General features: G+C 34.1%; 8 protein-coding genes and 1 pseudogene across 9 annotated transcripts; 5 read left to right on the top strand and 4 right to left on the bottom strand.

Moving 5' to 3' along the window:
• Window positions 1-18,722: 18,722 nt before the first annotated feature.
• On the top strand, window positions 18,723-21,333 carry LOC119636541 (alpha-tocopherol transfer protein-like). Its single transcript, XM_038031938.1, has 4 exons — window positions 18,723-19,200; window positions 19,273-19,645; window positions 19,701-19,971; window positions 20,037-21,333. Exons 1-3 carry the CDS (start codon window positions 18,899-18,901, stop codon window positions 19,956-19,958), a joined length of 933 nt encoding a protein of 310 aa, XP_037887866.1. The 5' UTR covers window positions 18,723-18,898; the 3' UTR covers window positions 19,959-19,971; window positions 20,037-21,333.
• A 1,267-nt stretch (window positions 21,334-22,600) lies between these two features.
• LOC119636150 (alpha-tocopherol transfer protein-like) lies at window positions 22,601-29,108 on the top strand. Its single transcript, XM_038031333.1, has 4 exons — window positions 22,601-22,764; window positions 28,039-28,364; window positions 28,418-28,790; window positions 28,851-29,108. Exons 2-4 carry the CDS (start codon window positions 28,063-28,065, stop codon window positions 29,106-29,108), a joined length of 933 nt encoding a protein of 310 aa, XP_037887261.1. The 5' UTR covers window positions 22,601-22,764; window positions 28,039-28,062.
• Window positions 29,109-34,030: 4,922 nt separating this feature from the next.
• On the top strand, window positions 34,031-35,166 carry LOC119636149 (alpha-tocopherol transfer protein-like). Its single transcript, XM_038031332.1, has 3 exons — window positions 34,031-34,422; window positions 34,481-34,853; window positions 34,909-35,166. Exons 1-3 carry the CDS (start codon window positions 34,121-34,123, stop codon window positions 35,161-35,163), a joined length of 930 nt encoding a protein of 309 aa, XP_037887260.1. The 5' UTR covers window positions 34,031-34,120; the 3' UTR covers window positions 35,164-35,166.
• LOC119636147 (aldehyde dehydrogenase, mitochondrial-like) lies at window positions 35,160-40,337 on the bottom strand. Its single transcript, XM_038031330.1, has 4 exons — window positions 40,128-40,337; window positions 36,802-36,950; window positions 36,532-36,628; window positions 35,160-36,465 (listed from the first exon to the last, which is right to left on the bottom strand). The coding sequence occupies exons 1-4, from the start codon at window positions 40,263-40,265 to the stop codon at window positions 35,272-35,274; spliced, it is 1,578 nt and encodes a 525-aa protein (XP_037887258.1). The 5' UTR covers window positions 40,266-40,337; the 3' UTR covers window positions 35,160-35,271.
• Window positions 40,338-41,621: 1,284 nt separating this feature from the next.
• LOC119636148 (aldehyde dehydrogenase, mitochondrial-like) lies at window positions 41,622-44,130 on the bottom strand. The gene is made up of 4 exons (XM_038031331.1): window positions 44,002-44,130; window positions 43,198-43,346; window positions 42,880-42,976; window positions 41,622-42,819 (listed from the first exon to the last, which is right to left on the bottom strand). Exons 1-4 carry the CDS (start codon window positions 44,128-44,130, stop codon window positions 41,626-41,628), a joined length of 1,569 nt encoding a protein of 522 aa, XP_037887259.1. The 3' UTR covers window positions 41,622-41,625.
• Window positions 44,131-49,940: 5,810 nt separating this feature from the next.
• LOC119636370 lies at window positions 49,941-55,376 on the top strand. The gene is made up of 6 exons (XM_038031685.1): window positions 49,941-51,527; window positions 51,587-51,959; window positions 52,017-52,265; window positions 54,331-54,668; window positions 54,728-55,100; window positions 55,154-55,376. Exons 1-6 carry the CDS (start codon window positions 51,229-51,231, stop codon window positions 55,310-55,312), a joined length of 1,791 nt encoding a protein of 596 aa, XP_037887613.1. The 5' UTR covers window positions 49,941-51,228; the 3' UTR covers window positions 55,313-55,376.
• Window positions 52,302-53,957, bottom strand: LOC119636154 (annotated as a pseudogene).
• LOC119636153 (glutathione S-transferase theta-3-like) lies at window positions 55,342-56,779 on the bottom strand. Of its 2 annotated transcripts, XM_038031336.1 has the most exons (5): window positions 56,604-56,779; window positions 56,444-56,546; window positions 56,062-56,381; window positions 55,444-55,593; window positions 55,342-55,382 (listed from the first exon to the last, which is right to left on the bottom strand). In XM_038031336.1, exons 1-4 carry the CDS (start codon window positions 56,719-56,721, stop codon window positions 55,460-55,462), a joined length of 675 nt encoding a protein of 224 aa, XP_037887264.1. In that variant the 5' UTR covers window positions 56,722-56,779; the 3' UTR covers window positions 55,342-55,382; window positions 55,444-55,459. The 2 variants fall into 2 exon arrangements, with proteins under 2 accessions (XP_037887264.1, XP_037887263.1); XM_038031335.1 differs by lacking the exon at window positions 55,342-55,382 and having other exon boundaries at window positions 55,386-55,593; window positions 56,604-56,766.
• Window positions 56,780-61,247: 4,468 nt separating this feature from the next.
• Window positions 61,248-62,319, top strand: LOC119636152 (alpha-tocopherol transfer protein-like). The gene is made up of 3 exons (XM_038031334.1): window positions 61,248-61,552; window positions 61,620-61,992; window positions 62,065-62,319. The coding sequence occupies exons 1-3, from the start codon at window positions 61,248-61,250 to the stop codon at window positions 62,317-62,319; spliced, it is 933 nt and encodes a 310-aa protein (XP_037887262.1).
• The last annotated feature ends 8,709 nt before the right edge of the window (window positions 62,320-71,028 follow it).

Raw genomic sequence — 71,028 nt, 5'->3', positions numbered from 1 at the left:
CAAACAAGCAAACATTCACCTCATCGACCTCATTCAAACGTCATCCCTAGTCCTTCGACATTCTCATTTTTGTTTATTGATATAAAAAAAAACTATATATGTACAAATGAGTTCATATAAACGATTATGAATTTATCGATTTCTACGATAATTATGCGCTTCTTTAGCTTTTAAAATGATTTTAAAAATTAATTATTTCCATATTAACATAACGTATAAATTGTAATTAACATCTGCTTAAATACAATAAATGATAAGTTGTCTAGAAAATATTAACTCTTAGAAATAATTATAGAATGCATTGCATATTGATGAAGCAATTAAGTGAAAATAAATTTCTTCGAATCTTAGAAAGCATTAGAATGTACGAACCAAAAGTTTTGCGTATAGAAACAACTTTTAACTCAACGCTCTTGAGTGCCTTACAATATTTTGTCTAGTCGCCGTCTATCTTAGTCAAAAAATATCAATAATTTGATTTTACCGAAACAGATGGAATGTATCCAAATAGTACATATATTTAGGACGTAAAAGCCTACATCGCGATCTCTGCAAAAACATGGTGAAGAGTGGCCTACCAAATTTTGATTTTTACAACAAATATCGAAAGACGTCACACAGAGAGGCAGACAAAATTAAATTGATCCAGAGTATCATTCGAAAGTCGTCAAGCCAAACCAAACGTACCTTTTACCAAAACACGTATAGGGCATCATGAAATCTATGTATGTACTTGTTATCGAAGTACATCAACTTTATTAGGAGGCATCATTTTTTATGCACAATCATTATTCATTTTCTTTAATCCCTTTAAGTTGTTTTCACTCATTCTAATGTGACTGCTGACGGTCTGCATTCTGTTATATATAATATGAATGATTCCTTTATTGTCGTTAATTAAAATAAATCAATAACTTGACACCATATCAAGAAAGAGATATGTTTAGCAAATGGTTTCTCTTGAAGTTTTAAGGTTGTGCTCGTAATCCTTCGAATCAAATGTTTGGATTATATACCAAATTATAAACTATCCTTGGAATGGTTCCTACGGGCTATTCCCTCGGTTATGTCAACTACACAAAGACAGCGGATAGGTAGGCATTATTAAACTGAATCAAAATCTTAGAATAATTAAAGTATATCCTCTCCACGTTTAGTTTTAGGTTATGGAGGAAATTATGTTACTCATCGTCTCTGAAAGTGGAGGGTGAAAAAGACACTATAAGAAAACGCCATAGTGGTACACGGCCCATTATTAAATATCATACACTACTTCTTTTAAAACAGTTACTCATATAAAAACTTTTCAAGGTAAGGAAAGTGATCAGCACTATTTTCGAAAGCTTGCAATCTTTGGCGAAACCCTTACAGTATACCAAATTTTATCAAAATATCTATGAGTTGAACATGAGAAAACAAGGCAAATGGAGAGACAGACGGACAAACAAGCTTAAACGGATCCAAAAAGTGATTCTGACTCAATCGGTCTATTAAAGTACGTATGCATACGCCTGCACAAACTTAATATACGCTTGTTTCGTAAGGTGGGCGTAGGCTGTAATAAAAGTCTTAACTCTTGCCACGACAACAACGAGAAAAAGACAATTTTTCTGTCTACATAAAGGTCAACGTACCAGAGGAAAAAAGTATTTAACCTAACGATGGCAAAAGGCAGGCATAGTGTTGAGAACAAGGAAGAAAGTTATTTTCGGTGTGTCCGGAATCCTGCGTACTGAACACCGTTCATGTTATCTTTTGCACTTTTGTCCTATCGCACCGTCACAACGAAAGATTAAAGTTCAGTTCTTATTACAAGATCAAGCTTCAGAGGTTTTAGAAACTTGAAGTGGGTCAATTTAGAACACTCAAATTACTTTTTCCTACAACTTTCTCATACATGATAGACGCGATCGCGTATTGCTATTTTTGAGATAAAAATTCTATACACTGCAACTGAATGACTAAGAAATGAGTAAGAAAAGATGGAAATACTAAACCAACTAGAATTTGATTTTTATTTGTAGACTAATAAATGTGAATAGGCGTGGTCAGTTTTTTCTAATTAAAGACAATGTATATTCATGTGTAGAATAAACAAAATAATTTTCAACATTCCGTCCTGTTTACCTTGTGAGTAATCCGCCTGAGTAGACGAAGGCGAGGAATCTCGACTAGCAAGTCAAGGATCGTGGGTTCGAATCCCAAGTGCGGTAGAGTTTTTAATAAAAGCCGATAGTCTTAGATGCTAGTGCTTTTAAGAGTTTAGTCTTAGAATTTATTTCTCTGGCGAAGTTAATAATAATAATAATAATAATACCTTGTGAGTAATAACTACAAAAAGTCCCAAAAATAAAAAAATCAAGTTTTGACAAGCTATATAGCTTTAAGTGGCCATAGGCGATTTAAATACACAAGCAGTAAGGTCCCCCATGAAATAAATTTGGGATAAAGTTTAGACTTCTATCTTTCGTAACGTATGAGAAATTTTTGCTTAGAGAAGCAGAGATGCGTTCGTCTATGGTTTACCGTGAACATGATCTATTGGGTCCATGTTCAATGCCAACCTGCATGCAAGAACTCCCAATGTTTCTAAAATGTATAATTTTCGCGACCAGGAATTCGCCAACAACACATATCCGCATAAAAACACATACGGACAGATAGACAGACATGGCTAGTTCTGTTCAGAAATTGACGCTGATCAAGAATATACTTACTTTGCAAGGCTTTTCAAACAGGAATATATTAAAGTAGTTAAAGTTTTAAAGGGCCTTTGCCTAAGAAAAACCAACGAAGAGTATTAAAGATCAAAATATTGAGACCACAACAGCGACTTCAAGGGTTCTTTCTACTGGCTTACCATGGATGAAGTAATTAAAAAATATATATGATGTAAAAATGATGTTGATATTGTTTTAGTTTTTTCTTCCTTTTTATTTGTTATACCTGGGATCACTGGTGGTGCAAGGGCATCTTAAGGTTATGAGTATGTGTGCAGCACCCAGAAAAACCCGTAATAGACCTCTCTCTCTCTCTCTCTTTTATTATACTGATCTGAGCAGAGAATGATTTTAGCTTGTCTGTCCGTTTGTCCATCCTCTTTTCAAGCTACAGGTCACAAATTTGGAGATGTTTTGATAAAATTTTGGTACACCGACCTTTTTTGATCCGAAGCTCGAAGCGTTCCGATCCAAATTTGCTCGGATCGGAAACTTTTTCGACCCTTTCATATATAACATTTTATCAATAAAAGTTGTTACATGAATAGCCGTTTTAAGTGAGGCGGTCTAGGGTGTTTAATGGTGGGCTGTGTCTCATTACTATATACTTAATTGTGTTAGTTTGTAATTATGTTGACGTTCATTTTAAACTTGAATTATTTTGCCACCACTACTGAAATTCTCAGATAACAAAATTAATTGAAAAATGTTTCCCAAAACATATTAAATGAATTATTATAACGTATTTCAGTTTAATTTACAACATTTTTATGAAAATTTTAATTAGAAAATTAAAGAAAACTATCAAAAATTATATATCTTTCATCGGCGAAAAGAGATGGTATACCAGTTTTATTATTTCGTTTGGAACAATCGACACTTAATCAACCTCTCTATCTTCGGCATATGTAAAACCCTGAGATGTAAATGGAACTACAAACAGAAGCGGCTAAGTCGACTCGATTTATATGCTGGTCAAGTTTGTGTTTATTTATAGCATATACTTAGTTTTTGGCGCGTCGACACACTTGCTTGCTGTAAACTTTTTAAGCGGATCGAAAAAATTGGATTGAAAGTCAAAATTTGATATGTATTATATTTAAAAGTGAACTGAACATCCTTACGTAGGCCTAAGGCTTAAACTAAGACACGTTTGAGAAATATTAAAAAAAACCGAAATATGTGTTTTATTCCATCTGCAAGTCATGAAAAGTATTGCATGGAAAATCTAATAACTACGAAATCTGTACATTAAGTGATCTAAATAAGGAATAGGGCTACGTTCGCTTTGGACGAATTATAGTTTGATATATGAAAGTGGCTAATATAGAATTTCAAGTGTCAACTACAGACTGAATCCAGAAAATTTCAAGTCCCAACCTCAGATTGAAGCTAGAAAATTTCATATCACTTCGTCAATTAAATTTTTCCAGATGATTGAGTTCCAACAATTCGAGGAACTTGATTAAAGAGACTCGCGATCGCGAACCAAATAGGTGGGGAGTCGTGACGTAGCTTTACTTTCCACTTGAAAATCTTTTATTCAATTGTATTATACATGTGTACATATAACCGTTACGAAATTTCTTCTCTGAATGCGTAGTAAGAAGCGTTAAATAAAAAAAAAAACACATTAGGCTTAAGAAGAGCTTTTATTGAATCTTGGTTGCACGCTACAGATGGACAAACAAGATCATGACTTTTTAACAAAGATTGTTTCGAGTGATGAGACAAACCAACAAACCTCTCGCATCTGGAGATCCAAAACCACCCGGAGAATGGCCGAAAGACCTTATGGATCAAAACGAGCGGCAAGTGAACTCGAGCTAGCGGTGAAACAAACCCGTACCTTGCCGATAATGCTACTGGAATGACTTTAACCGATGTTTTTTGGCCTGATATTTGGCGTGAGCGAAGTTTATCTTCAGGTGAATTGCGTCACTTGCCGCAAAGATAAGTGAAACAGTAATTCGATTGCATGACAGATTAAAATTAGCCTTTGTTATTGAAAAACTGCATGTTAAAGGCGGATGAATTTGCACAATGTTTACGCCAGGCTCTGAAGCGGACTTGGAAAGTTTTGTGGCTTTTTTACTTTATATAGATCTTACAAAATAGAAAATGTTATACGCATTACGATATCTGTTGATTGCCTTATGATGCTTGTCTGCTAATTGCGAACATTACACTCGTGGTAGGTAATAGGTCTTTTATTCTGAACTTTCCTAAGTAAATTCTTCTATGTGTTCAGTCATTCACGTAAGTACATTGAAAGTAGTTTAAAGCCGCGGTTTGAACATGAATCAAAGGCTGTGATACGCTTTAGAATAATTTTAGTTTCATTGATGTTGGAACCGATGGAGGGACAGAAACAATTTGTAATCTGAAGCCTAGTGTTACAATTACAATGACAAACTTACTCAAAGCTTTTATTATAATTTGCATAAAACGTATTTGTTTGAACATGAATTTTTAATTGAAAATTCATAGAAAATTGAATTGTTATCAACGTTCAACTATATTGAACATATAATCTTTGCTCTATATGGTATACTAAAATGGATGAAACTTACATTAAAAGATATATATATATATATGCGTAGGGCGGTGAATATACATAAATATGTACGCATCACTTGAATTATCACGAATTATTATTACGCATTCATGCATAACGTTTACAAGCGCTTATATAAACCTAGATGTGGTAATGACCAGAGAAATAATAATATTTAATATTCATGAACGATTAAGTAAACATCTTTCACTTATCACACATCCGCATAAAGGCCTATAAAAGGAAAACCAATATTATGAGTACCTTCGCGTTTAAGGCGCACAATAAAGACACTTTAGAGCGACGAAAGATTTGGTTAGAGTATAAGCATCCGCAATAGCCATATTTCCGGCATCGTATGATTATCTTTCGTTTGAACTAAGAGAAGTTCGGATATGTCCAACATAATAGTGATTATAATCAGGGAGGAGACGTGTGCAGATTTTCAAACATGACGCAATTATATAGCTTATATGAAACTTTTATTGCACACAATTATACATGTTTAAAGTAAATATTAACTTATGACCACAAAATGATGGATAATTCTCTCGAATTTATTTATGATAATCGGAGCAATTTATTGAAAGTTTGCACATATTATGAGATAGTTAAAAAAGTTTACTTTTCATAATAATTGTTTAAAAGCGAGCAAAAATATTATATTCAGAGGTTAGACGGACCATTAAATACCCTGCATCACTTCGCCTATTACAATTCTTTATTAGTGTTCCCAATAAAATTGGAAAAATTACACTTTGTCGCAGCAAAATTACTCTTCTTGTAAAAGGCCGCAGCACGATTTTCATCATAAAGTACAAAAAAATTGGGATTGCTTTTCAGGAGCACCATCAACGGTATGGGGAACGAAAAGCCAAGACACAATACATGGACAACTTTGCTGAAGCTGAACCTTTATATAACACTAGTATTACGGATTAGTTGAAATATTAAAAATTAAACCGTTTTTCTATATAAAGGCTTACTTTTTGTAGGAACGGTTATATAGGAAGAGTTTCAAAACGTCAGCCCATTCAAGCAATTTAATACCCCGAGACATATCATAATTGCTCAGCGATTTTTATTCGAAAAAATATTGTTTTCATGCGACGACTGCTTCAAAATAAAGCATTAAAAGAGAGTTGATTGTAAATGATTTCATGTACTGTCACTAGAGTTCGTGTTTGGTCTAAAACATATCAGGCTCATATAAAAAATTGCGACCTGTAGCTTGAACAGAGAAATGCATGAACCGATATGAGACAGACGGACAAGCTTAAATAGAATTAGAAACTGATTCTGAATCAAAAGTCTACTAAGATTTCGATATACTTTAAGCCTTTCTGGATGCTACCTACAGATGCACTAATTTAATATGCCACTCAAGAGAATTCATTTATCATTCATTTAGTCGTGACTCCCGTCTGCTTCTTCTTGTTCTTCTTCCAAATAATTTTTTTTTTATAGTGATTCATGATATGAGAGGTTCAACGTAATTTAATTACTAAGGCCCGAAGAAACAAGATCTACAGCGACGCTTTTACTGTCGGATGTGTCGATACCATGGATTTATATATTAAGAACCAGAACTGGTTTGGGCGAAGATGCCTAAGCATATGTAGCTATTCACTATCCAAAGTATTTATCTTCTGCTGTAGAAAACCTAATAAGGCGACAAGAGCACAATAGAGATTTTATTTGGCTTGACTGCATCTTGGTAGCTGAAAAGGCAGGTCTTGTGCTGGTTATGATTATCCCTAAATGTAGAGGTGTTAATAAAGGCTTGGCTTTTTCCATAAGGGTTATACGCCCTGATTTTTCTCAGCTTTACACCGTTCGAGTTTCTTTTTCTGTTTTTTACACATGAAATACAGCTAAACTATATCAACAGACGAATTCGGTTGACCCTTAGAAAGGAATCTTATGCTAAATGTTATGCTAATGGTTAGGAAGGGATGCTTGACATTTTCTGCTTGATTTGAGGAAAGTGTCGCTGCGTTGTAACGGTTGATGAACGGTGAATGAATTACGGTATACAAAGGGTAAATAACTGTAATGCTCGTTAAAATTGATAAACAAGTCGGCGAACTTCGATACAACAAATGTGAACAGTGCGCTATGAATTGCTATAATAGAACAAAATTATAGCAAGTTAATGCTATCGATAACGATTAATAAAATTGAGGGAATATCAAAAGAGAAACGGTCGCAATATGTGGAAAAGATTTTTAGAATCAATTTTATCTTAACGGCGACCGAGCTCATACTGCAACTTCTTGTAGCAAAAGTGAGCTGGACTACTCTACCGTTTCGTTTGCGTTCCCCAGACATTACACATCGCGTACAAATTCCATCTTATGATAGCGTGAAACAAAATGAATTCACCTGCAGATGATCCGAAAAGACCACTTCTTCCCTTCCCACATAATTCCTATAGGACATATAAGAAAAGCAGTAGTCATACCGTTTAGCGATGGATAACACTTTGAATAAATTACTTGGTAGTATTTTCAAGTTTACTAAAAATATCGATTCGAGGAATTCATTCACTATGGCAGGCCACTATCTTCGCATTTTCACTTTTTTTTATTACTACATGGTTTCCGAAAAAACGGAACTCATCTGGAAGAAATGTTCTTCATCACAGTACGGATGAATGATTACCTATGAGCGATGGATGATGATTTTCATAGAGAATGTTAATTTAAAGAGCAACACTTTCTTCATGAAAAAATATCCCTCTCTTTCATTATAAACAACGCTTTGTGTAAACTTTATGATTACATTTTTAATTCGTTTTGTGAATTATTTGGGGTTTCTTTGTAATAAGCTTGTTTTTTTAATTTTTGGCATATAGGTTTTCGTTTCATATTTATTGCTGCGTACAAATAGTGATTTCTGATATAATGCAAAAATAATTAAAATGAAGCACATTTTAGTGAAATGAAATAATGTTTCCTTCAAAAACATGCTCGTTATTTAAAAGTGGTAAAAGCGATTTATAATACAATGATTACTAAACACAAAAACCAGCGAGCAAGCACGCAATCTAAAAAATATTGAGCTTCCAAAATCCATTATATTCATATTCATATACATTCATATATTGATATGGGTAAAACAGCAAACGCTGTCTCTGTTCAATACTTTGTAGACCATCATACATTCTTCATGTATGTAAAAGTTAAATTATAATCAATAATGGGAAAAAAGCTTATCCACTAATGCAAATGATAATAAAAATTTCATGCTAAGCATATCGCATTAAAAATTCATTACTCATTTTCCATGTAATAAAAAAGGACAAAATCGATAAAAAAAAAAAACCATTGAAACCATGCTATGACAAATATCGCATTAATACTGATTGACATTGTAATGAAATGTTATCAGATATTTTGGCGAATGGACGCTTGAATGTGCTCTTGTCTAACTAGATAGACAATTGACAGTTTACAAGGTAATTATGATTGCGATTACGATGTTGCTTATCAACAAGTTGGTAGCAATCAGTAGATACTAGTTGACGTTACCACTGTATAAGTTTTCTAGGAAAAGTTAATGGTTAACATAATTTTACAGTACATTCAAATGAGCTGATATCGTCTGCATATAATGGCAAAAGACAGCTTTATTAATTGGTTTCGTCTATGAACTGTTATTTCAGCACCTATCAGTTAAACTAAACCACTGGGTAGGAAAGTAGTTAGTATGTATACATGAAAACAGATAAGAGAAATTTAATCGTTTCGCCTCGTGTTAGCTGGGTGAACGTCTCGCACTTGTCAAGCGTGTATACTGCAGGAGTACAGTAGCAACACCCACTTTTTGTATAATTCCTGCTAAGGATTTACGTTGATTTTCCCCCGATTGTTTATCATTGTGACCATTAAAGACTTTTAATTCCAATCAAAAATGCTTTCCCGAACTTGATAAGAAGTTGAAATTCAAAAATGCCAAGCGTTATATGAGGACTTCAAATTCCTCGAAGATTCTTCTCGCTGTAAAGTATGCAATACTGAGTCTAATCAGCAAGAGGCGCAGCATCTCGAGTGTAATCGTATCTCACCGAAGAAACAAATTCTTCCTCTTACATTGGGGCCATTCACGAACTTTACATATGTACGCAGCCCTACGCAAATCGTTCTTTTTCACTTCCATCACATACCCAAGTAAACTCTAATATCCTTTTATCCTATATCCATCCAGGTATTACTCACAAAGAAGGAGAGACACAACGATCAAAATTTCCATCTAATTTTCTATCAGTAGTAATCTTCACGTAGGTAAGGCCGCATTCTAAAAAATCAATTTTTCTTTACGCCTTTCTGAGTTTAATTTTAAGATAGTGGTGGTGTGGATATAGAAAATTCGACCACACCTGATTATAAATTTTCATACTTGTTATTAATTATCTTTGTTTCTACGGCATAAATTGTACTTTCTTTCTTATGCTTACTTATGCAAATCCTTAAAACATTTTCTCAAAGAGGAATACAGCGTACAATATTTAAGGTTCATGTCTTTGTTATTAAAGGATTCGCATGGCACCGGCTGTCCTGCTTACTGTACCTGGTCAATAGGTGGCAATTTGTTTTAGAGCTTTGTTTCAATCCTTGTAGAAAAATATATGAATAAGAGAGAATACATGACATGTTTGTTTGTCAGAAGCGCTCTTGCATTGAACAGAAAAAAAAACGTGTTGTGATTGATGGTTTTATATACAATGTACAGAACAATTTTGTTGATATACGCGGACGTTAATTGTTGCCCGAAGTTATTTCATGAATTTTCAAAACGATTTGTTTCATTTACACTTCTTGAATTTAATAATTCATTGAAAAATGTTTTTCTTAAGGAAAAAGTAGTCTATTTGCCCATTAATTCCCTATATACATATATATGGTAAGCTCTTCATAAAATTTTATTTTAAAATAATTTTTAAAGGGATTATTAACAGCAAAAGCTTCTTTTTCATAAAAGTGTGTATCTATGTGCATCAAAGACTATACATATGTATATAAAGATATAGCGCACCATCTCCTACGTTCTTTGTTATATACTCATAAGAAGCTTTTTTACTCTTTAGGAAATGTCATACCGTAAAAAGCTTTGTTCGTTTATGTTCACGTAGGAGTTGCTGTTGCATTGATAAAACGTGTAATCACACGTATTGAGTACATCCAAAATTGTGGATTTCTTTATACGCTTATACGCTAAGGTTTAGCCCCGAAATTTTCTTAATTTATTCCATTGAAACTGAGTTAAACGTATCCAAAACAGGAGATAAGTCAGCCGAGAGTAAAGACAAAGCTACAAGTATACAACATGCTCTTGCATTCTTCTGGTCTGGTCTGATATTGCTGTTTACTTACACTGCACATCCTTCTAATGAGAAGCATTACTTAACCCACCAAGTACACACATAATTAAGTTTTTTCAGATACTTCTGTCTCCACTCGGCTAAAGTCACATCATGCAACCATCCGCCGTGTTTGATTTAATAAGCATTTTGGTGTGGTGGGAAGTAACAAAGCAAGCAAGCTATTTAAAGGATACAAACGTGGTGGATCCCTTAGGGACTATTCGATCCTTGAAAGCAACTTCCTTTCCTTCTTCTGACGAAATTTGGAATCTCATTAGATACTCTTGTTATAACTGATCTTTTTGCAGATTTTTTTCCGGGGAACTCACCCATTCACTAAATATTCTGTGCCTGTTTAAGCACAATTTCCATCTTCTTCTTTTATCATTGTTCACTTTGAAATCTTCCAACTTACCTGGTCCTCTAAAATTGTGCTCATTTACTATGCTTTCCCCTTACACACAATTTTAATATCTGATTAAAAAAGATTGCTCTCCTTCGATTTTGAAGACTAGTTTTGTTATAGCCCTTCACAAATTTGGGCCAAGCAAACTCATTATATATTACAGAGGTATTACAAACTGAAGGTATCGCTTAAATGATTTGACTCGCAGTTAACGAAAACTTCTGTGTCCGTCAGCATACTTTTTGAAGAGATATGTCATCCTCCAACTAATCTGCTCGAGTTTCCTAGTCAAATTTACAAAGTACTTTCCAGTCACAAACAAACCAAACGAACTCTTGTAAAGCATTCGATGGAGTGCATCACAACTTCTTAGTTTTAGTTTCTTCTTCTTAGTTTAGCTTGTTCCGATTAATATGGTTACGTTATTTAGTATTTATTGGACTAGACACACACAACGTGTGTTGTTTAATTTTTGCCAACGTTTCCGTTGCTTTTGGTAGTCCTTCAGGCAGCCCTCCTTGAACGCTTCTATTCATATTAGGTGCGAACGACTTTTCTGAGCGCATTCAACATTTTCCTGTAGTGATGTTTGCAGATGATGTTAAACTTTCTTTCTCCTTTTACACAATATAAGCCGTTAAACATCCTCGGTCTGCTCTAATCTTATTAATGTGTATATATGGCCTGTAAAGAATACTATGGCATTAAATCCAAAAAAAAAATGTAAAAAATTCCCATATTCGTAGATTAATATGTTGTGTTCTTTTATTATTGCATCAATAGTAACATATAACTATGAGGATTAAGATTTTGTTTTTGACTTAAAATTCTCCTTTTATATCCATATTGATGTTTCAATTAATTAAAGTATGCCTCTTTTGAGATTTGTAAAAGGACAGTCCAACGACTTTAATGAGCTTTATGTTATCAAGAGTTACATATTCAGTCAGACCAATATTTGAATAATAAGCTATTGATTGGCTTGTCATATTGACAATATGTCAACTCTGTAGAATATGCTTTGGGATGGGTTGCTGCCTTATTTTTTACAACATATGAAAATCGAATGAAATTCGTTGGTTTTTCTACCATCGAGAAACGTGAAGAGAGAGACGTGACTTATTTAAGCTAATGAACGGCGAAGTTTATTCATTTTCATTTTATACCCATCACTGAGAGGTTTATATTCACTTTGTCGAAACGTTTGCAACGCCCAGAAGGTAACTTCGAAGAGATATCCATGCGAAAGAAAATTAAAAGAAAGTTCTTCTGTTGCCTTTTTTTAAGAGAATAACGCTGGGTGGTATAAGTCTTCGGATGCGTTTTTCTCTGAAATTTCTACAATTGTAAAATTTTGAAGCAATCAAGATTTCGAAACATTTCTCTCTGGCATCCAAAGAAAATTTGTTTTAGGCTGATTTCCATACGTGGTAGCATCATCGACAATCATCGACTTGGTTTGATTTTCAAGCTCGAGAACGACTTTATCCTATTCTTTCACATATTGTGAATTTTCTCTTTTCAGTCGGAAGATGATATTATTGTTTCCTTCCAATTCACATTACTTCAATATTTGATTTGCAGGACATGGAAAACCGCAAAGGTCACATAATATGGTGGATTAAGGTACAATTAACATAGCTCTCCGTGCCTATGTATAAAGGAAGAAAGGGCTCTTTTCCATATAACGACTTTTCAGAATAGCAGGTTAGAAGGGGAGTGACTAAAAAATGAATCGATCCGAATTATTTTCAATAGCGTTCGTCCTTGAGGCAAAACATGTCACGCTATATCACAAGTAGTGTAGGGTATAAACAGGGTATAAATTTTGTGTTCTATGTCAAAAATAAGAATAAATCTTAAAACATTTTTATTGTAAAGAAAACAATATCTCGTATATTCAACTCATCGTCGCTTTTCAACTCATAAATACGTTCGCACACGTTTGCACGTTGAAAACTGGATATTGAAAAGAAGCACTTGAAGTAAATAACAAATAAGAAAGTTATATTCGGCGGATGCCGAATCTCGCACACCCACCACTATGTTTTTCGCGTGGACTCTCCAAGTTCTTTTATTTGACTTGAGGAATGTACAAAATACTTTTAAATATTTTATCTTGGTTGCATTATGATAAATGAACATTCCTCAAAAAGAGGAAAAAATTAAATTTAACCATTTGTACCCTTGTGTAGGCAGGGCCAAGTTTTTTCAATTTTTGCACGTAAAGGATAAACTTTTATAATTTTTGAGTGACGAGAGCAAAAACCCACAAATTTTTGTTAAAAAAAATTGAGCTGCGTTCAGTTTACGCTTCACTGCGAGCTTGTGCTCTGGCCAATTTGGCCCATTTTCATTACGAACCTACGTGCGAAAACTTCCAATGTATTTACCAAATTTGAAGTCGGTAGGTTAACTTTTGCAGCCAGAATAATGTTTCACGGACGGCCAGACGGACATGTTTAAGTCAATTTTGAATTTGATGCTGATCAAGAATATATATATATATATATATATACTTTGAGGAGTCTCTGCGCGTTGCAAACGATTTGACAAAATGAATAAATCCCATGTCCTTCGGTGATGGGTATAATAAAAAAAAAATAAGAACAACGGTAATGTAGTGAACGCAAAGCAGTTTTTAAATTTGAAATTTACCATTTTTGGTATGCGCAAATTAGGTTTCGCTAGAATCACTTTGTGCACGTTCAACTTCCAAAGATTTTAGGAATTGAAGACTTCAACTTAAGCTCATATTTTTGATTGATTTTTTTTATTTGAATGCTTTTTGCATATAGGAAAAATTATTAACTTGATAGTAAAATGGAAATAATTCAATTAAAATGCTTACGCTAGTATTGTTAATAGAATGAGAATAACGTAATTTAAATTCGATCACTAATAAGTGCTTACGCTAGTGTTATTAAAAATAGTATGAAAATAATGTAATTCAAAGAAATGCTTATGCCAGTGTTATTTATTAATAAACAATACATGAAAGCAAATAAAGAGGTAAGATGGAGCGATAATACTACATCACTATAATAAATTTAAAATAATGAAACAAAACATTATAGAAAACAAAAGAGAACGAAAAAAAAAAAAAAAATTAATCAAAAGAATAGAGAAAAATAAAGTAAAGCTAAAGGAAAAAGCAAAAGAAACAACCTTAAGGGAAACATACAATAAGAGTGAATTTAGGAATAACAAATAGAAAAGTTATATAACTAATCTCGTATACCCACCGCCATGTTTTTCGCCTTCGACTCTCCAAGTTTTTTTGTTTGGTACCCATGTCGCTGGTATTATTAAGAAAAAATTTGTAGCGATGTCTACCATATTCATTTTAAAATTAACCAACGAGTGTGCAAAATACTTTTAAGTATTCTGTCTCGTTTGCCTTGTGATAAATAAGCAGAGCACCTTAAAAAAAGTGAAAAAAAGAAAATTTAAAACGGAATCGCGTTCATTTTACACTCCATTGCGCGCTGCTGCTCTGACCGATTTGGCCCATTCCCATCTCAAGGTGCCTACCACATTTAAAATTTGACTTTTCCATTTTTGCGATCAGGAGAGTGCTAACAGCACAGCTGGACAGACATGGTTGAACTAACTCAGAACTTCACGCTGATCAAAAATGTATTTACTTTGTAGAGTCTCTGAAGCTTCCTTTTGAGTGTTATATGCATTGTGGAAAACAACAAAATGAGTATGCCCCCATCTTCTAGTGGTGGGCGTAACAATTGAAATAAAAAGTAGGGTTAATAGATAAGAAAGGAAAGAGTAGAAGAAAGGAGTAGAAATTTAAAGTTAACTGGACAAGAATTAAATTAATATTATACTAAAACTAAAGCCAAACATTCTTAGCAAATTTTAAAATTTTAAACTCCCAAGTTTACTAAGCAACCCCAAAAAGCCCGAATTTTGAAATCTTAAATTCTTCCGGGAATTTTTATAAGATCAGATAAGACACTTTTTAAGACGTGTAGTTCAGGGAATAATTAAAAATAATGCAAAGACGAATTAGAAGATGACACTGATCCAATATTCCCTGTCCAACTTTCTGTTGAATCAACCTAAACGAACCCAACTCAATCCCATACGCAGTCAATAGTCGTAGCGAATTTTATGGAAAACCAGAAGAACTTAATTCATGTAAGAAATGCTTAATTAGGATATTAGGAATTTATAACCCTTTGAAAGGTAACTGTAAATATTACGGTGTTAAGAAACTAAGTAACTAAATAATACCAGTGGACATAGTTCTTGAATCCTAGAATACCTCTCTAAAATGGAACAATATACCAATGTGCCTAACAATACTTTATGCTGACAAGAGGGATCTAGAAAGGCTAACCTAGCAGATGACAACACTCTTTCAAGCGAAGAAGAGCGTTTAGCAATTCTCTCAAGTTATTTACCAGCAACGTTCTCTAATCTTAAATAAACTTTCCCTTAAGGTATCGAGTCATTAGAAAAGCATTTCAGTATAAAACATTCAACGCAATCCTCAGAGGACTTGCAGGCGTCTTACCTCGTTTACTTACCATAAGCGAGACAACGGATTTGCGCAAGCATTACGGCATACTCCTTCCGAACCTGTGAACCAGGCCAATAATAGCCAAGCTACAAGGAGCTTCTAAGGACGTACCAGCCAATATTTTAACAGAACCTTCAATATCGGCGATTTTAATATCAACCGGCATTGACCCCAACATCGCATCGACGCAATGAATCAATGGATATAGAGAGGAGCATCCAGGCCAAACACATAAATTATGCAAACCGTCTGAGCGAATAGCACACATACGCACAGAAGCGTGCATCTTCGCAGCAACTGCAAACAACAGAGGTCTTTCAACATAACGTGCGAGCAGAAGCAGGATGGAGAAACATAGCGGAACCTAGTTCAACCCATACATTATCGACAATGTTAAATTAGGCACTTCACGGTTACCAGAGCCGAGAGCTGTCCAAACCTATTTTCAGATCCCAACAAAAAAAATTGACTTTCGCAACAAATGCCCTAAGCGAAATTCACAAATCGATCGATCAGTTAAGATGTCCCTAGCCAACGCCTTTGAAAGAAGGGGTAAGTAACTAAATAAAAGAAAGCTTAGGAGATAATATTATTAGATCTTCATAATCTCTGCACAACTCACCTGTACGAATTGCTCTAAAATAATGGAATTATCCGTTCAGAATGTTAGTAAATGATACGAAATTACGATAAGGTAGCAATCGGTCTTCAACTTCGGATACTGCTGTAAGACGGATTATAAAACCCCTAGGATAAAAGGTAAACCTTATAAAAATCCAGTTATTCTTAAAAGGCATGGCCTTATTGACATTGCAGTCTCTACTTAACCAGTAGAAAACTGCCAGAACTTTGCAATTATTATCCGCATTGTTTGATTTAATGAATTCATTGGAACAACAATTTTTTAATGGAACTTTTTTTTATTAAATTTCATAACATTTCTATTCATATTATTGGAAAGACCTCTACAATAAATGCCCACTTAGATTAAGCCTGAAGGCACACAAACGACTTGTCGCTCAAATTAATAATACCAGATTGATGTCATACTTGCAAACGGAATCCGACATTCGCTAATACTCAACTTGGAGATTTATAATCAGGATTATAGTAACAATTCTAGTCAGAAAAGGCACAGGAAAAATCGTCAAAACGATAATAAATAGCCTGATAAAAGAACAAGTTCGATCTAATGATGTACCCTTAAGGACTTTGGAGTGAAAAACTCCATTAACCTTTAATGATATTTCCTAGTGCTAATCGATTCAAGATGATCATTTCTAAAGGCGCAACAGTTAAGGACTACTCTAATGATCTTTGTAACAAACCCGAAACTTTGCACGATCACATTCAACTAATCCCAAACACTTTTCGCCGGTCTCGCGTTACTCCCCATAATAAACATTTATCACTTCACTCTAATTTACGCAATGTGAAAAAGTATTGACTGTGAATAATTGGTTAAATGAGAGTTTTGTAAAGTACTGTTCAAATTTGATGCAAGTTTGCGAAAAATCTACATTTAAGCTCTAATTGATTCTTTTGAATTATTAAATAAAAAAATAAATAAACCCCAAAGGTAACTTTTATTTATTCAACAATTTTTCGACCTTGAAATATAAAGCGATTATAAAAATTAAATGACAATAAATTATTTAAACACACATCAAAAACTAAGTCATGCGTTATGTTTACAAAAACAAAAATTATTGTTACCGTTTAACATACAGTGAGCTTAATATGCAAAATTATAGTCTAACAAGATGCATTATAAAGACATTCTTTGGCAAAATCTTACTTCAATCTTTGATCTGACATAAAGGACGTTAAGAACTATGAGACGAATACAATTTCATAGGAATGCCTTAATGTGCGTATTAAGAATTTGTTTAAAGTGTTTTTTTCTGTTTCAAAAGAAAATGTCGACCTCCGAGCATTGAAAATGGAGTAGAAAGATAATCTACGATGTTTAGTATTTTAGTCGATTTGCGAGGCAGACGTATCACAAAAAGCTCCACAAAGTCAAGAAGATCACTCTATGAGTTTAGAGCGTAGGAAGTAAAAACCTCTTACGCTCTTATTAGTAATTTTGACATCCTTCGCACGACACCGCTGTTGTGTGGAATATTTTAGTCAGAAAATTTATGCAAACTTATCACGAAAACCTCCGCAATGTCCAAAAGATCGAACTGGGACCACGTTCACGTTTATTGAGAACATTAATGCACTAACGCCCCTTGTGCAAAAAAATTAAAGAGAACAAATGTTTTCCGGAAGAGCTCATTCTATTTGTGCTTTGCAAAGCCGATCCCCCTCCTGCTGACGTTCCTGATAAACAAAAGTAAAAAATACTTGATGATCCTCAGTTGATTTTAAATAATTATAGCGACGAATGGACATTAATTGGGCAATCTGCTAATTCGGGATTACATCTGGATCTAAGGCGAATCACCACACGAACGAAATAACTGATAATCTGATCAAGCTATCGACCGCAATTTTTGAAATATTATAATGACATTTGGTACATAGACAGGTTTCAGCCCAAGGACGCATCCTATTGAAAATGCTTTGGATCGGTCCACTTTCATATAAGACCATATTAATAGAAAAATCAGTGTATGAATAATAAATAGTAGGGTGTTATATGGCATATGAGGGCAGGCATTGGCCCACTACAATCTTTTTGCTTGTTTATCTTTACAAGCCCGAAGAAAATTTCCTAATTGTGGCAATTACCAAAAGACGCTTTAATTGCTGAATCCGTGGATTTATCGTAAGTTCGCTAAAATTTGTTAGAGGAAATAAATTTGTCCAGGTTTGAATTTATTCCCTTTGCACTTAGGTACTAAGAACTTGGTGATAGCAATGAGAGTAAGGGCCTGTGTCTTCTTTAGTGCTTACACGTAACCAAGAAGCGATCAACATAAAAAGTGTATTAGAATATAAAAGTTTATTAGAATATTGGCGTATAAACTACAAATATATACTTAAAGTTCGTGCGCTAACGGTTTAAAAACAAATGTATTATCAATTTTATGACATTCCAGTGAATGATTGAATGAAAATTTAAAATTAGTTACTATTAAGCTTTTCAAGAGAACAGAACGCATTACATTTGATACATGAATAATAAAATAAGAAACAATTAAAACGTATAACAATATAAAATTTCCATTTTAATGAAAGTGTTAATGAATAACATTTATCTATTAGACAGACATTATATATATATATTCCCAAGTTTGGATAGTTCAATTAGCAAAATTTTCATTTATAAACTAAACGGTTTTATTAGTTTTCCTTAAACATGTTACAAATACGACCATTAAACGAAGATTTACAAACGAAGGCTAACGAAGAGCTGAATGAAGTGCCTAAACGTATTCCCGAGGAATTAAACGCATTCAGGACATGGATCCAACAACAATCACATTTACGTGCCAATACCGAGGATCAATTTTTAATTGCTTTCTTGCGCGGATGCAAATATAGCCTAGAGAAGGCCAAAGGGAAATTTGATACCTATTATACTTTGAAAAGTAAATTTCCTACAATGTTTACTGAAACTAATGTAGACAATGAAAGATTTCGTGAAGTAGTCCGTATGGGGTAAAAAGGCTAACAAAATCAATATCGTATCGTATGTGGTAAGATTTAAAAGAAAATAATAATTCGTTTCAGAACGTTTTTATATCTACCTACGCCTTTACACGATAATGGGCCACGTATCCTTCTCTTTCGTAATGGTCTACCTCCAGCCGAGAAATATAAGGTGGAAGATGTCTGGGCTGTCTTTCACGTTTTGCAAGACATTTTGATGTTAGAGGATGACTATGCCGTAATCAATGGCCTTGTAATGGTTGGCGATTTTAGAGAGTTCACTTTAGCTCATGTTCTGCAAAACACACCAATACTTATAAGGAAATGGGTTACATATAACTATGAGGCAATGCCGATGCGTGTTAAATCTACTCATATCGCTTTTGCACCCAAAGTATTTGATACACTTTACAATATTGGCAGACCTATGTTACCGCTTAAGCAGCAGAAGAGAGTAAGCGAAATGTTTTTAATTGGATTTTTTACATTATTTTTCAACCTTGTTGCAGCTATTTGCCCATAACAATAAATTGGAATCGCTTACACAACATGTGCCTCTGAAATATCTACCCAAAGAATATGGTGGAGAAAATGGCACCATTCCAGAAATCATTGATGTATGGGATAAAAAATTAGATCAATATCGGGATTATTTTAAAAAGAGCGCCGAATGGGGTACCGACGAGAAGTTACGTATTGGAAAAATTAAGGATTACGATAATATGTTTGGTAGTGAAGGTTCATTTAAAAAATTAGAAGTTGATTAACTTTACGCCTAAAGTAAGTCGAGAAACAGATATTAACTTACAATTAACTTATTGTTGTTTATACGAAATTTCCTTCAGAGTCCAATTTCGCGCATCAACTTTGCAAAAGGGGCGGTATTACCGGGGTTTACAACAATTAGAAAATTCAATTAATCCGTTAAGCAGCGCGTCGCAGCAGATATTAATATAAGATATTATTCAGATACTAATTAACATCGCTTCAAAGTTCATGGTGAAAATGGTTCGAAGCGTAAGCAAGTAATACTCTCACACAGTATGCAAAGCCAAGGTGCTCTCCAAGGCTTTCCTATTTATTTCCTGAATAAACTAATAACATTCTTATCTATGCAATTTTGCAATTATTCTTATGTTCTCTCTTAAGCTCTTTTAATTAATCTGCTCTTTGAGTACAATGGCGATTATTCGAATTGCTCTTAAATACTGTTTGTTAAAAGAGTCACATTCGATTTTGTGTGTTTTATATTATGTTTGTAATTATGAAAATAAAAATTAAGCCTATAAAAATGTTTATTAAAACTAAACGGTAAATGGTGTTTCTCAAACTGTAGAGATGGGTTTCTAACGAATTCAAGTAAATTGCATTTACACTTAACATACATGCATAAAATTGTGCATAAGGCTTTAACAAAAATGCTCTACACTAAAAGGAGTTTTCGGTGTAATGAAAACAATACAAATAAATTCTTTGTTTGTTTAAACTGAAAGATCACGAAAATTACTGACTCTACGACCATTGTGTCAAATCCTTACTTACTTCCTTTTGCAGTCCAATAGAAACCATTCGTACAACTCTTATGAAAACTTAGAACAACAAGTTAATACATAATAAGGGGGACTAATACTGCTGTTTTGTTAAAGTAAGCCCCGTTTCCTTACGCACTAACATCAAATTACTGTAAGTCTCGAGCTACAAGCAATTCATATCCCCACCCCCATTCATATAATGCTTGTAGATAACTATCGTATTTATATGAACAAAAGCCGAAGATGAAAAAATGGAAAATAATGTAAATTAGAAGGCGTCAAAGTTTAAGTAAGGAATTTAATCAAATTACGAATAAGTTTTTATACCCACTAAGCAAGGATAAGGGATACATTGATTTTTTTTAAAACGCTTGCAACGACCAGAAAGAAGCTTCAGAGACGCTGCAAAGTACATATACGCTTGATCAGCCAGCACATTCTTAATTGGTTTAAACAAGTCCGTCTGCGTGTCTGTCCGTCTGTGCAATGCCCGTTGTAAACTGGCTGCAGAAACAAAGCTATCAGCTTCAAATTTGCGGAAACATTTGTGCCTCTTGCACGCAGCTTGATATTAAAATAGGGGCAAATCGGTCGAAGAGCACCCCTACAATGCCAAGTAAACTGAGGAAAAACAATAAAAAATAGTTTTTTGTCTCATTACTCGTAGACTACAGCAGATAAATGTACAAAAAATTGGGCGGGTATTCTGTGCACGATTCTGTAGTACCTATACAAATATGGAAAAAATTAATCGCGCCTATCCTACCATTACATCAAACATTAATTTCCTCTGCACGCGGAAAGAAGCTTCAAAAACTCCATAAATAATATGATTTCGTGGCCGAACGCCCGTTCGTTTGTCCACATGTCCGTCTGCCCATATGCGTAGTAGTGTCAATCGTAAACATTCTCTTGTGCGCAATTTAATTCATCTAAGATAACACCGATGGGTATGAAAGATTCGGTCACAACCGAAAACAGTCTTCTTACTTGTCTGCGGACAAGTTACAAAATGCTTAACTTTTGTTATTTATATTAATAACAGAACAACACATTACATATATTACTAATGATTTAAAAAAAAATAAATAAAAATAAAAATGAAAAAGTAAAAAAAAAAATAAATAAATAAAAAAAAAATAAAAATAAAAATAAAAAAAAAAAACCCGCCTGAGTAGCCGAAGGGGAGGAATCTCGACTAGCAAGTCAATGGTCGTGGGTTCGAATCTCAAGTGCGGTAAAGTTTTTAATAAAAAGCCGATAGCCTTAGATGCTAGTGCTTTTAAGAGTTTAGTCTTAGAATTTATTTCTCTGGCGAAATTAATAATAATAATAATAATAATAAAAAAAAAAAAGGAATTTTTTTCGGTTTTCTTTTCTATATGTAAAACTACATAAGTCTGGCCAATAGATCTTTAAAATAAATAAATCTGCACCCCATTTATGTTTTCCAATATCAAGTGGACTCAATCGTAGTTCGAAAATGTCACTCTATATTTACTTTACTATCCCAGAATTTTTCATTTGATAGTAAGAGAAATGCATAGTTTATCAAGGACCGTAAAAATTCTACTCGTTACTCAAGCCAATAATTAACAACTATTGAATTTACTCTATCCAGTTTACTCGACATCAAATGTTTGGTAAAGGAATTTGATAAAATTACCTTCAACTTCTTGGCGGCGTGACCTCTTGACGTTAATTAATAACTAACTTAGTCTAAGGTGTTATGGATTTCTTTTAAACTTTGTATACATTACACGAATAATAAATAGAAGCACTGGAACGTGACTACCAGAGTTGGTTGTGTATTTGTTGATTAGCAAAGAAAGATTTTTTAGATTTCTCGGCAGAAAGGAATCTTGCCATTTAAGCATTAAGAAATGAAATGATTTGTGAAATTTATTAAAGAAACGATAACTCGTGTCTATTATTATATTGAGAAAATGAAATTTCTTGGAAATTTGTGCATAACCCTGTTAAAGTAGTAGGAAAAAATACACACACATCAAGGCGGAAAAAGAAGAAGAAGTGCATTAACGTGAGTGGCTTAGCATAGATGACAATAAATAAGGTGTAAAAAAAGAAAAAAGAGAAACGCTAACGAAAAATTAAGTATAATAATAGAAAACCAAGTAAGAAAATATATACTCGGTCGTGATCGAATCTTTTATGTACATCGCCGTTGAAAAGAAATAAATTGGTACACCCTATAACGTAGGACGGGGGCGGGTGATTTCTTCTATTTTGTACATTACAAACAAAAAAAAAACACGGTAAGCAAATAAGCTGACAGTTTTTGTTGCATAGGCGTACGGACGTTATAGGCGTGTACTTTGATCCGTTAAGGTTTGGAAATTTGTAGGCGATGTCTTAATTTTCGCGAATAGGAGAGTATTTATCGCAGATACTACTACTGCACATAGTTGGGCAAACGAATAGATGGAGAGTTTACGTAGTACTGCGTAGTTCACTTTTCGTGAGAATTCATATATGAAGTGCGGATCTGCAGGCCACTTCTTTTTCATAGGAATGACGGAAAAAGGTTCAAAACATACTTGCAGACCGGATCCAAAACTTTCACATCAATTTAGTACGCGGAAATATTATTATGTAGTGATTTTTTTTTAGAAATGTTGAAAATGCTGTCTTAAAGATCTCTGACGATCGGCTGTTGTGCTAGCAACCATCGATGCGATACACGAAATGATAAAATAATCATATAACTAATAATGAAGTTCCGACATTCTTAAGTGTCAACACTACTAGCATGCGTTCAATATGAAGATCCAACTTTTGATAGGAATACTCTATATCCATCATCTTTCCCTTACAAAAAAAGAAAAAAAAAATTAATAAATTTCACCCTCTAGGCTAACGAACGAGTAAACGAGCATTGACCTTTACGATTACTCATAGAATGTACCTGAAAATGTTTATCAATTTTCTTTAGGGCTCTTGATTGGTTCAAGAAAGTATTTCTATTTTCGATAATCACATTCTTGTTCCTTCTGTGGATTTAACAGGTAGCTTATCCCGAGCATTTTCAAACTTGATCCAAGGTCATCAAATAAAAATACATTGATAACAAATTCAAACTTATTATGTCATTTTTTGTCATTTTCTTTTTTACTGTGTGGCATGATTGCCAGCGGATCGGGTCCATTTTCAAATTTTATGAGGTGCCCTAGCACATGACTGTAATGCTTCGAATAGTATCGGTCAACCGAAAGACAAAGGAATAATACTAAACAGATTCAGAATCTCACGTTAATTGAAAATGTATACATATTTTTATTGAGCGCCACGTTATGCATAGAAGAGCAAGGAAATGACCAAGAAATCTAATATACTAGCTTTAGTAGTTGTGGTGTTGAGGTGTTTTAATTTACTTCTTACTTGTCTCACGTTTTCTTACAATGTAAACATATTTGCAATCAGAGACAACGATATGCACACTTAGATATCCCAACATTCTGTTCAAAATTGAGATTAAGAGAATTCTAGAGACTTTTTATGTATCCGTTATCAATAACAGTGCTAAGCCCTGTTTATTACAAGCCGTTTGTATGTTTGCTCTCTCGTTCCTATTATTTACATGGGCGAAAATTCTGTTAATAGTTTCTTGATATGACGTCAAATCCCATTAAACATTCGAATATCTACACATTTATACACATTTATACACATATGTACGTATGTATGTACGAAGAGTGAACAGGTAGAATTTGTTTCCTTTCATATTATAATTATTATAATTGACATATTATTTGTAGATTTATTAATTTGATTTGTTTGTACAGATATATGCCATATTTGTTTACCTTCTCATCTTACACATCAGTTATTGTGTTGTAAAATATGTTTGAGAATTATCGAATATAGAATATTCTCGAATTTGTCCATATTTCTTTAGATTTATTCGCATTGAAATTTATTGAAACAAATTTTAGAATTCTTCAATACGAAATAAATAATAAAAGAAGAACTCATATTTTCTACATATCTATTGCTAGTACATACCCACTTTTATGTATACCATAGCGCACATTCACTTAAAAACACAGAAACTTCTGGTTTGGAAACTATTAACAGGATTTTTGCCCATACAAGTAATGAGAATGAAAGAGCAAGCATGCAAATGGCTAGTAAGTAACAGTGTTAATACTGTTGTTGATAAGAGATCCACAAAAACCCTAAGATTCTCGTATACTCAATTTGAAGCAAAATGTTGGAGAATCTACATATTTAGTTGTAATAATTTTATTCTAAATCGCTTGTGCAGAGCATTTTAAGTTATATGTAACCGTCACAAGGACTTAAAACAGACTCGCTTTTCATTATATCGAACGATTCGGGAGAATTTTCTCAATCGATCGATCGAAACCGATAATTGGGATATGATGGAAAAGCATCACCATAAGCTTCTGAATGACGAATGTCGAAAATGCAATTTTCAGGGTTTCGATTATAGCAGAGTAATAGTTTCCTTCCTAGATTGATTCTAAAAAATTTGCGAATAATATGAAAAATTTGGATCAGTTTTTGAACCTTTGCACAATTCGTTACTATCTGCATCTATTTTTTTCTTCTTATACCCACCACTGTAAGATGGGGGTATACTCATTTTGATTTTTTCCATATTGTATGCAACATCCAAAAAAAGCTTCAGAAACGCTGTAAAGTATAGATATTCTTCATCAGCGTGGAATTCTGAATTGATTAAGCTATGTTTGGCCGTCTATGCGGTGTGTTCTGTTGACATTCTGCTGAACAAGATATATCGACTTCAAATTTAGTAGAAAACCAAAATCCTCAGAGCAGAAATGCGCAATGGAGCGTAAACTGAACGCAATTCCGTTTTTTTTTCACAAAAATTTTTGGAATTTTTGCTCATTACTCGCAAATTACTAAACTTAGAAGGCATAAATTTACCACATTTATTTTACGAAATACTCTACCCCCTACGTGCAAAAATGGAAAGCATCTGCCATGCTCACACGAAGTTACAGGTAATTAAATTTTATTCTTTTCACTTTTTCAAGTTTTTATACTTATTTATCATAAGGCAAACAAGACATAATGTTTAAAACTATTTTGTACACTCCTCAACTGAAGATATATTATCTGCCTGAAAAGGGGTTAATTTTAAAAAGGGTCTGGTAGCCACCGCGGCTAACTTTTTCTTAATAACACCAGCGATATGGGTATCAAATAAAAGAACTTGGAGAGTAGAATGCGAAAAGCATAGTGGTGAGTATGCGAGATTCGGCCTCGGCCGAATATAATTTTCTTACTTGCCATTTTAATCGACGACCACATAAAAGGTATACCATGGAAAGTAAGTCTTTAGATGACAAAAAGATCGAATGTTTAATATTTTATTGTAAAAGTAGGTCCGTAACCATTTCGTAACAAAAAAGTTGACTATACGAAATTTAGAGAAAATAGATCTATTTCGCGAACTCCAGCCTCTCTAGGTCTCATGAGAAATAAGCCTTTATATGGCAAAATTCTAATTGTTAGTATTTTACGAAGAATGTAAATGCGGAAAAGTTAAATCGTTAATAAGGAAAATCATTTCACTACCTGAGCTCACATTTGGACACCCTCCCGTGGAAGGATTACCATAAATAATACACATTTACATTGCAACAATGAATTAATTCATCATTTTTGGCATTTTGTCACGCAAATAATGGTACGAAGGGTATTTAATGGTGGGCCACGCCCGGCTATAATGCTTGTGAAGCTGGATATTTTCCCCCTTTTTAATTTAGGGGGAAATTCTCAACTGGATAAACGTACTGGGGTAGTCTCAGCGGCTATTCCAGACGTCCTTACTTTGGTGGTTTCTATTCCTTACTTTAATAAGAGGAAAGTCTAATGCCGACAATACAGCTCCTTTATTAAAAATGCGATACTCCAACGCGAATGTCGCGGTTAAAGATCGAACTTAAACTACTTATACTGTCCTAAACTGAAAGCGCCCATATTATCGTAACGTTACATGTCCATGGACGGCACGGACGGTTCTCTGTCCCAACTATATCGGACTTGGCTCCTACGTCTTACCGTCCTAGCGGATGATTACGGGGCTTACTTTCTGGTTTCACTTTACGGGGTGTTCGGTCAAGAAGAAGGAATTCGGAAGTCCTCTTCTTCTTCTCTATATTTTTGTTCAAACACGAATTGCTGTTGCCAATCGGTTAGTTGATCACAATCGAAGTATCCCAACTGAGTATATGATTTTTTTATTCCATTTCGTCCTTATTTATACAGTGCTTACTTACTATGGCATAATCTGCGTGATTTTGGTCCCTACATGGTTGTAACTATTTTCTATTCACACATTATGCAACAAAAATGTATACGTCGTAATGAGCTTGGGATTCGAAGAGAATAAATACGGGAGTACGTTACATAACGCGTAACACGAAACTCACAGTAGTTAAGACAACGTTAGTTAAAAGGACGTTAGTATCAAGGACTCGATATTTCTTGTCATATTTTGATTAACAATTACAATATGATTTGTGTTCTCTCGGTAGCAAGCTTCGGCCACAAAAAGGCGATACCTTTTTAATCGCTTTCTTTATACAATTCCAAGCTTACCCGCGAATTTAATGGGATCATCATAATTAAATTATCCTAACTGAATGGTAGATACTTTCAGTTGTATGGCGGTCCTTTAAATATCAATCAACGCAATTTGTTCGTCTATGAACATCAAAGGAGATGATGATCCGACAATTGCACATTACTACTCCCTTATGTTATATTTCTGATCTTCGTTGGTTTTCAATATCTTTGCCATTTGAGAGAAAAGTCCAATTCTCGCTTCCGAACATAAGAAACAGGAAGAGCAAGTGAAGTTCATGAACAGTCTACTTATGCGAACATGCACACTGGATATAAATTTCGAACATTTTCAAATAATTTTTTACCCTATCAGTCGAAACACAAGTACAAATGTGGATTTTGGTTAATACATTAATTGCAGGTTAAAAAAAAAAAAAAAAAAAAACTCAAGTCATAATTAATTGAAAAGAATGAATTATCTTTTATTTTTTGCGTTCACTTTAAAAAATCAAATGAAATTTCTCAATCAGTTGCTTTCTAGCTGTGTAGGAGATAGAAACGAGTTTCATTTAATTCCAGTGACTATACTAACTAATCATTGCTTTCCTCTTATGAAAACAAAGCAAAAACATATATAATAATACTTATATAGTAGCATCGTGTAATGCTGAAATTATAAACTAAGTATTAATTGGGTCAATTCTTTGACTTATTCCCTGGTTTTATCTATAAGAAGCGATTTCATTTTTTTCTGACGATGTTACAACTTCGGCCATTGAGCGAAGATTTACAAAAAACAGCTAATGAAGAATTGAATGAAGTTCCCAAACGGACGGCCGAATACTTGCAGGACTTTCGAACATGGATCGAACAACAACCACATTTACATGCTTATACCGATGATCAATTTTTAATTGCTTTCTTACGCGGCTGCAAATATAGCCTAGAGAAGGCTAAAGCAAAAATTGATACTTATTACACTTTGAAAAGTAAATACCCGGCAATTTTTAATGAAACCAACGTGGATAATCAAAGGTTTCGAGAAATATTCCGCACAGGGTAAAAAATCAAACACTATTTTTGCAAGCATTTTCAAAAACCCATTCTTTTAGTGCGTATTTATATTTACCGATCCCTCTTCACGATAATGGTCCACGTATACTTATCTTAAACGGCGGTTTACATCCAGCTGATAAGTATAGTATGGAAGAAGTTTTAGCTGTCGGTCATGTTCTACAGGATATTGTAATGCTAGAGGATGACTACGCTCTAGTTAATGGTTTAGTGATGATTGGTGATTTTCATGCTGTTACTTTATCCCATGTCCTGCAAATGACTCCGATATTAACAAAGAAATGGATTACATACAGTTACGAAGCGGTGCCAATGCGTATTAAATCTAATCATGTCTTTCGTTCTCCGAAAGTATTTGATACACTTTACAATCTTGCCAAGCCTATGTTACCTCCTAAACAGCAGAAGAGAGTAAGTGAAATGTGTTCAATTGGATTTTTTACACTATTTTTTTTAAATTTTTTGTTGCAGTTATTTGTTCATAACAATAAACTGGAATCGCTTACACAACATGTGCCTCTGAAATATCTACCCAAAGAATATGGTGGACAAAATGGCAGCATTCCAGAAATCGTTGAAGAATGGGATAAAAAATTGGATCAATATCGGGATTATTTTAAAAAAAGCTCCGAATGGGGTACCGACGAGAAGTTGCGTATTGGAAAAATTAAAGATTACGATAATATATTCGGTATTGAAGGTTCATTTAAAAAATTGGAAATCGATTAATATTAACAAGAACAAATTTATTTTAATTTTATTATTACAAACATTTAGATAAAAAAAATAAATATTGGTTTTGGTATGGGACACAATGCATCAGTTTTCTCTGTAATATTTCTTAGGCTGAAAATAAACTAACGTAAATATCTACGAATTTAGTCAAACGTATCTGATAAATTTTAAGGGAAAATTATAACCTTTGATTCTCGCATTTCGCAAGAAAAGAAACTGAAGAAGGTATTCAATGAAAAGCCATCGAGTGTGAAGGACTGAAATAGTTACATTTAGAAACCACTTGCTTGTTTATAATGAAAACATTGTTGGGAAAAAACAGTTTTGGGATGTTCCCGAAATTAATTGGGATTTCCCGAAATTGACATTGGACTAGGTCTGCATTCGCAAAATTCACAAAAAAAAAAAAAAAAAAAAAAATGGTAAAAGAAAAATACATCGTCCATCTCCGCCATTTACATTTCCTACCATCAAATAAAGTTGTATGTAGTATGGGTATTTGGGTTTGAGTCTCAAGATTTAAGTTTCCATTGTTTTCATACCCTGTGCCACAAAGTTATTTGTGTGGACTTACATAACACCCAGAAAGGCTTAAGATCTGCCCTCCTTTTATAATATCGATCAATTCAATTCGATCTAAGCTTGTCTGTCAATCTGAAATCTATCCATACATTTTCGTGTCCAACCTACAAGTCGAAAATTTGAAGTATTTTCATGAAATTTACTGCACTGACACCGATCGGTTTGCTTTTTCGAGTTCTCCTTCTGAAAATTGCAGTCTTCAAAAGCAGCTCAGTAACAGTACTTCGACCTATTGGTATGAAAAATTTATTGTCCTTGGCTGGGGCAAGTTTTCGTAACCCCGTCTCATGTCATTGTCCCTATGAGAACTAAATCCTTAAGTAGTAAAAAGGCATAACTTTCAATATTTCATAATTAAAATTAATTAATAATTGACATAAAAATCAATCTTATCGAATTCAAACAGCGTAACTCGTTTTTTTGCTTATCACCACATATAAGGATTCTCAGAAAAACTGACCCCCTAGGGAAGCACTTGTTAATGCTTTATCATGTAATTTTGTTCCTGATAATAATTTACTCACATAGATGGATCAAATTTGAACCACGTGTGTTTATTTATTGGACCCCGTTCCCGCTATGAGTGATGACCATTGGATACTTTACAATGTCCAAAGCTCGAATAGGCATGATGACTAGGAATAGGCGAACTATTAACATAGACGATAAGGCTAAATATATATGTCGATCCCATTTGGGCATGGTTAACACATGGTTTATAAAATGCTGACATAGGTAGACGAGAATGCTTGATAACTTCGTCGATGCCCAATATGGAATGAAGACGATTAAACGCCCTCCTCTTTTGAAGCCCTTTTTTAGCGCCCAGTTTCATATTACTTTTTCCTCAAAAGGAAATGAGAAACGCAAGACAACGTGCATTACGTAGCAAAGGCATAGCCAAGCATGAGTTTCCATCACTTCAACAAAAAAATTTGCGATTATTTTGACACGAGGCCGCGCAAACACATTTAGGTATTAGAAAACAAAAATACTTTTTTATAATTCATTTCTCTATTAAAAGATCACAGATAAAGGCAAAGCAAAAGTTCATCAAGTTCATTTTCATTTGCAGCATATGAAGTTTTATTTATTTATTCTGAACTTTAATATTATAAAAACTAAACTAATGCATTTTATATTAATAGCGAAATGCTCGCCTAAAATTAGTCATATTCTCTTTTAGGTGAATTTCATTATAATAAAAGTAAAAATTAAAAGATTCTACACATAACTTTATTAAGCTTAGATTTGTGCTCAGTTTGCGTAGAACTGTCGGTATGTTCTTAGACTAACTGCCCATTTTGAACAACAACCTGCGTGCAAGGTCTTCCAAATCTGAAGGCAATAGCTCCGTTTTTGCGACCAGGAGAATGTATACAACGGTCAATACCCAAATGGACAGATGGACAGAAGTGCTTAAATCGTTTAAGAACTTAATATTGATCGGGAGTATATATACTTTAAAAAGTCTACGAGGGTTTCTTTCAGTGTGTCGCAAAAGCTGTGGCCACATGAATATACCTCCACTTAACTTAAGCGTAATTAAAAAGGTCAATATTCCACTTGCCTCCTAAACTATTAAAAAATGTATTCCAAATTTTTTCCGCGTATTTAGAAATAATCCCATAGTCAAAGGTCTTGGACGTGTGGACTTAAATTAAAATGTGTGTGAAGATTAAACTTTTTATTTTAGTATTTGCGACCAAGACATTTCGAAAAATTAGAGAGAAAAAGAGATTAACTCTTGCAGTGCTATCGCCATGTTCTCTCAACAAAATTTAATGCAAAGATTGGACAAACATTTAACCGCATTATCTCAATGATCTCCAAGAGTATATTGACTGCAATTATCAATATATATGATTTCAAAGTTGCTTTGAAACGATGCAAAAAAAAAAAAGTTTTTTCTTTAAAGAGTTCAATAGTGTTCCTCGATTGAAATTACTGCTGAGTAAGCTCTGGCTTGAAAAAAAAAAAACGAAAAACCATAACTAATGTTGTGTTAATACCCTTCAATTAAAGATTAATTGTCAGACGACCGTTTCTTAACATGCAATCAATCATTGAAATTATAATAAAATTGATGTTTTATTCACATTCGCATTTTGTTCGCATCTGCGTTTAAGTAAGCAAAAGTGCCGCGCATAGAATTTGTAATGTGATCATCTCTCACGTAATTATGGAGCACGGATATTAAAAGTTCCGAAAATTGAGATCAATTTTTTGATTTATATAAATACATTTATTTATGTAAGTTCAAATTTTCTCATATCCAAGTCTAGCATCACGCCTATTATAAAATTTATTAAAGCATGAAACTTACCAGGCATGTTCCTATGTCAACCCTGCGTTCGATAAAAAACATTATCCGACCATAAATAATTTTCATGAGAATTAAAAAACTGAGATCTTTAAAATAGATAAAGAGGTTTTACGGTTGCAAGTACCAATTTTCTAAATTGCTTACACACCGATCACGAAAAAAAGAAATTAACGATTTCTATACGTTCAAAACTAATAATTCATTCCGTGTTAAGTCTGTTGACTTCATTTAAATATGCAACGGGATGACTCGTCATGCCAGGAGGGAAAGATTCAGAATTTTTTTTTGAATCTTACGAGGTTAGTTTTTGTTTAATGACTTATTCATTCACGATCGAATTTGAAATAATTTTAATTTCAAAAAACAAACAAATCAATATATGCCGATCAATCTAAAGAATCGTGCAATGGTATATAATAAAAAGTTTCGCAGCCATGATTGATTTTTCTGGTCTAAAAATGACATTAAGTGCGCCTGACCGTTTTATCAGCTCCGGCAGTCCATTAGGTTTCCATTTCTTTTTCTATACCCTACACCACTTGTGGTAAATGACGTAGGTAACACCCAACAGCACTTGAGATAGACACACCTTTTTCTATATCGATCGATTTAGAATCGTAATCTGAATTGATCTAAGACTGTCTGTCCATCTGTCCCGATGTCTGTCTATGTAAATTTTTGTTCGAGCTACATGTCGCAATTTTTAAGACATTTTGACGAAATTTGGTACAGTGATGTGTTTTGACCCAGGGACGAACGCTATTGAAAATGGTTCGGATCGCTCTACTTTTTCGGACACTCCCCTTATAACGTCCTATTCTGAAAAGTCATTATATGGAAAAAAATTGCAATTTTCAAAATTTCTTGGCAAAAGTGGCCAAGTAAAAATATATCGGTCTTGTAAATTGGTGCCAAAACTTTGGGCCGACTGGGGCATTTTTTGCACCCCCTTCCTATAACGAAAACGAAAGTTTATACGACAAAAAAGTATAATTTTCAATGCCTCACGATGAAGTTAATAATAATTTAACATAAAAAAAAAATTAACTGTGCCAAATTTGGACGATCTCGGCCTATTTTTTGAATCCTACGCTAATAAAGATTTTCACGAAAATTGATTCTTTTCAGAGCAGTAAAGACGAAATGTTAATGGTTGGTGATGAAAATTGACCAATAACAGTAATTTCATGCAAAAATAAGAATTGTGTTAGACAATGTAATGTAGAGTGTTTAATGGCGTCCGTTACCCGTTCTTACTTGTCTTTTTTCTAAAACATGCCTCTCATGTGCTAGCAATAAAATATAATTGAACGGTAGTCAGATATTTATTAACATATACTATATATATAAATGTATATAGGTTAGGTAGCCTAAAAAATACTGAACCTCATAATAGTTATTATTTGTGCCTCAATATGTATTTGAATGAAGTATAAAAAACTAATGTCCTAACGGCTTAATATTTTTTAGATTATCAGGCATACAATAAATTCACACGAAAGTGCTGCCATATTTTATTTTCCATAGGTAATTTCACTTGTCAGATCAAGGTAAGCAGTTAGAATGCGTGATGTGGGATCTTATGATTTAGCATATCTCTCGTGGGATATATGAGACTGCTCTTAATATCCCTCAGCAATTAGTTGCGATGTGCAGAGACAGTAAAAATCATTTAAGACATTGGCGTGGTACGAGTGCTAGGAAAGAAGCAAAGAGTAGTTTGCTTATAAAACGTTATATGACACATTGAGAAGTGAAGTGGCATATGTTCGGACCAGCCAAAGATGATTTACCAGAGACGATTCTCGATTGGGACGATGATGACATCTTACGATTCCTGTTGTGCGATAATTCTCATCTAAACGCATTGCAATTTGCGAGGACTCTACCACTCGACGGCTGACCGACACTTCAAACATCGTTAAATTTAGACGTTTTACTTAAAATACGGCAGAACTTCCGCGCCAACCCTACGATATATATATACATGTCTGCACATGTAAGGGGAAAACGTTGGTTTCTTGAGTTATTAAAATACTTTTTACAAACAATATTAAGCTTTTCAAAATCAGTTGCTAAAGCGAACACACACCACAAAATGCTTACAGTTAAATGTTTAAGTGAAAAGTTACAAAAAGTGGCCATCGAAGAATTAAATGAAATTCCAAGTCGTGTCGAAGAGGATATCGAGAATTTACGTAATTGGATTCGAAAGCAATCGCATCTCAAATCACGAACCGATGATCAGTTTCTTTTGATATTTCTTAGAGGTTGTAAATTTAGCCTAGAGAAAGCTAAATCAAAAATTGATAGGTTTTATGCACTAAAAACTAAACATCCGGAATTATTTACTACACAAACTATGGATGAGAAGACAGTGTATGAAATACTCAAGCTAGAGTAAGTACCGAAGTCTGCTTGTAAAAGATGAAATGACAATTGCTTTTTAAACGCTTAGCACATTTGTAAGTTTACCAATACCGCTTAATGGCGACGGACCACGTATTCAATATATACGTTTTGGTGCTTATCCGGCCGATAAATACACATTCACTCAAGTAATATCTATTTATCATACCAGCCAAGAGTTAGCAGCTCGTGAAGATGACTATTCTGTTGTTAATGGTTACATACAACTCTTGGATACCTCTGCCTTAACTTATTCGCATGTTATGCAAATTACGCCATTGATTGTTAAAAAAATGATAACATTTGTCGAAGACGCGGTGCCGACACGTTTACGGGCAATACATTGCGTCAACACTTCGCCGGTTTATGACAAGCTCTTCAATATGATTAAACATGTTTTACCCGAGAGATTTCAGCAAAGAGTAAGGAATCTTCTTACCGCATAGCATAAAATGCTTTAATGATTTTTCTTTCCAGTTGCACGTCCATAGCACTTTAAATAGCCTTCTTGAACATATACCACAAGAATTTCTACCTCGTGAATTAAGCGGTAGAAACGGTTCTCTAGAGGAGCTGCAACATCAAGGTTATAAACGATTTCTTGACTATCAAGATTACCTGAAGGATGATTTGAATTATCGTAACAACGAAAGCTTACGAACACACGCACTCCTGGATTACGATGAATTATTCGGTGTGGATGGAACATTTCGTAAATTAGACATTGATTAGTTTATAAAGATATCAAATTTATTCATTAAACGGAAATTAATGCCGTAAATTGGTAAATTGTGAAAGTATAATATATAAAAAAGTAAAACTAAACAACAACAACGTAGCTTAAGAATTTTTCTGAGCAAGCTTAACGATAACACTTTTCACTTCGGTGTAATTACGCAAAGCATATTCACCATTTTCGCGGCCATGACCCGACATTTTGAAGCCGCCAAATGGTACCTGCGAAGCCAAGCTATTATATGTATTAACCCATACTGTACCGGCGCGAAGACCCTGAACAATATAATTCGCTTTGTCGATATCTTTGGTGAAAACGGCCGCAGCTAAGCCATAATCAGAATTGTTCGCTCTTTCTATAACTTCATCCAGTTTTTTGAAACGTATTATTTGTTGGACAGGACCAAAGATTTCCTCACGGGCAATTCTCATATCGTCTTGAACATCAGCGAAAACAGTTGGCTGTACAAAATAGCCGGGTAATTCATTCGGACGTGCACCGCCTGCAATCAGTTTAGCACCTTGCTGTTTACCGCTATCAATTAATTGCAGAATTTTTTGTAATTGCTCCTCATCCACTTGGGGACCCTGTTCAACATTTAAATCGAAGGGATTACCAAAACGACGTTTTCGTGCTCTTTCGGCACTACGCTCAACAAATTCGTCATAAATTTTCTCTTCCACAAAAGTACGTGAACCGGCACAACAACATTGACCCATATTGAAAAATAAACCGAAATGCGATGTCTCCACAGCATAATCCATATCCGTATCGGCCAAAACGATATTTGGGCTCTTGCCACCCAATTCCAGAGTTACACGTTTCAAGTTTGTATTACCTGAGGCTTGTTGTATTAATTTACCGACTTCCGTGGAACCAGTAAAAGCCACTTTATCTACATTATAGTGGTTAGCCAAAGCAGCGCCGGCATCGCCGTAACCAGACAAGACATTTACAACGCCCTCTGGAAAACCCGCCTCCTTAATCAACTGAGCAATGTACAGGGCGGTTAAAGAGGTCTGTTCGGCCGGTTTTAAGACAACCGTATTACCAGTCGCCAAAGCCGGACCCAATTTCCAAGCCATCATTAATATGGGGAAATTCCAAGGTATAATTTGAGCACATACGCCCACCGGCTCATGACGTGTATAGGCAAAAAAATCACCATCCATTGGTATGGTTTTGCCGTGATTTTTATCAGCCCAGCCAGCAAAATAGCGTAAGTTCTTTATGGACATTGGGAGATCAACGTTATATGACATAGAATACGGTTTCCCATTATCCAAAGTTTCCAGACTCTAAGGTAACATATAAAAAATGATCAAAACAGTAACGACGAACGTATGCAAACAGACAATACTTACAGCCAAGTAAACACGATCACGTTCTATAAGATCAGCCAAACGATTGATTAAATTACCGCGGTCCGAGGCATCCATGCGACGCCAACGAGAACCGAGTCTAAATATATTTATGAAAACAAATTTTTTATGAGAGCACGTACTTCTGTCCATTTTTGACTATGTAGAGAATCATTAAGTGAAAGAAGAACAATTCTTTCAGTAATTACTGGGCATTACTTTGGATTGACTTTTCTTTTTAACCAAAAAAATGTTTATTTAAGCTCATCTTACCGAAATGCATCTCTAGCAGCTTGAACGGCCAAATCTACGTCTTCTTTTCCAGCACGTTGCACTTCAGCAATAGCCTTCTCAGTCGTAGGATTTATGCTGGGGAACGTTTTACCAGTTACGCTTTTGTGCCATTCATTATTAATAAAAAGCTTTTAATTAAACAAAATAACAAAATTTGCAAAAATAAACTTTTTCTGTGCGAACAAAAAAAAAAAAAAGTAAAGAGATGGGGTACACAAGAGTTATATCATTGCCGATTCCAAATTACGATTATTAATTTTGTCACTTTCTAGCACTGGATATATATTTACACTACGGCACTTGAAAATCTGTATAATGGGATTCTAAAACAAGCACGTCTCGACTCATTTCTTCTCATTTTTCTTAGAAAATATGAGTTTAGTCTGGAAAAAGCTAAATCAAAACTCGATAGATTTTATCCACTGAAAACGATTTTCCTCATATGTTAGGTGCTTGCAAAAATGTTGATCAACGACTTCTGTAGGTAAAAATGCTTAAAAAATGGGCAATACCAGTGTACATAACGGTTGGATACGATGGTTGCGAACTGCCTTTACATAAAATAGCAGTTTTCTACTTAATATTATTGATTCAGTCAGCGCACGACGACGCTAATCATGCAGCGCTCAAAATTCATCCTTCTTCCAAATTGATTATTTCTGCTGTTTATTTGAAGAAATCTGCTGCCGAAACCCAACGAACACGTTCAGAGGCTTAAGAAGATGCTGCTCCCACATAACCTAATTGTCGCTTTTGGTTCCACCCGAAATTAAAGGTGGTAACACGAGTTGACTGAAAATACCATTTTTTGATCATTGGTTGCAAAGGATGTGCAGGACACACTATTGCAGCTCGAAAAGCAAGTTCAGACATGGCGCCTCCAGATTACCACTTGCTCAGATCGGTACAGCTTGGGTAGCCTTGTACGCGGGTCTGCAAAATTGGGGAAGTGCGAAAGTAGCTCGATGAACAGATCGCTGCCAAGCCAATATAAGTTCTTTTGTCATGATGTGGCCATGTTGCCAAAAATATTGTAAATTGTTGCACAAAACCAGGGAAATTATTTTGGTTAGTACATATTGTACTGATTTTCCACAATAAATACCTTTTTTCAGATGAAACAATGATCAGAATTTCTGCAAACCTTCAATAGTAAGAGACATTATTACGAAGGGGTGCAACAAATTTAAAAGGGAGGTAGAGAAAAAAGAGCAATATTGACAAGAGCAGATTACAAAAATGATTTAAGCTTTTCAGAAGTCCTTTAAACTTTCTAAATAAATACTTTTCGTCTATTCCCTAAAACGAAGACCGTTGCTTATAATCGTTGTTGAAATGTTGTTTTCGCCTCTTTACAATGATTCCGAAAGGAAGTGCTCCTTGAGATGTTTTTAGTAACAAAAAAAGCCTTGATCTTTCTCTCGTGTCTGCTAAGCTTCTAAGCGTAAATTTCAAAAATTTCAAAAACAGATACGCAATTCTTCAGGTGTGTACATACTCCCCCCTCCCATGAATTTTCATCATTTTTTTTTCTTCTTTACTTCTCTTTATACAATTTGTATTTCTTTTGCTAATAACTAGCATAAAATTTTACTTCTAAGAGTCAATTCAAATTCGGGTGTTAATGTACTTTACTTGAATTTCATACGTAAATAAATAAAATAAATAAATAAAAGTCAAGACAAAAAATGATAGCTGATACGATATAAAGATTTATGAAAAACTTGCACGAACACATCGGCTGTACACTACACTACATTACATAATAAATTCTGGCGAGATGGTGATCCGCGACGATCGCCTCAAGAGTGATAAGAAAAGAAAAACGAAAAAAAAAAATTGACCAATGCTCGTAAGAGGAAAGTAGGGAAAATAGGTTCATAAAAAACATAACAGTCTGCCATTTGCACCTAAAGCGGAGGGCACGATGTAATCGCTTGAATTAGCCAGATATAGGTAATTGTTGATGCTGCTTCTTCCTTTCGAGGCACAATAAACTGGCTGATCAAGAAATCATCCTCTCTCTGTATAACTGACAAAAGCCCTTCCGCCTAGCGCGGCATTTATTGTTTGATAAAATCGAAGAGTAACTAGAAAGTATACAACAATTGCACACGCTACACATTTTTAGAACAACTTTATCAAAAAAAAAAAAAAAATTGTTTTTAAAAAATTGTTTAGCAGCAGCAGACATTTCTTCTAAAGAAACACTTTCATTTTTCATGAAAATTATGAACATATGTAGTTTTAACAAACAAATAATTAAAGTCAACAATAGAATTATAATAATAGAATTGATAGGAATGTGATATTCATTACCCTCAAAGCTATCATGTATGTTTTTATAAAAAGGCTTATTGACGTGCATTGTTTCAACAATGTTTCCAAAATATTTGAATTTTTTTTCAATTTGCTTTTCAATCACGATAACTTTGCGTAGCTAAAAGGAGAAAATAATGAAACGTTTCAAGGCTTGCGTGCTAAAAATACTAAAAATGACGAGATTATTATGATTGTACATAAAAAGATTAACCCTAAGCTGTGCCAACGTTTTTAAAAAGTGAATGCTTTTGCGTTCAATTTTTGAGATTTTCCTGGAAGAAATTTGAAGGGTGTAAAACATATGTTGCGCTAAATAAGCGATAAGTTTAACTTACTGCAAATAGAGGTCTTCAAACGGTGCATATGAATACTTCTACGGAAATCTTATCTATCTAAAATCTAAAAATATAATACAACACTAAATACAAATAACATAAATTAAGCTTAATAGATAATGCATTTCACATATATATATATATAACTAAATATACTATATGTGATTATAAGTTGAACGATACTCAATTATCAATCTACGTTGGGTTTTTGTTTTCTGGATTATTTAAAATAAACATACTTTAATAATAAGAGGACAACAAACTCGAAATTATCGGTATGTTTAACGATTGACTCATCCAAAAGCCACTCACTAGAAATAGAATATTCGTTCTCTTTACAAACATTTCTTTGTGCTTGCAAGAGAGCAAAAAAAAAAAAGCGAAACTTTTGAATACCGGTTTTGCATTGTGCCGTCTGTTGTTATTGCCGGCATAGAATTTTTATTTTCTTTTCTTCATTGTTTTTTACATGGAGAAACAATGACGACGCCAGTAGAAAAATTTGAAGGTCATTAAATGTTGCATTTCATATAATAGTTAGTTCTATGTTTGTATTAATAATAATTAATTGGCGATTTGTAGTCATTTATTCGTTGATATAAAAACGAGAAAAGTATTCGCAAAACAAAATTAAAAAATATTTCTTACACCAGTATACAATATATCAGGCGTTGTTTGCGGTTCTGGCATAGCAGAGTAATTGGCTGTACGTTGTTGTTGTAAGCTACTGGCCAAAATCTTATTCGTATTCTGAACAACATTTATGGACTTTATTAAACGCAACATTTTTCTTAATTTATATATCGGAACAATATGAAAACACAAATATAAAAAGCACTCTTGGCACTTGGAATTGTTAATTATTAATTAAAGTTTTTTTTATTTATTTTTTTTTTTTTGCTAATTTTTCTTGTGCTTTCACGCTTTAATTAATTAAGTTTTACACATTATCTACTATGTTCTAACTTTGAAAAACAACCTCCTCCCTTGAAATACACACAATGAAAAATGAGAAAATATAGAAAATGTTGGATTTATATTGTTCTTGCTCTCTCTCCTTCCGACACAAGTAAAACTAATTCATCGAAAAAAATCTCTTCTCTGTCTATCGTCGTTGGATTTTCGTTTTTTGGCTTTTCGTGAGAATCAAATTTTAATTTCTCAGAGTAAAATTTAATTTGCTGTGCATTTCCTAGAGAGGCCCTAAGAAATGCTGAGAATAAAATGCATCTTTTAGAGCAAAATGGCGCGTGAAGTTTTCAAACTGGTTTAATACGAAACAGTAGAAAAATTATCAAAATTAATTAAATAATTAATTTTACGTCTTGAATTTATTTTTTAATCTTCTTTTATTAATTTGCACGTCTTAAATTCAATTTTTCGTGTATGCTTTTGAGAAATTATAGTTTCTATCAAAAAAGCACTAAAACATTTTCATACTCACCGCTGAAGGTGGTCTTAATGTTTCCAGCACTCAAACGGAAGCTTCCGAGGTCCCATAGAAAATATATATTCTTCACCAGCGCGGAATTCTGGATTGATTAAGCCATATTTGTCCGATTGCTTTTTGACATTCTCCTGGCCGCGAAAATACACATATGGACCTCAAATTTGGCAGAAACATTGGAAGTTCTTACATACACGTTGGTATTGAAAATGGGCCAAATTGACCAGAACAGAAGTCCGCAGTGAAGCGTAAATTGAACTAAACGCAACTTCCTCCTGTTGTATTATTTACGTGCAAAAACGGAAAAGATCGGCCAGGCCCTCAAATTTTAAAAGCGGTTAAATTTTGTTTTCTTTACTTTTAATCGTAAGATAAATAAGAGAATTTAAAGTCGTTTGACAGCAAGCCTTACCGAAATTGCTCTAAAATTCTTTTCCTCTTCTATGTTCATGACACTTTACCGCCTTGATTATTAGTATTTAATATGTAAAGTAAACAATGAGAGCGATGAAGAAGCTGCACCATGTTTCTAAAGAGTTATTTAACAACCAAAAAATTTAAATCCTTCGTCTATAATCAAAACAATTCCTAAATTCATAATTGATTACTCTATTAAAAGTACAAAATTTCATAATGAAAAACAAAATATAGTACAGATGAATAGTACGAAAATAAGTCGCTACGGCGTTTAAATATAGTTTAAGAGTTTTTTTGATTAAGGTTAACTATAACGCTTTTAATTTCTGTGTAATTACGTAAAGCTTCTTCGCCATTTTCTCGTCCGTAACCGGACATTTTAAAGCCACCGAAGGGAACTTGCGAAGCGAAATTGTTATATGTATTTACCCATACGATGCCGGCCTGAAGAGCCTGTACAATATAATTGACTTTGTCAATATCTTTTGTAAAGACGCCTGCAGCTAGACCGTAATGGGTATCGTTGGCTCTTGTTATAACTTCGTTCAACTTTTTGAAACACATTATTTGCTGAACAGGACCAAAGATTTCTTCGCGCGAAATTTTCATATCGTCTTTGACGTCGGCGAAAACAGTTGGTTGCACAAAATATCCAGGCATTCCTTCCTGTCGTGCACCGCCTGTCAACAACTTAGCGCCATCCTTTTTACCGCTATCGATTAAATCCAATATTTTTTTCATTTGCTTCTCATCTATTTGTGGACCCTGTTCAACTTTTAAATCGAATGGATCACCAAGAAGGCGTTTCGTTGCTCTTTCAACACTGCGATCAACAAATTCATCATACATTTTCTCTTCAACAAAAATACGCGAGGCCGCACAACAATTCTGACCCATATTGAAAAATGACCCATTATGCGCAGTCTCTACAGCATAATCCATATCAGCATCGGCGAAGACAATCATTGAATTTTTGCCGCCCAATTCCAGAGTTACACGTTTTAAATTTGCATTACCCGACGACTGTTGAATTAGCTTACCTACTTCCGTAGAGCCGGTAAAAGCAACTTTTTGTACATCACAATGATTGACCAGTGCCTCACCAACATCTCCGAAACCAGGCAAGACATTTACAACACCGCTTGGAAAACCTGCCTCCTCAATTAAATGAGCTAGATATAAGGCACTCAAACAGGTTTGTTCGGATGGTTTTAAGACCACGGTATTGCCAGTAGCTAAAGCTGGGCCTAATTTCCAACTTGCCATCACTAAAGGAAAATTCCATGGTATGATTTGAGCACATACACCCACGGGCTCATAGCGTGTATAGGCAAAGAATTTACCGTCCATAGGTATGGTTTTGCCATGATTTTTGTCAGCCCAGCCAGCGAAATATCGTAAACATCTTATGGACATTGGCAAATCAACGGTATATGACATTGAATACGGTTTGCCATTGTCGAAGGTTTCCAGACTCTGTCATTTTGAAAGTTAAGAAAAAATCATATGAAGGAAAAATGAATATTACAGACTTACCGCCAAGTATACACGGTCGCGTTCCATGAGATTGGCTAAACGATTTAATAAAGCTCCACGCCTTGAAGCATCTAGACGACGCCAAGGAGAGCCGAATCTAAAAATGTATATATTAAACATAATTTGTCCTTCAAAACCTACATCAATCACGCCACACCACAGTAGAAGAGGAGAGGTGTAGCAATTTTGGCTAACTATTGAGGATATAATAGAAATAAGACGCTTTATAGCCTATTTTTCTCCATCGATTCTTATGGTAATTAATTTCGAGTTCTAACGAGGGACTATGTCTTTAGTGCTTGTTCGAGTTTCACTTACCGAAAGGCACATTTAGCAGCTTCAACAGCAAGATCTACGTCTTCCGCACCGGAACGTTCTATTTCGGCAATGCAGGTTCCTTCTGCTGGGTTAATGGTTCGAAATTTTTGTCCCGATTTACTTTCGTGCCATTCATTATTTATAAAAATCTTTAATTTGATTCGAATGAATGAAACCAATGCCATAGAAAATAAATCATTGAAAGAAAGAATATGAAAACAATATTAAATAAAAAATCGCCTGACTGTCTCCCGCTAAAATTCTCAGCTTTTCAAGGGATGACACGGCAAGTAGTCGGTCTTTAAGTAACAAATACTTTGCTTTTAAAACTTTAAACGACGTTGATGTATATTTGTATCAAATTTTTGCTCGTTTGGATTGTTAAAAACAAAAATAGGAGAAAAAATGGGTGGAATTGTTTTAAGCCAATCTATTGGCTTAGTCCATATCCATTGAACATACCAAAAAAAAAAAATTGTTTTAATTATTTTTTTTAGCAACTACAGACGCTTTCTTGGAGCATACTCGATTTCCATCTTAATTCCTTGAAAAATAGCTACCAAATTTCAGTTCTCTCCTCTCAGTTTGTTTTATCGAATAACTTCGACCATCCAAGCGAATAAGCGGACAAGTATAGCCTACGTCCATCGAAAATAAGTATGCGACGAATGTTTACATGTTAGGAGACGAACGAACTTATTTTTTCGCGCCTCCTCGTTAGTATTAAAGCCCTTATTATTGATGTAAAAGGGAGCCATTTTTGTTTAAATAAAAAACTAGATATGAAATTGAAATCAAGCTTACGCCAGTGTATTTTATGCCCGGCATAGATTGAGGTGTTGGTATGTTAGAATTATAGCGCTTTTGGGGTACACTACTTAAAATGAATTTTACGGTTTCAACGGAGTTTAATGATTTTATTAAACGTAACATTATTTCTCGTTTATTGAATAGAAATAAAATTTTCTTATGCTTTATTTGTAGATGTTAAATGATTCAAGTTTGTTTTTAAATTAAGCAGTTTTCTTTTGACTTTCCTAAAATAGACAGACAGCAGTTTTTGAGAAGTCTTACGATTGCCGAGTTTTAAATATTTCAATAAATTTAATTTCTTCGGTGTTGTCATATAATTCAAATAAAAAAAAAAAAACTCTAGAAGAGCAATGTTTTAAACGGAACTGTGTTGCTTTAAAGAGCTCTTAATATGCCAATGCTTTCTAGCCCTTAAGCACACGAAGCGTAATCTCGTCCCTGAAGCCTGATTCTTTTATCATTCTGGATAGTTAACTTGGATCAACCCATGACCCTTTACAGTTTGTGAGTTCATTTTTCGATGTGTTGTAAAAAATTATTAAAAAAGATGTCAAAAATGATTAAGTTCGTACTTTTCATGGGAGCCCTCATGTGGACAGACTCCGAAATATGAACTGACTTGATCCAAATTTAGCAATGTATTGGCAGCCGATGCAGTCCGAACACTCCATCTAGGCACATCTGCAAGAAGTAGCCCTTTATAAAAGCAGTAAAACAAATGGGGCAATTAGATGTGTACAAAACAGACGGAATGATGGACGACAATCGAACAGGGTTAAGGACAAACTTGGAGTATATTAAGTCAATTAGCGTAAATAAACCAAATAAATTTTCGCAAAATGGATATGTAAGTCAAGTTAATTAAAACTTAACTGTGAGTAATGAAGATAAAACGTTCAATGAAGAGACTGAAAAAGTTAAAAGAGAAAATGAAATCTTGAAATCAAAATTATTATAGTATTCTTACACATATGAGAATCGCTCATTCAATAATCGTGCTAAGCTCCTCGCAAAAGTCATTAGCAAAGAGAAAACTGAAAGTAGCTACATCGTGAGAGATAGAATGTATATCATCATAAATAAATAAAAAATATGGCTGCAAAATAACCGGAGGAAGAGAAAATGGTAATAATAAATTTTAATGATCTTTACTTTGGCAAAAAGTAAAATTATAATAAAGAGGAGCATTGCGTGGAAGGCTGCGCTTACAAAAGGAACCTAATGATACCAGCAGTGGCTGAACCGTGAACCGAGTATTCATCACCAGAAACCTAAGCACCAATTTCAAAGTGCTTTTGTGCGATTTCCAATCAATGCAAAAGTTAAGGATGGGTTTTTTAAAACATTATATAGTGTTGGACTAAAAGTCGTAGGTTCTATCTTCGATAAATCTAACCCGATTATAGGAAATAGTTCTCGTTACTTCCAAATTGTGGTCACACTCCTGTGTTATATGACTACATACACCTATTGGAATATTTACGGAATAAGTTCCTTTCAAAATATTGTAAAGAGCTGCTCAATGATGATCCAAATCCCTTTTGTTTAATGATATGAACAAGGACGATGAATATTCAAATATTCTTGTTATACTAAACACCAACACTTTGGTAAAAACCATTCAAGCCTGCTCGATCCATTTACTAACTTTAGCAGCGAAATGGTCGAAAATTTAAAAGAGGCGAACAAATGTGGTAGATGTGAAAAAATGCAGACATGTGAACTATTGAAGGTATAAGAATACTGCGCAAAAAATATTAAATGTTTTTATAAAAGAAAATGGAAATAGGAAATTTAACAATACAGATATAAGTGAAAACTTGATATATTTTAGTGATCAAAAAAGGGGATCTCAACATAAGGAACCAAAAAAAAGAAAAACGTCAAAGGTCTTCGAAAAATTAACCGAATCGAGTTATTGCAATCGAACAAGGCAATATAGACACTACTTCGAAAATTTAGCCACGATATCCGGCGAACAATATTCTAAAATATAAGAAGACATTGGAGATTGGATTGGAGAATACGGTGTATTATTAAACGCAAAACTAAGGGATAAAAATTGCCGGAAAATTTAATACTAACAGAAACAAATTATGGAAACCAAGCACTGCGACTAATTAATGGATATATATCCGTAAAACGGCAAACTGTAAGATGTGCTTGTAGTTTACGATAAAAGCTCTGACACTAGTTGAAAAAGACTATGAAGATAAGGAAACAATAAAAGAAACTCAAATGGAAGTTCTTATTAAGAAGAGCAAATACCTAGCCAATGTCGTAGATTACTCAATCGAGGAAATCTTCCAAATATTCAAGAAAGTTTGGCTTTTGCATTTTGCATATTATCAGGAATTATCACGAATGAAAAACAATATGAAAAACATAGATTTCTTTCAAAAAGAAAATAACTATGCAGAAAAATGATCAAACTTCTTCATATTTCTCCTATTAAGCCAAACAAATACATAAGAAATTAAAATTGAAAATGTCACACATTATTTAAAAATTGCACAAAAAGAGGGCAAAAAAATGTTAAAAAGTAAAAGTCAGTGACAAATAATTTTATATCTAAACCCGGAAAAAATAATTAAAAATAAATGATGTGTAATAGAGATTATTTCTGCATCTGACAAACTTAAATCTGCAATTCTGTATTTATTTGTTTGCCTTTCGCAACTTTAATTTGTTGTACTCTTATAATGCATAACAACGAACCAAACGATATTTCATCTCCCCCATCGCCTTACACTATTAATGTACATGATTTTTTTAGTGATATCGTCGACCTCGCTAAGATGTAGGACTCTCGTAGTGCGTGTACGTGACTCGTTCGAAAGACATAACTACTGACCATAAGATGTACTATAGTATGTAACGCCAAGTTAATACCACATACAGTCACATTAAAGGTATTGTTATATATTAAGATGAGTAGTCTTATATCTACCTGAACTCATAAACTCTTAACTATGGCATATGCCCTCCCTTTTTTTCTTCGTTGTTAGAATTTATTATTGCGTTAAAAACTTCTGAAACGACAACGCGCGTTTGTCTACATTTATAAAATCTTATATTGGTTTGATTTAATAATACCCAGTTTTTTCAAATTTCGGCGTAAAAATCGCTTCGCTAATTTATTTTTGTTTAAATGCCATTTTGACAAAGATGAATATTGATGAAAATGTACAAATTGAAAATAATCATTTTGCTTTTAATAAGAATAATAGTAATAGGAAAATACATGTGTAGTAGAAATTAGAGAGAATGATTATAATAATTGTTTGACAATAAATATACAAATATATAGAAAAATAATGGTAATTATCCAAATAAAAGCCAAGTTTATTTATAAAAAAATGTTTACATAAATATGACAAAAATAAAAACAGCCAAGCACAGGAAAATCAAAATCGAAAATTCTACTGCATGTGCGCTTATATATAATTGCTTAAGCAAACGTACGCACAACCATACACAAGTATTTCTGCTTTAGCGCGATTACACTCATGTACCGGTCTATTCAAACCGTTATAGTAAAATAAACACTTGCTTGTAGTGTCGTCTTACGTATGCGTATCGTACAAACTTCAGTAAATGTTCCCATTCTAGTTCCTTCACTCTCTGCTAGAGTCTTTAATATCGTTTCGTATATATCGGATGCCTTGCGTTAGTACTTAATAATTTTGCTCTATCTTATATGTAATGTTTTTGTGTATAAGTAAATAGTTGTAATAATTGCAAGATTGTTATTGAACTGCACGCTCATTAGATTTCCCGACTAAAAATATAGAAAAGAACAAATTTTAGGTATTGCATTACACTGTGTACACATAACTTTATACAAATATCTACTCACATATATTTATATATAGTTATATTATATATTTATTATATTAGATGTTTTTAAAAAATGGAAAACTTACGAATTTATCAGCCAACCTCGCCAAGATCCTTTTCTTGCTCTCACACCTCCCGCCACACCCACAAAAAATAAGATTATTTGCCGAAAATAAAATAATAAAAGCTACGCGGTATGTCGCTCGTTTTACTAATTTTTGCGACTTTTCTTTTTACTCTTTTTGATTTTCTTGACTTGTTCTCTGCTTTAGCTTTGCTATTTTCTTCTTAAGCAATTTTTGGCTTCATGCGTGTGCAGCATTCAAAATGTTCGTCATACTTGCAGTTAAGGTGACCACCTGACAATTTTTTGCAAATTGTTTTTGAGTGCATTTGTCATATTGACACGAAAATACGCCCAAAACAATAATAAAATAACTTATTAGTAGAAAATTTTTTTTTTTAAAAATTAGGGATGCCTCATTCCAAATTTAGAAACTTGAGATCTGGTCACTTCAATTCATCTCATTTAATTGTAGAAGAAAAAGAGAAGACAAAAAACACCAAAAAAATTATAAGCGAGACAGAGAGAACTCATAACTAACTTCAATTAACTTGAAACTATATACAAATTACTACATTGCTACGTTGCGTTTGCATAAGTAGCCATAGCAAATGACTGAGTTTGCATAGGCAATAAGTTCAATTTTTATATCTGCTGTATTGATATTTTCTTCTTTAGAAAGGGATATGTAATAGAAAATTGAAAAATTGTAAGCTTTACTATGTTGTTAGAATATTATTAGTTGGAAGTTTAATGGTTTATTATTTATTTTCAAAACGTGAAATCATTTAATGCTGAAATATTTGGAATATTAACTATATCATTTAGATAATAGAATTGGAGATGTTGCTTTATTATTGTGGAAGATGAAATTTTATTTTTTATGTGATACAAAAATAAAAAGATTTTATTATAACATCAACTGAAAATTTTGTTATATTATCAGCAATAACTAAAATGACTCAGACTCCTTTTTCTTCATGGCTTCTTGCTGCAGGAGTTTATATATTAAGTCAATTTAATTTTATTTTATAGACGAATGGATAATTTTTTATTATTATAATAGGAAAATATTTTGTGTCCGTTTTTTTTTTTTCGAATAATTTCGACCGTCGAATAGGCGGAAAAATATGTATGCGACGAATGTTTACATGTTAGGAGACAACCTCGAACTTAATATTTCTTCGCGCCTACTCGTTAGTATTGGAGTCCACATTATTGATATAAAAGGGAGTCATTTTTGTTTAATTAAAAAACAAGATTTGAAATCGAAATGAAGCTTACGCCAGTGTATTTTACACCCGGCGTAGATTGAGATATTGGTATGTCAGAATTATAGCGCTTTTCGGGTACACTACTTAAAATGAATTTAACGTTTTCAACGGAGTTTAATGATTTTATTAAGCGGAACATCTTTTCTCGTTTATTGAATAGAAATAAAATTTTCTTTTGTTTTATATGTAGATGTAAAGTGATTCAAATTTGCTTTTAAATTAAGCTGATTCAAATTTGTTTTTAAATTTGGCTTTTCCTACAATAGACAGGCAACAGTTTTTGACGAATCTTACGATTGCCAAGTTTTAAATAGTTTAATAAAATCAGTTTCATCGGTGCTTTCGTATAATTTAAATAAAACAAAACAATATTTTAAACGCAACTGCGTCACTTCAAAAAGCGCATAAAGTACCTTTGTTTTCCAGACGCCAAGGAAACGAGGGATTACCTCTTCCCTGGAACCTAGCTCTATTATCGTTAACCTAGGTCAATCTATGAACCTTTGCAGTTTATGAATTCATTTTTAGGGGAGATTTTTTTGCAATATGAACCCTGCCTTTTTACGTAATATAATTAATTGGCTCAGTTAGGTATAGCTTTTTTAAAACTAACTAAATTAATTGGTAAATCATTTATTTTTCATTTATTTACATATTTCTGACCTACAGGGGTATAAATTTCATAAGAACTTAGGTTGGCGACATTGGCTCAACCGATTCAGAATTTTTTAATTAATAAGGTTTTGGGGGAGAAATTTAAAAAGCTATCAAATTTTTCTCCAAGAAAACGAATCATAGCGGCTGGAAAAAGGTTCCAACCCAAATTTCATTAAAATATATGGAAAATTGATGAAATACAGCTTGAATGGAGTTATCCATAGACAGGCATTAGATAGATAGACAGACAATGATTGTCAGAAAGAAGAGAGGGAAGAGAAAGGAGTAGGGTGGTGGTGACCGCAGCTTTGTGTGTAAATTTTTGTGGGTGTTTGCCTATCGTAAATTGCTATACCTTTACCAATTAAGTAATCAGTATACCCACGACCAAAAAAAAAATCTACCGTACTTAAGACTTGAACCCTAAAATGTTGTCTTGATAAATCCGGTGCATACATATTCAGTACATATTCAGCTACTCAGGTAATTACACGTTTAAGGCGATTCGGAAAATACTTCTGTATAATAGAAAGGAGATCTATTTTAAACCTCTCTGGGTGTTACATACGTATTCGAGACCCTAATTTACACTCTCCGTCGAGACTTTTAGATTAGTGGACTGTTTTATAATTCGTTTAAATCGTTATATTAATATATAGCTTTCTCAAAGTAACGAAATGTTTGAACAAATGATAAATTTATATGTCTATTTTCGGAAATGTTATCTATTCAGTGTTTGATAATTTTGATATGAAGAATTACTAGAATCTATAACGTTCAATAAAATAACAGAGATAATGAAAATTGGTAACAAAGAAAGACAGCTTGCAAAGAATTGTAAACACCCGTTCACCACTCACGATAGGTAGCTTATTAATTGTATAGCCGTATTGATATGTTTTTAAGAATGATGACCTAATGATAAAAGCCGAAAAAGCTTTGGGTTTTGCTTTCAGGCTTGTCCCGGCCTTTTATTGGGTTCTAACGACCGTACGCTCATTAAATTTGTTTTTAAACTCGATTCATTGAAACCAAACTTCAACTTTTCGTTTAGGATAGGGAGAATTCTAAGGCTCTCTATAGCAGAGCAACAAAGAAAAAAAAATGTAATGGACGTATCGATTGACAAAACTGCTTAAATGACTTTTATGTGCCTTTTGCGATTATGCCGTTGATACAAAAGGTATGAAAAAATTGGTTCACTATTACGCTCTGTTGGATTAAGCGCAACTAGTCGCGACGGTTGCTACTTACAAGAAAGTTTAGCATTAGAGAAAGTTTGTGTTGCGCAATTAATTCATTAGCATTTAAAATTAAGAAACGGCTGTATATACGTAAATAAATTAAATATATAAAATTTTACTTAATACCGAGGACATTTAAATGACTAACATTCGTCCCGTAAGCAATTCGCTAGCTAAGAAGGCGAAGCTAGAACTCGGAGAAGTACCCGAGCGCATTGATCAAGATATAGCGGTACTAAAAGCTTGGATTTCTAGTCAACCGCACTTAAAAGCCCGCCTTGACGATCAATTGTTAGTGGCTTTTCTTCGGGGTTGTAAATATAGTTTACAGAAAAGTAAACAGAAAATCGATTATTTCTATTCGATGCGTGGTGCTCTTCCAGAATTATATGAAAATCGTTTTATTAACGAGAGAACATTAACTATATTTAGGAAAGGGTAAATTAATTACTTTTCGTTCTTGTAATAGTTGAGTGATAAAATTTTTTGTTTTATAGCGGTTTCCTAAGGCTATTGAAACCTTTAAGCGAAGATGGCCCTCGTATACACATTTCTCGTTACACTGTTTACGATATGAAGGAATTCCCATTCGCTGAGTTATTGAAAACTCGGAACATTTTAAATGATATAGATTTAATGGACGATGATAATTCTGTAATTTCAGGTTGTATTGAAATTACTGACATGCAAGGTTTTGGTGCAAAGCATCTATTCTATTTTGATCCTTTGCTAGTAAAAAAAATTGGAATATTAACGGAGAAAGCACTGCCTTTAAGGGTGAAAGGTATACACTTTATCAATGTCCCATCCACTGCAGAGAAATTTTTCAATTTAGTTAAAAGTCTTACGCCTGAAAGGCTTAGAGAAAGAGTAAGTTTTTATGCTCTTATATGTATTTATATATATATATACATAATTTCTTTATAGTTTTATGTACATCCAAATTATGAGTCTCTTTATGAATACGTACCACAAGAATGTTTGCCTAAGGAGTATGGTGGTACCGGTGGAACCATAGAAAATATTATTGCTTCATTGGAAGAGCACGTACTACGTTATAAAGATTACTTTGAAGACGAGGTGCAATATGGAAGTAATGAGAAACTTCGTCTGGGTGAACCGTTCAATTCTCAAAGTTTATTTGGCTTAGAAGGATCTTTTAGGAAATTAGAAGTCGATTAGAGTTTTAAATTTAATTAAATATTTTCTTTTATTACTTAAATATAAATGCAATTAAGTTAAAACTTGAACTGCTTTTTAAAGATATTTATGAGCTTCATCGAAATAAGGATTTGACTCTGTCCGTACCCTTTCCAACCATTTAGTGATTTTTGGGAATTTTTCTTTGGCATCATAGCGGCAAAGTTCTGTGAAAGGACGGAAGAAAACATGAAGTAAACAAGCAAGTTACCCACACACGGCTTAACGCGAATTTTGGCGATCTATCAGTCCCTCAAGAAAATTTGTCTAAATAAAAGTAAAAGAGCTCGAATTAAATTTCTGATCTATATCTATGCTATATGTGCAGATTTTTGAACGTCTGCTAGTGAATCCTCTATTTTCAAAGCCGTTCCCACTTTGCACTCATGGACATACGATTGTAACGAATTAAGAACCTATGCGTTAGCATATTCTTTCAATTCAATGCAATTTTCGTGGATGTAAGAGTTCTGCAGTGGACTAAATTAAATCGAAAAATCTTATTCCCCTTGTAGGCTCTATGCATATTTCTTACAAGTTACAAAACGGAATGAAGCGTCTTCGACGTATGTTCTTCTGCATTGGTACAAAAAAGTCATTTCACAATCTTATAGCTAAACATACTTGTCTGCTCTATTTCGCAGGCGCCAAATAGATCAGCCACGGTCAACTTATCGCCGGTTAAGAAGTTGTTATCCTTTAACCACAATTCTTCCACTAACTTCAGTTGTCGCTCCATTTCGATTTTCAATTCAAAGGCTTTTTCCTTTGTAGGTTTGTCTGCTAAACCTCTTAAAGGTAAAAGCCACAAATGCATGAAGTAACCACTACATCCGTAACGGACACCCAAGTGATGCCATTCCAACGTCAACTTTCGCCCTTTCCCGTATATCACGGGGATAAAGCGCTTCACTGAATTGCTGTTTGTCGGCTAAGTATCTAAAGATTGCTAGTAAAACGGAAGCTTATTAATGGTAGCTTTTAATTTTAAGAGATGTCACCTTAATATTGCTACCGATTCAGATAAATGAAAATCATTATCAACTATGGCAGGCACTTTTTGGAAACGATTAACTTTTTTGTATGCTTCAGTATACTGCTCCACTGGAAAATGGGAAATGAATTAATAAGGACGGCATAGGCGTTAATAAGTCTATCTACTTTTTCTCAGAGACACAGGGCAATCTTCAAATTGGGTTTTACCCATTTTCAGTGCAATCCACAAAGCCCGGGAAGGTAGTGACATTAAATCATCATAATATTTAAAAACTGTCGATATTTTTTTGCTTAACAAAACTTTATTATAAGTATCAACACACAAACTTCTGTACACAGCGCAAACACCGCAACTAATCAATGAAATACGTATTAAGACTAGAGTGTTGTATATTCGCTTTTGTCAGAATTGTGCTCTACCCATAGAGAGAGATTATAATTATGTATTGGTGAATGCCAATTTTACTTGGCTAAGCTGAATTTGGAGACACATTTTTTTGCTGCAATTCGGATCATTAGAAACGGGGATGCAGCCAACCGCTTCAACTGAAGGGATATGAACCGCCTTGTATTAAGACTAAAGTTCACTGTTATCGCGATGATCTTTTATGATCCACATAAATAGCTTTAACAATATTTCATTTTTCATACGTATATTTGCGTACAACAGAGATGCCAGATGGTTTGCTGCGATCGTACGTGTTATTAAATGTAGAATAAGCTAACTGTAAACTAAGAGTTTGCAAATCCATTGAATGATGAATAGAAAATATTTTTCTTACTTTTGTTTACTTAATTAGCTTCTTTTCGATAAAATGTTAAACCCAATTAGGTAAAAGCAAACGACGATAACGTAAGTGACGGAACTCTGAACGATTTGTAGTAAACAAATTGAGGTAAACATCACGAGGTTGTGTTGGATTAAGCGCAACTAGTCGCGACGGTTGCTAGTTACAAGAAAGTTTAGCATTACATAAAGTTTGTGTTGCGCAATTAATTCATTAGCATTTAAAATTAAGAAACGGCTGTATATACGTAAATAAATTTGATATATAAAATTTTACTTAATACCGAGAACGTTTCAATGACTAACATTCGTCCCGTTAGCACTTCACTAGCTAAGAAGGCGAAGCTAGAACTCGGAGAAGTACCGGAGCGCATTGATCAAGATATAGCGGTACTAAAATCTTGGATTTCTAGTCAACCGCACTTAAAAGCCCGCCTTGACGATCAATTGTTAGTGGCTTTTCTTCGGGGTTGTAAATATAGTTTACAGAAAAGTAAACAGAAAATCGATCATTTCTATTCGATGCGTGGTGCTCTTCCAGAATTATATGAAAATCGTTTTATTAACGAGAGAACATTAACTATACTTAGGAAAGGGTAAATTAATTACTTTTCGTTCTTGTAATAGTTGAGTGATAAAATTTTTTGTTTTATAGCGGTTTCCTAAGGCTATTGAAACCTTTAAGCGAAGATGGCCCTCGTATACACATTTCTCGTTACACTGTTTACGATATGAAGGAATTCCCTTTCGCTGAGTTATTGAAAACTCGGAACATTTTAAATGATATAGAATTAATTGACGATGATAATGCTGTAATTTCGGGTTGTATTGAAATTACTGACATGCAGGGTTTTGGTGCAAGCCATATATTCTATTGTAATCCTTTGCTAGCAAGAAAAGTCGCAATTTTCACGGAGAAAGCACTGCCTTTAAGGGTGAAAGCTGTACATTTGATCAATGTCTCATCCATTGCAGCAAAATTTTTCAGTTTAGCTAAAAGTCTTATGCCTGAAAAGCTTAGACAAAGAGTAAGTTTTTATTCTCTTATGTGTATTTATATATATACATAATTTCTTTATAGTTTTATGTACATCCAAATTATGAGTCTCTTTATGATTACGTACCACAAGAATGTTTGCCTAAGGAGTATGGTGGTACCGGTGGCACCATAGAAAATATTATTGCTTCATTGGAAGAGCACGTACTACGTTATAAAGATTACTTTGAAAACGAGGTGTAATATGGAAGTAATGAGAAACTTCGTCTGGGTGAACCGTTCAATTCTCAAAGTTTATTTGGCTTAGAAGGATCTTTTAGGAAATTAGAAGTCGATTAGAGTTTTAAATTTAATTAAATATTTTCTTTTATTACTTAAATATAAGTGCAATTAAGTTAAAACTTGAACTGCTTTATAAAGATATTTATGAGCTTCATCGAAATAAGGATTTGACTCTGTCCGTACCCTTCCCAACCATTTAGTGATTTTTGGGAATTTTTCTTTGGCATCGTAGCGGCAAAGTTCTGTGAAAGGACGGAAGAAAACATGAAGTAAACAAGCAAGTTACCCACACACGGCTTAACGCGAATTTTGGCGATCTATCAGTCCCTCAAGAAAATTTGTCTAAATAAAAGTAAAAGAGTTCGAATTAAATTTCCGATCTATATCTATGCTATATATATGCTATATGTGCAGATTTTTGAACGTCTGCTAGTGAATCCTCCATTTTCAAAGCCGTTCCCACTTTGCACTCATGGACATACGATTGTAACGAATTAAGAACCTATGCGTTAGCATATTCTTTCAATTCAATGCAATTTTCGTGGATGTAAGAGTTCTGCAGTGGACTAAATTAAATCGAAAAATCTTATTCCCCTTGTAGGCTCTATGCATATTTCTTACAAGTTGCAAAACGGAATGAAGCGTCTTCGACGTATGTTCTTCTGCATTGGTACAAAAAAGTCATTTCACAATCTTATAGCTAAACATACTTGTCTGCTCTATTTCGCAGGCGCCAAATAGATCGGCCACGGTCAACTTATCGCCGGTTAAGAAGTTGTTATCCTTTAACCACAATTCTTCCACTAACTTCAGTTGTCGCTCCATTTCGATTTTCAATTCCAAGGCTTTTTCCTTTGTAGGTTTGTCTGCCAAACCTCTTAAAGGTAAAAGCCACAAATGCATGAAGTAACCGCTACATCCGTAACGGACACCCAAGTGATGCCATTCCAGGAATTCGTCAACTTTCGCCCTTTCCTGTATATCACGGGGATAAAGCGCTTCACTGAATTGCTGTTTGTCGGCTAAGTATCTAAAGATCGCTAGTAAAACGGAAGCTTATTAGTGGTAGCTTTTAATTTTAAGAGATGTCACCTTAATATTGCTACCGATTCAGATAAATGAAAATCATTATCAACTATGGCAGGCACTTTTTGGAAACGATTAACTTTTTTGTATGCTTCAGTATACTGCTCCACTGGAAAATGGGAAATGAATTAATAAGGACGGCATAGGCGTTAATAAGTCTATCTACTTTTTCTCAGAGCCACAGGGCAATCTTCAAATTGGGTTTTACCCATTTTCAGTGCAATCCACAAAGCCCGGGAAGGTTGTGACATTAAATCATAATAATATTTAAAAACTTTCGACATTTTTTTGCTTAAGAAAACTTTATTATAAGTATAAACACACAATCTTCTGCACACAGCGTAAACACGGCAACTGATCAATGAAATACGTATTAAGACTAAAGTTCACTGTTATCGCGATGATCTTTTATGATCCACATAAATAGCTTTAACAATATTTCATTTTTCATACGTATATTTGCGTACAGCAGAGATGCCAGATGGTTTGCTGCGATCGTACGTGTTATTAAATGTAGAATAAGCTAATTGTAAACTAAGAATTTGGAAATCCATTGAATGATGAATAGAAAATATTTTTCTTATTTTTGCATGATTTTCAAGGCGACAATACTAACATTTTTCAATATGCAGATGATTTTTTAATTGCATCTGCGGGTTCATGCTTTTCAGTTGCCATGAATAATCTTTCGATAAAAGCTAATCTTATTTTCGATATCTGTGCCGATCTTAATTTATATTTTAATATTTCTAAATTATGCTCTTTATCATAGAAACTAAAGTTAATCAGATGAAGTGTCTTCGATTTCTTGGTAAATTTTAAAAGACAGCCTAACTCTTCGTGGGCATTATAAGAAATCCCTTTAAAAACTGTCAATCTGGAAGTACTATTATCAAACTCATGACTTACCACCAGTTAGGTTTGCGTCCCAAAAAAGCTTTGACAGTGTACATAGATATAGTCTAAGATCTAAGGTTCAATTTGCACATTCCACATTTTGTAAATTTCCAAAATATATTGAGAAATGTATACAAACGTTCGAAAGTAGAATGTTATAACATTACACAAATAAATAGGTTAAGCTTATAATTAATTTTTCCGGGAATTTTATTCGATGGTTGACAGTACTGTGCTGACTAACGGTACATGTTTGTCTCTTAACAAAGAGAATCATCAGAAAAACTTTTACTTACTGGTGTATAGACCTCTCAATTTGGAGACATTATCTATTTTCCTTTTCCAGACACAATAAACAGAAAAAAGATATTGAAATTTTGAGAATAATTTTGACATCTAAATTTTTGATTTGTATGCCCTTCACTGCTACAATGATTCAATAAACAGTGATGCTAAGTATTTTTAAAATTCTGTTATTAACAAGAAAGACTTTGCACTTGTGATTAAATAATGTTAGTTAATTTGAAAAAGTACTAAAACTTTCATTCACTTTAATCCTTTCAATTGTGGTAAGGAATGATGTATGTTCAGTGCAATCTCTGGGCGATTGGTTATTTAAAAAAAATTCAGATAATCTATTTCCGTAAGGAGACAAGGAGACAAGCAGGTCCCAGCCTAGATTCCTGATGGCAAAGAGGATGAATTGTTTTCGAACGGATGTTATTGAATCTACATAGCGCCTATAGGAAGGCGAACAGTTCATATACGTTTGTTCAAATGTACGTCTCACTAAGTTCATATATAGTCTCTTCGTAACGTAAGGATCGTCAAGCTACCCAGACCAGCGTTTAATAAAGCCAAGCACTGATCTTGCTTTATTTACAGAGAGATCAATTTGACAATTAAAACGAAGACTATGGTTGAATAAAACGTGAATCCATGCACGAATCTACTGCTTGCGAATCAATGAAGTAGTTGGTAGTGAACATAGCCCGCCTTGAAAAAGAAAGATGCTTACATTTTATAAAATTTAGGGAGCACCATATTACCAAGTTGTCTAAGTGAAATTGAAAGAGATGTGAGTGGGCTTCCAAGAAAAGAGAAGAAAATAGTTTAATATCGTCAGCGTGCGTTAAGATGTGGCTGGACTTAATCATCGAAAGTATATCATTGATGTACAAGATGAACGGAAAGGGTCCTAAATAGCTACCTTGAGAGACATCTGACGTCACGGGGAATTCATCACAAGAGAATGGAGTTATACAGAACTCTGAATGATCTGTTATGAAGATAGGCGCTTTTTCATTTCAATAAGTACAAAGCGATGTCACATGCCTGGAAATTGAAGATCGATAATTTCTGGCTAACTTAGTCAAAGGTGTTACTAAAATCAGTGTATATAACATTCGTGCGATAGCCACTAGAGAAAACGTTGTAAACATGGCATGTAAACTCGAAAAGGTTCGTTGATCTTCCTTTTATGAAACCATGCTGAAATGTAGCAACATAAGATTTGATAACGAAAGCTATTTGCTGAGTAAGAATTCTTTCAAACAATTTGGATAAGAAGTTCATTTGGCAATGCCTTAAAAGTCCTCCACCAGATAGAAATCTGCTTCCACCTCTGTGAATTGGAATAAGGAACACGTTTTTATAACACAAAAGAAAACACCTGGGCTTTTCAAAGAAAGATTAAAACTACTTGAGATGGCAATACATAAGTGCTCAGAGCACGATTCGAGTATAGATGATGGAATGCCGTCAGACCTATGCACAGAACTACATTTAATTAACCTTAAATCTTGCAATACGTCGAGATCTGAAATGATTAAATACGGAATCGGGTTCGAGTTTATGATTTGATATGTGTAATTACCAGTTAAATAGGAACTAGCAATAGAGAAAATTCGATAGAAATATTTGACAAAGAGGCTAGAGATTTTAATGTCACCAGTGGATTCGGAGCCATTAAGAAAGACGGAGGGGGGATATTCTCCTTTTAGAGTTGACGAATTTATAAAAGTATTTAGGGTAACTAAGAATCGTGAGGGTTTTACCCTATGAAGATAATTACGACAAATTTGATGATTGTAATAGTTGAATCTATGCCTCATCGAATATTAAACGAAATAGTCGTGACAGATCCACTTCTCATGTATTTTTTGAAAAGTTTGTTTTTCTTATTTTTATGGTATTTAAATACTTTTTCGAACCACGGTGGACAAGCGTTTTGATCATAGGTAGGTTTAATACTTCATACAAAGAGGATATTAGGATTTTAATACTTCTAGCAGTGGAAACGAGCGTAATTTAAAATTATGAACACGGCTAAGATTAACAGATGGGGCTTTTATAGCGAGATAATCACGCTGATGATATATGTTATGATTTATGTTATCACTCGAGGTGTCCGGTGTCAGTCTTGATACAAATGTTTTTTTCTGAGCCGGAAGAAGGCCACATTCGTATTAGAAAGACTAGTATTTGGAGCATTAAGAGTCAAGGGTTGACAATTTTGAGATGGGAAAAAACAGAAGGAGAGACACCGCTCGTTTGTGCAACTTGGAGCTCTGCAGCTGTTCAACCTGGGCTATGGGGAGAGGAAGATTTATTATTTTTGTTATATTTTTCTGAGGCTTGGGTTGAATGTGACTATCAGCAGGAGACACCTTTTCTCCTTTAAAGTTTCCTTTGAAGCACTCGATACGTCCATCGGACCTCATGATGACAGCCTCAAAAGTACCGTCGACGCTGGTAGGGCAGGGGATAGACCAACATGGGCACATGTCTGCGAAGCTGGAGGTGAAGAACTCCTAGTCACACTACAAGTTGTTTTTTTACACTTGGAGGAAGAGATAAGTGCTCTACACTCATCGAACGTCGTTTTAATTTTTTCAAATTTCCCACACGAGTTTCTTGCATATTTGAGAAAAACTATTCTTTGTCTCCATGAAAAGTTTAAAGAAATCTATGACCCGCTTCCGACACTTGGGACATGACCATTTAATCGTTTCAATGCAACCAGAATTGCGTGTGCAACGCGGTCAGTAAGATCTGCACATTTCGCGCGACAGCAACGCTCACAAAGCCAATACCGACATATCGCAAATAAACTATTCGAAAAAGCAAGAACAAGACGCTTTTTGACGACAGCGCCAAGTGTTGATCAAAAAAATCAAAATGATATTAACATACAGAGCAATACGCTGACTATAAATTAAAAGCAAAGTTCAATATACTTCAGTATATATAAGAATTTATGTAACAATTTTATAATTGTTTAGGCTTTAAAAACGAATAACGTTTAAACGAATAAAATAAAAAACAATTACAAAATTTTTACGCACAAAGTAAAAAAAACAAGAGCAATGCACGTAAGCAGAGTTGCCAAGTCTGGGAAAATGTTATAAAAAACGATGGAGAATATTTTGATTGATATATATCCTACAAATTTTTCTCAAGCGAAAAAATGATCAAAATACATGCAAGCACCTAATAATTTTCGTAAATAAGGAAAAAGATAACCGGTGCAGTTTTTTTTCGCTGTGGGAACCACGATATGCCAGGAAGCAGTGCCATCGCTAGCTGTCGATGCTTTTACATCTTTCCAAAAAAAATTCAAATAAAACGAATTTCTGCTCACACGTTTGTGTGCATTTGTAATTTAAGAGATTTGAGTGAAAATTGTATAAAAAGCGCAACATTATATATTTAGATTCATCGAGAATCACTTAAAAAAAAAAATGTTTAAAAACATCTGAAGTATAACATTCTAACCTGTTTACTGTTAAGTTTTATTTTTTATTTTTGGCGTTTAAAATCAAAATTAATTAACTTGATTTGGGAAAAAATAGTCATAGTCAGTGTGATTTGAAAAGTTGATCTTCAAATATCTTAATATAAAAATCGCATAATGTCTAAACCAAATATAAGATCGCTATGTGATGAATTACAAAAAGTAGCTAAAGAAGAATTAAATGAAATAGAAGATTGCATTGGTGATAATATAGAAGCCCTTAGAGATTGGATTCATAAGCAGCGACATTTGAGAGCACGAACAGACGATCAATTTCTTGTCGCTTTTCTACGCGGTAGTAAATATAGTCTCGAAAAAGCTAAATCGAAGATAGACTATTTTTATACATTTAAAACTTTAATGCCGGAATATTGTTGCAATAAAGTCATTGACGAAAAATGGTTAAACATATTACGTACGGGGTAAGTTTTAAAGTGTGCATAGAGATTCGAGTATAATTTAAATAATTAGTCATAATTCATAATCTAGCTTTTATATACGCTTTCCTGTATTTTCAAATACGGCTGCACCAACAATATGCTTATCTCGTTATGCGAAATTTGATTTCAAGCGATATACTATAACGGATTTAGTTAAATATCAATTCATAATAATGGACTGGTTGGTTAATAACGATGACAACGTAATCATCAGTGGCTATGTGGGTATTATTGATTTGTCGGATGTCGGCCTATCACATATCGCTCATTTCGATTTGAATGTACTGAAGAAAGGTCGAATGTTTCTTGAAAAAGGAGCACCTGGACGTCTAAAAGAACTTCATCTAATTAATTGTCCCAAAGAAGCTTTAACGTTAATTAGTTTAACCATTAGTTGCTTAAACGAGAAACTTCCAATGAAAGTGAGTTTCCTTTCTTTTTATTTTATACACATATACAGCATATGAAATCATTGTCTTTAAATGTTTATCTAGATTCATGTGCATAAAACTTTCGACGATTTAAGCAAACATATTGGTAAGGAACACTTGCCAGCGGAATATGGCGGAACTAATAGTTCTATAGAGGAAATCATAGCTCAAACGGAAAAAGACTTGTTAGCATTTAATGATTATTTTAAGGAAGATGATCAATATGGAGTAACCGAACATTTACGATTGGAAAAACGAATATCTACAGAGACTTTACTCGGTATTGAAGGTTCTTTTCGCAAATTAAGTATTGATTAAGCGAAACCTTTTTTGCTTGCACATGACAAACGGAAAGTTCAAAAGTAATTCTTTTATTTTGCTCGGCAATCGCGAAAACCTGTATCGTTGATATAAAACAAAATAAATTAAAATAAATGATCTTTGTTTTGGATCTCTAAGAATATCGGTCATAAATAAAGCAAGTGATTTGAAAGTTGACCATTTCTGATAAAAGTTTTTTTAAAAGCTTTTTTTCTTCGCTTGATTTAAAAGTTTCTTCTCATTAGCTTTTTTTTTGTATTTAACTTAAACAACTTATATGTGTGTAAGCAGAGTAGAAATTTACCTTCAGGCGAATATTCATTCAATACATTATTAGATATGTGTATATGTATTAAGTTAAATATCACTTCACTCAATAAGTCTCTGGTCTTATTAGGTGTTTTATTGTAATTTCTTTACGCAAATGTACTTCTAATGCTACATAATATTCACTATTGATGCCCTGTATCTTTTCAAAATTGTTGATGAAATCCGGGCGGATTAACCTTCCCAATCGACTTTTGCCTTTTTAGTCGCTTTGGACGATTTTCGCCGATTAAAGTTCACTGGATTAAATGCCTTTTGTAATCTAATGAGGATTTCATGTCTCATCCATATGCGTGAAAAACCTCTTTTTCATTTCACTTAAACGATTCGAACAAGTTGTTCACTTTGATCAAAAGTGAGCAAACGTGGCAAATATTTCAAGAGTGGATGGATAGGCTGCCTTTTATATCTTTAGAGTGTCGGCTACCTCGCTTTTCGGTTTTTCAAAGCTACACTGTGAACATTTGCATCGAACTACCTTGGCCGGGGCGTTCAGCATCGTCGGTGTCCACCTGATTTTGGTTGAAATTAGCAAACCATTCGCACATTTACTTGTGTGACAACTCAGAGTCTCCAAGGCAATCGTGACTGTTAACGATAGTTTTTCTTAACGAAAAGCAAAATTTAATCAAAAAAAGAAATTCCAGAGAGTTTCAAAAATAAGAAAAGCAACTTCACTTAACTAAAATTTTGACATGTTTCGTTTGAAGTTTGGCACTAACCAGAAATCATGGGAGCTTGTCAACTGTGTTGCCATACGTGTCTCAGACCGGAGACTTATTGACTGATACGACATTCAGCAGAGTCTAACATCTTGGCACATTGGTACGCAAACAAATAAATAGGGAAGTAAATAGCTTCATGGGAGAAGCTTTAAATGTTAATAGGAAGAATGTGAAGTTTATGAATGATTGTTGCCTTTGAACGAAGCTGACCTTGCACCGATACTCTCTTGTACGATAAGTGAAGAATTCTATGGTCAAAAAATGCCCGTATCTCACGATTGCTTTTCTTAAAATGCCTTCGTTGATTATTTTATGAAAACAAATTTGCACGAGTTAATCCAAAGCCTTCGAATATAAACTATCAAATTTCACGTTTCTTAAACTAGTGAGCAAATAATGTAAGTAAAACTATTCGATAAATTTTGATCATGCAAAAGAAGGCCGTGTAATGAAAACCACGCTTTGAGTGACTTTGGCGTGAATACATCTGTTGCTAACTCCACAATAAATAAACACTTGAATGTTCTATAGTGTATGTCTGTTCTGGCTGGCGATCAGTGAAATAACATTGCTTTGCTTATAATCGGAATCCATTTCAGCGATAGTGCGATTGCAAAGGAAAAAAAATGTTTTCTTTCTGCTCTTCTTTTATTGTATGTAGTTGTGTGTGTGTTGAATATTTTTGCCATTTGGTTTCCAGGTATTACTCCTAAGTTTACATTTTCCAATTGTTATGGAGCTCTGAAGAAGGATTTAATTTCTTTCAATTTCAAGTTATAATGAATAACTTTATTTAAAAAAAAAATAAAAAAAAATTTTGAAAACAACGAAAAAGGTAAAACTTCAATCATCCAAAATAATGGACTGGCGTCATTGATTTGTTTATTTAAAGACACTGTAGGATAACCCATGAAATATGTTAGCAAATTGTTATCGTAGTTTATGAGTAACGAGCAAAAAGCTCAACCGTTCTCTTTTTCCAATTCTCACTTAATGTTGTACTGTGAACAGCTTGGCCCATTGTCAGTGTCAAGCTGTTTACGAGAATTCTCAACAAGTTTGGAGTTGATATCTTAATTGGAAAAAAATCCAAGTGATATTAAACTATACATATTCTGTGCGGACGAATTTGAAAGAATCGACTGAGAAAAAACCAGCAATTGGAAAAAAACCTAATAATCTGTAAATAAAAAAAGTTTAAAGTACTATTCAAAACCTTTCACCTGCCAGAAACTCTATACATCGAAATAAAACTATTCGAAACAATCCACTCAACAGAACTCAGGTAAGTCCATTTATTATAATTAATGCTTGGTTTAACACTCCATTAGCTCCAACTAAAGCTGAAGTTATTACTCTAACAATTAATAAGTTAGATAAAGAATATGAAAGGAGCTAATTTTTGTTATGTTAATAATAATTAAGAATTAGCTCAGGATAAACCTTCCATTACGGTGGGATTTATTTAACTATAATAGCTTCATTTTTGCGAGCAGGATAACGTTTTAAACAGATATTACCGGATATACTTAAATCTATTCAGAATTTGATGTGGATTTTGAACATATATATACTATGCGGGGCCTCTGAAGCTTATTTTTGAATGACACAAGGGGAATGAATATATCCTTGATGTACTGACAGACAGACACAATAAAATTAATTCCGGTGTTTATGTTGATCAAGAAAACATACATGCAATGGCATTTTTCACGAATATTTCTATACATTACGCGTATTTAACGAATTTAGTGCATATAAAAGCTAGCATATAAAGACTAGGCCAAAGTTTCGTCATATTTGCTGTCTAGACACTATTTATTATATCCATGCTCATAGACTGATCATTCGGAAATTGATACTCAACGAAAATATGTGTAATTTTTGAATATATATATATATCACCTCTCGAGATTCAATAGTAGGTTTTGTGATACTTTACGTTTTACAAATCTTTAAAGTTAGTCTGCTGATGTGCTGCCCTCTTTACAACAATAGCTTAGCTTAAACAACTGTAGCGTGTCTAGGCGGCATTATTTCATAGCATGTGCACAAACCGTTTGTTTATGCTTTCCTCCGCAATGGTTTATGAATTAACACTTTAACTGCCACAAAAATTTGCAGTTTTCGATATTTGCAGAAAACGATAGTTAATCAAATTTTTATGAAACGTTTATTATTTGTGAGCATAAAAAGTTGAGCTTTCAAATTTCATATAAGATTTATATATACATATAGACAAAAGTTAATTATTGTACAGATCGAAGAGTATGCAATTATGTATATGTAGTTGAAAATTAAGATAAAAATCAAAATTCTATGAAGAGATTCTTGACGAGTTTCCTTAGAATGAACCTGAAACTCAGTGTAGTGCAGACGCACAGACAGGCGGACATGGCTAAATCAACTCAGAATTTCACGTTGACCAAGAATATATATATACTTTGTAGGGTCTCTTAAGCTGCCTTTTGGTATTACATATATTTTGGAAAAAAAACAAAATGAATATACTCCTATTTTACAGTGGTGGGTATAAAAAGAACCTGCAAAATGCGGTAAACATGTTTTAGATTGTGTCGTTTGGAGAAATTTGCTATAATCAAATAAGAGGTCGTTCGATTGTATTATATATGCAAGACATAAGCTATTACCCGGAATTTGGCTCGAACCGGTATTGTTTAGGGAATAGTTTACGGGATGGACTTTATTTGAAATTGATAAATTGCTGACGTGCAAGTGGAATATTCGTCAAGTGTAGACAATCGAAAAAGTGAACAGTGAGAGCATACGCGTCTAGGATGCATCAAGTTATCTTCATTTGTTCAAATTTACTTAAAAGGTGATCTTGCAGGAAAAATCTTTTTATAATTTCACCTCTACGAAGGCTGGAGTATGTCAAGACTAGAAAAATGTTCCGTTATTGCTAGGATGGAGCTCGTCAGTATGTTCAAGGTATTCACTCATTATTTACTAATACTTTTCTAGTATTTTCTAGATTTTGATCACATAAATAGTGAATACCGCAAATTCATTTAGTAACGCTGTATAACACAATTAATTAACGCGTCTTATAGGTATGTAAATCATTTCACTTTCGGATTAACCCTACGCGATCTTTAATTCAAAGTATATTGATCGATGTTGCCCTTAAATACTTCAATGAGGACTTGACTTATTTGGTAGCGTTTTAACACGATTTTATTTTCATAGGGAATGACGGCAGATTACTATTATACATATTTCTTGTAAATAAGGATCGATCTCGTACCATACATGCACTTTCCTAGCATGAACAGCAATCAAAAGATCGTACTCGGAAGACGAAATCAAACAAACTCTCGAAGATCAACTCGCTCCAAGTTCCACTTTCGTAGAATTAAATGTGGGATCGAAGCAAATTCAGGACAAGTAACGGATGTTTTGTTACTAAAATAAAAAAAAGAGAAACAAAACGACATTCATGCTGGTAATTTAAGTCCTTTATATCACTGGGAACGGGAAATATATTTCAATTATTAATGAGAAGAGAAACGTAGGGAAAGCGGCGCGTTATTTGTGGCTGCTAGCGAAACCTTAGTTCCTATGCCGCGGACACTTTAAGCAATGGTAGAAAACAGGCCTTTCCTTAACACTTGAACTACTTTCTGTAATTGTTTGGGGTGATGGACTATGTTGTTGGGGGAGTATAGATGTGTCGAAACTCTCATCTTCTCGTGGTGAGGTGAAATGGCCTCCCATGGAAACGGGTTTGACCGGTGAAGAGGAGTTTAAGGCTTGGACTATCTATAATTTAGGGTACACTGGAAGAATCACTCTTTTCTCATATACTATTGCTAAGAAGGAAACCAGCTGCATTGTGCCATCCGTCATGTCACATGTAATACCCGATGCTAATATATCTTGAGGAAGAGTAGAAGGGTAGAACAAGAGTGACTGTGTTGCGTAAAGTAAGGCTAAAGGCATTATAGTCTAACTTTAAGCTCCACGCGGGTCAGGAGCCCTCTCACTACGTCACGAGCACCTGTGGGAAGAGGCGACACCATTAGTTTACTACACATTGGCGCTTGTCAAGATTCTTCAGGGTGAAGCTTGCATACTTACATACATGTGGAAACCGTGGTGGAAGCTTGCATGTCCAGCCCCCAGTTTGAACGCAGCAGTTAACTAATGCGTGAGTCCTGATTGCTCGGTACAGCCATTCGGAGGGCATCGTGGTGGTTGTAGTTTCTATCATTCCAAAAGCGAATAATTAGAGGTAAAGATAAGCCTTAACACTCCCCAGAGTGGGTTTATTGAACCATGCACAATAAACATATCTGGTTTCTCCAATGTAGTTTACGCTTATTGTTTATAGGGATTGCCTAACTCTCTGGAGGGCGCCGGTCACGCTAAATTAGCCCGTGTTTCATCGGGCACCGACAAGATATGTATCCACATTAAACCGCCAAAGACATCTGTATTTGTTAATTAATAGAAATATTAATTTGCTAAAAAAATTAAACTAAAGCTCGTAGGTTTGTGGAAAAAGGACTCATTGCAGTAGCTATTTTATTAAAAAAATTGTTTGACGCTAGCGTTATCTTCATCTTTCTATTATGTCTTCTCGCCTGGACATTTGATCTTCCAAAGGGATTTCGATATCAATTGGCAAAAAGATAATAGATTTGGTAGATACCAAAAAAAAAAAAAATTGAAGCTCTGCTTGAACAGAGAATAACTTAACGATTGAAGCCAGTGTTAACCAGACAGGGTGATGCCTGGTGAATGCAACGCAAAATATAGCACATTACTGCCTGGTGCTGTCAACGCTTTTTAGGCCAGTTTTTTGTTGTGGCGCTGAATACATACATTGTCGAAACGTTCGACTTCCTGACTTTTGGCACATTCTCTTGCTCCTTGGGTTAATTGCGCTAGTTGATGTTGTTGGCATTCTGGATCAATGACGGCTTATAATGCGTTTCATACAGCTCACCATGGCTCCATTTTTATTACTAATGTTAACGATTCGCTTGGTTTGATTTATGGATATTGCATTTTTTATTGTTCAGGACGATGTTTCGAAGTAAATAAATTCATTTAAAGCTTTTAAAAACGATGTTGTTTGTGTAGACTCCAGGAGCAAGTTGGGCTGTTACCTAAAATATACCGTGCTATCCATTTTATGGTTTCGAAAGTAAACATAGACAAAATATACTTTTGATTGAGATTTGGATCAAAATTTTATCCAGCATATTGTTTGGACTTTGCCATTATTTGTGGAATACAACTACATTCAAATCTCTCCAAGGACATTTTACAGGAATGGCTCGTTGTTTGCACATAGTGGACAGCAGCTCGCTCACAACTTAACGACTGTTCTTTTCCAAAGCTTTAAGGGTTTGAGAATTGTTCGCATAAACTCGTTCCTTTGCACGGCCCCACAAAAAATAGATCACCGGTGAGAAACAGCACGATCTTGGTAGCGAATTCACATTATAAAAACGTGAAAGTAGACGTCCCGGAAATTTCTCGCGCAATGCCAAGACGAAGCGTGTTGTGCAGCTTATGGCACCGTTCTGTTGAGACCGCATGTCTACAACATCTGCGTTTTCAATTACACGTCAAAAAAAGTTGGTTATCACTTTCAAAAAAGTTCACGTGATTTTTAAAAAGTTCACACTACCACGCAGTAACTTTTTCGGAATGCTATGGTTTTTTGACAGTTGGTTGTGGATTTTTACTGCCCCCGGCAGCCCAAAATTTGTTTGCCGACGTATTCATCAAATGGAATTGATCCTAACCACTGAAGAAAATTTGATAGGAAATATCGTAATTCAAACGCTGTTGTTCGATCACCCGATATGCATCGTCTTCGACAGTCGTCGTTCAGTCGGCACCTCTGCTTGCGTTAGTTGAATTTCGTAAGGACGAATATGCAAATCCAAATGCAAAATATGGCATAATGTGCCGTAAAATAGGGCCAATGCTGTGCGCGCTGTGTAATGGATAAATTTGTACCTTTCTCAACAATTTCACTAATGTGTGGGCGTTAACAAATCGGTTAAAGATCGAGCTCCTTCGAATTTCTTCACAGTGTTGCCTGTAATCCGCCCATGTGAACGATTAAATTGACCATAGGCTGCTCATAATGCATAAGACGTACTTACTGCAGAATCAATATATTTGTGGTAAGTTTTTGCTATTTTACCACGTGCGACGGTTCTTAAGCGATCCATATTGTAAAACGAACGTTACGTTAAAAATGTGATGCCCTGGATAATAGCTCTATTTTACATATGTCACTGAAGCAGGGTTCCCATATCGAGACCATGAGATGTATAATTCTGCGTAAACATTTTATATCGAGAAATCAGACAGAATTTGAAAATTGCAAGCCGCCAATGTAACATCGTCTCTTAGAAGGGGTTTGATTTTTGATACGTATCGGCACACGGGTAAGGGTCCGCTCGGTCCATCCTCCTCTCAGAATTCCATCCAATTTTTTTCTTCGAAGGTAAGTGTTTTAGATAGAACACAGAATTCAAATTTAATTTTTTGTGGTACGTGGACCTTTTTCTACCAAATGAGTTAAAGCCAGATTCTTGAGAGTCTTAATCTTAATTTCGGACTAAATCAGTAAATTTCTTTTAAAACATATTGCAATCAATGAAATATTCTTGGTGTGTATAACTAATTCATTGCAGTCTAGCTTTGTGTTTTAATAAACCATTTTATGTTTTATTTATATATGTTTTATTTAACCAGGAAAGTCGAGCTGTGGCGAAGATATAGTTTTTGTAAACAATCCTTTTTTTGTACCCTACACAATTTATGGTGCAATGGTGATTTTGTGCGGATATATCGAACACCCATCACCCACATCGGTCTAATCTTGTCTGCCCGTCTGTCCGTCTTGCTTCATTATGTTCAACTTACATCTTACAATATTTGATGCACCATCGTGCTTTGTGCTCAGGAGCAGCGCTATTAAAAATACTTGCAATCGCACTACTTTTTCGACCACCGCCCACATAAGGCCTTATTTTGAAAAGCCTCTATTTGAATAACTGTAGGGAGGTGTAGGGTCTTTAATGACCCACTATGGTCCAGTATAGTGTCTTTGCTTCTTTTCGAAATGAGCAGTTATATATATATATATATATATATCATCCGAATCATCTTTGGCCGACATAGAAGAATCGAATTTCAGAAAGGTAATCATGCAAGCGGGGAGAACTTTCGTCTGAGAGTATCGATAACCAAAGGGTTAATGACATTTGACCTCTCTCCTCGACATATCAGCAAGAAAAAAAAAATCGGCAAATCAAATTACACATAAGAACTTTTACTATAATTAATGTCATATAATTAACAAATGAAAAATGATGTAATTTTTTTGGAAGGGTTGATGAGAGATCTAGAATGGAGTTTATGTGGGCACTATTATAATTCTAGCGAAGTCATACATGTCTTGCATTACTTTACCATAGTAATTAAACAAAGACAAGTCACCGCGTTTTTTTTTTTTTTTTTTCTCAGTTATTTGTTGTTACATTTGACCGAACGACTAATGACTTTGGAAAATAAATTTTGATTTCTATGCAACATATTAAATACGTGATCTAAAGTAGTTTAAAGGGAAGGTAATGCATAGGAAAAATATTATGTATTATAT

Source organism: Glossina fuscipes, unplaced genomic scaffold (genome assembly GCF_014805625.2).
Source record: "Glossina fuscipes isolate IAEA_lab_2018 unplaced genomic scaffold, Yale_Gfus_2 28, whole genome shotgun sequence".
NCBI classification, from domain to species: domain Eukaryota; kingdom Metazoa; phylum Arthropoda; class Insecta; order Diptera; family Glossinidae; genus Glossina; species Glossina fuscipes.
Note: the sequence above shows the minus strand (reverse complement) of the source record. Positions and strands in the feature narration are given on the sequence as shown.

Bases quoted from the DNA above. Each gene is read 5' to 3' on its own strand.
- LOC119636541 (XM_038031938.1), top strand. From the start codon at position 18,899: ATGTTACAAATACGACCATTAAACGAAGATTTACAAACGAAGGCTAAC. The intron at 19,201-19,272 runs GTAAAAAGGCTA...AATTCGTTTCAG, and splicing joins CGTGAAGTAGTCCGTATGGG to AACGTTTTTATATCTACCTA. The intron at 19,646-19,700 runs GTAAGCGAAATG...ACCTTGTTGCAG, and splicing joins CGCTTAAGCAGCAGAAGAGA to CTATTTGCCCATAACAATAA.
- LOC119636150 (XM_038031333.1), top strand. From the start codon at position 28,063: ATGTTACAACTTCGGCCATTGAGCGAAGATTTACAAAAAACAGCTAAT. The intron at 28,365-28,417 runs GTAAAAAATCAA...CCATTCTTTTAG, and splicing joins CGAGAAATATTCCGCACAGG to TGCGTATTTATATTTACCGA. The intron at 28,791-28,850 runs GTAAGTGAAATG...TTTTTGTTGCAG, and splicing joins CTCCTAAACAGCAGAAGAGA to TTATTTGTTCATAACAATAA.
- LOC119636149 (XM_038031332.1), top strand. From the start codon at position 34,121: ATGCTTACAGTTAAATGTTTAAGTGAAAAGTTACAAAAAGTGGCCATC. The intron at 34,423-34,480 runs GTAAGTACCGAA...TTAAACGCTTAG, and splicing joins TATGAAATACTCAAGCTAGA to CACATTTGTAAGTTTACCAA. The intron at 34,854-34,908 runs GTAAGGAATCTT...TTTTCTTTCCAG, and splicing joins CCGAGAGATTTCAGCAAAGA to TTGCACGTCCATAGCACTTT.
- LOC119636147 (XM_038031330.1), bottom strand. From the start codon at position 40,265: ATGTTGCGTTTAATAAAGTCCATAAATGTTGTTCAGAATACGAATAAG. The intron at 36,951-40,127 runs GTAAGAAATATT...TTTAATTAAAAG, and splicing joins CTGATATATTGTATACTGGT to CTTTTTATTAATAATGAATG. The intron at 36,466-36,531 runs GTAAGTATTGTC...ATGTTACCTTAG, and splicing joins GTGATCGTGTTTACTTGGCT to AGTCTGGAAACTTTGGATAA.
- LOC119636148 (XM_038031331.1), bottom strand. From the start codon at position 44,130: ATGTTACGTTTAATAAAATCATTAAACTCCGTTGAAACCGTAAAATTC. The intron at 43,347-44,001 runs GTAAGCTTGATT...ATCAAATTAAAG, and splicing joins CGGGCATAAAATACACTGGC to ATTTTTATAAATAATGAATG. The intron at 42,820-42,879 runs GTAAGTCTGTAA...TCAAAATGACAG, and splicing joins GCGACCGTGTATACTTGGCG to AGTCTGGAAACCTTCGACAA.
- LOC119636370 (XM_038031685.1), top strand. From the start codon at position 51,229: ATGACTAACATTCGTCCCGTAAGCAATTCGCTAGCTAAGAAGGCGAAG. The intron at 51,528-51,586 runs GTAAATTAATTA...TTTGTTTTATAG, and splicing joins TTAACTATATTTAGGAAAGG to CGGTTTCCTAAGGCTATTGA. The intron at 52,266-54,330 runs GATTAGAGTTTT...ACGTAAATAAAT, and splicing joins CTTTTAGGAAATTAGAAGTC to TTGATATATAAAATTTTACT.
- LOC119636153 (XM_038031336.1), bottom strand. From the start codon at position 56,721: ATGTCGAAAGTTTTTAAATATTATTATGATTTAATGTCACAACCTTCC. The intron at 56,382-56,443 runs GTGACATCTCTT...AGCGATCTTTAG, and splicing joins GAATCGGTAGCAATATTAAG to ATACTTAGCCGACAAACAGC. The intron at 55,594-56,061 runs GTATGTTTAGCT...GTCCTTTCACAG, and splicing joins CTGCGAAATAGAGCAGACAA to AACTTTGCCGCTACGATGCC.
- LOC119636152 (XM_038031334.1), top strand. From the start codon at position 61,248: ATGTCTAAACCAAATATAAGATCGCTATGTGATGAATTACAAAAAGTA. The intron at 61,553-61,619 runs GTAAGTTTTAAA...TTCATAATCTAG, and splicing joins TTAAACATATTACGTACGGG to CTTTTATATACGCTTTCCTG. The intron at 61,993-62,064 runs GTGAGTTTCCTT...ATGTTTATCTAG, and splicing joins ACGAGAAACTTCCAATGAAA to ATTCATGTGCATAAAACTTT.